Below are 72089 nucleotides of genomic sequence, written 5' to 3'. Positions count from 1 at the left end.
TCCTTACTGTATCAGCCCCATCTAAAGTTAAAGATTTCCAAAATCTTTATAATAAGCAAAGTAAATCTTCTCATAGAAGATTCCCTACTTTCGCGCCAAAAAGCATTTCCTTCTCATAAGTCCAGTGCTCCATTTACTTGCATAAGAGCAACACTAGACTGGGGGGACTTGAAGGGGTAAGGTCCTAAAAACCTTGTAACAAGTACTTGGGACCATACCACAACTTTGTCTTTCAGCCCTTTTTTCGACCTTGCGCGGCCGCGCACTGTTCCCACGAAGAAGGCTTAAGAAACAGATAGCAGATAAACACCCGTGCGCCAGAAGGAAACCATAAATCCTTGCGCATTCCTCCATAAAAGGATGAAAATTCTCAATTAAACACCCCCGCTCAATAATACCCAGACTTGGATATTATTTACCCAACTGATGCCACACGATAAAGGATCACACCAGATTATGGCAACAATCTTCTAGAAATACTCAATCGTGCACCACTAGACGGTTATAATCGTCTGGACACGTGTCCTTATCTCAGGGCTCACTGAAATCACAATAATGGCATGGAATTGGAGAGAAACCTCCACTTGATCAATTTCCGCGTGGCAAACCCCTAGCCATAGATCTAAACAGCGATCCGTGTGCACTCACGTCGGATCGAGAAGCTTAACGGAAGGAAATGTAACCGCTTACGGAGTTAGCATCTTCCGTCAGCATTTCACCAACGAGTTTTCCCGCCCAAAACTCTCGGCTATAAATATGAGAACAATTCACGTATGAAGGTCAAGTTACACATACTTCGTCAATACTTCTTCTTCCTCATAAACATATACTTATTCTCACGCCGAAGTCGGGTCAAGGAGAGAACCCCTCTTCTCCCCTTGACGAGGCTAACGGTGTTTTCTTTGCAGAGTTTACCGGAGAAGAAGATCAGTCACAATCGAATCAAACGAGAGAGAACACCCCCCCTTTTATGCAGATCCAAACCCCCTAGATAATTTGATTCCGGTCATTTATTGTCACGGCCCCCGACCCGGTTTGACTCGTTTCAGGAGCCGCGGGACAGAAATCCTGCGGTATTTTAATTTAGGCAACAGCGGAAGTCTTTTTAAAACAGGATCTTTTAATAATTCAAACTGCCCGTTTTATAACTGAGGGATAAAATTCCATAATTTACAATAATGTGATTTCTCCGGGAAATCTTTATTTTCAAAACATGTTTCTTTTATTTATTTACACTGAGCCACTTTTCTAAGCTGGGAGTGCTTCACGACACTTCTCTTTCTTTGCTCACAACATATCACCTGAAACATGTTTGAAAAAGGTTTTGTCAGCGAGGAAATACTGAGTGAATCATTCATTTTACTAAAACGACACATTAGTTATAATTCACAGTATGAAGAGCGATTACAATGTTTCTGATTATCAAACCAACTACCCACGGTACTTTACCACTCGACCCACTGGCCCACCTGTCCAGTGGTGTCTGTGATTATGGTCATATCACCCATTGGCTGCCCCAATGTTGAAGATTATCAAGTAATGTATACAAAACCCCACATACCGGCTGTAACTTGGTGATTACAAAGACTTAATCCCTGTAATTATAACTTTGAAAATAACTTGGAGTTTTGTAAAACAGTTGATAAAAAGAGAATGACTCACATTGCAGATTTACGAGCAGAGTATAAGCTTTACTGATTAGCCTTCTAACCTAATTTAAATAACAATGCACACACAAACGGGATTAGTAACTAATTCAGCAGTTACGTCAATTCACGAGATTAAACCCTCGCAACTATTATCAAGTGCGATACTTAATAATCCAATGGATTCACAACGAATGACAGAGCATAGTCCGAATTCGAACAGCACTCAAACATTCAAGTTGAAATCACAATGAATAACAAAGTACAAGCTCAATTTGAGCAGCACTCGGACAATCGTTGGATAGTTATAATCGATCGGACGTTGAATCGTAATAGCGATCGAGTTATTACCCTGATTGCGGCAGCACCTCGTGATCGTGTGTGTGTTTATTGTACTGTTTTCGAAATAAGTCGACGTACACAGAGAGTTTGTGCGTCGTTTTCAATTCTCTGTTCAAGTCCCAATGTCTGCTATTTATACTAATTTTTGGGGCTCCCTTACGGACCGTATGCCTGATCCCTTGCGGTCCGTAAGCTAAGCAGTCTAATTATAGGCTGCCTAGGCTCGGGACTAGCTTGGGTGAATCAAAACATTTGGCCAATCAGCTTTCAACAACGATTTTAATAGATAAATATTCAATTAGGGTTTGCCCCCCTCAAGTTTTAGGGGTCCTGATCCTAATTCTGATTGTCCTAAAAATTTTAGGGCTAGTGCACAATTAATTGGGTGTCTCAATTAGGGTTTTCTTATTGACTAATTATCGTCCTAATTATGGATTTTAGTGACAGTTGTTACATCCTCCCCACCTTAAGAAAAATCTCGTCCTCGAGATTTATTGGAATAAGTGAGGATACTTTCCTTCATTTCTGATTCCAGTTCCCAAGTGTATTCTGGTCCTCTCTTGGATTCCCATTTGACTTTTACTAGTACTAGTCGTTTGTGTTTGAGAAACTTGATCTTCCGGTCTTCTATTTGTAAGGGTTTCTCTACGAATTTCAGCTTTTCGTTTACCTCTATATCTTGAAGAGGTACTACCAGGGATTCGTCTGATAAACATTTCTTGAGATTGGATACATGAAACACATCACGTACTCCAGCTAACTCTTCTGGTAGTCGTAAACGATAAGCTACTGGTCCTATTCGTTGGATCACTGGGAATGGTCCGACATATGTTGGACTCAGTTTTCCTTTCTTACCAAATCGTACTACTCCTTTCCAAGGAGATATTTTCAAAAGTACTTTGTCTCCGACTTGAAATTCTAATGGCTTACGGCGATTGTCTGCATAGCTCTTCTGACGATCTCTAGCTGTCTTCAATCTTTCCTTGATTTGAGTTATTTTGTCTGTAGTCTCTTGTACAATCTCTGGACCTGATAACTGACTTTCTCCTATCTCTGCCCAACAAACGGGAGTTCTGCACTTGCGTCCATACAGTGCTTCGAATGGAGCAGCTTCGATGCTCGAATGATAACTATTGTTATAGGAGAATTCAATTAATGGTAAATGGCTATCCCAATTACCACCAAAATCAATTACACATGCTCGGAGCATGTCTTCCATTGTTTGTATCGTCCTTTCACTTTGTCCGTCTGTTTGAGGATGATATGCAGTACTTAAATTGAGTCGGGTTCCCATTGCTTCTTGGAAACTTGTCCAGAAACGGGAAGTGAAACGACTATCTCTATCCGATACAATGGAGAGTGGGACTCCATGTAAGGATACTACTTCATCTACATACAACTTGCCTAACCTTTCCATGCTAAAGGTTTCCTTCATTGGTAGAAAATGAGCTGATTTGGTTAATCGATCCACAATTACCCAAATAGCATCATTGCCTTTTTTGGTTTTGGGTAACTTAGTAACAAAATCCATTGTTATGAGTTCCCATTTCCATACAGGCATTTCTAACTGTTGTAGTAGTCCTGAAGGTTTCTGATGTTCGGCTTTAACTTGCGAACAGGTTAAACACTTAGATACGTATTTGGCTATATCCTTTTTCATTCCTATCCACCAGAAATTCTTTCTTAAATCTTGGTACATCTTATTATTTCCTGGATGTATAGTATACCTAGATTTATGTGTTTCTTCTAGAATTTTATTTCTTAATTCTCCTTGTTTTGGTACCCAAATTCGTTTCTTGTGGAATCTCCAAATTCCATCTTTTCCTTGTTCTAATTCCTTTAGGTAACCTTTCATTCCTTCGGCATCGTCCTTGATTGCCGTTTCCTGAATTTTCTTCAATTGTTCCATTAAATCTAATTGTAGATTTAACCTAAGAGCACGGACTCGCTTTTGCTTTTCATGATACTTACGACTTAAGGCATCTGCTACTACGTTCGCATTTCCTTCGTGATATTGAATATCACAGTCGTAATCACTTAGGATTTCCATCCACCTTCTTTGCCTCATGTTTAACTCTTTTTGCCCAAATATGTGCCTTAAACTCTTATGGTCCGTATAGATAGTAAACTTACTTCCATACAGATAATGTCTCCAAATTTTAAGGGCAAAAATTATGGCTCCTAATTCTAAGTCATGAGTTGTATAATTTTCTTCGTGCTTTTTCAATTGCCTAGAGGCATACGCAATTACCTTCTTGCGTTGCATCAACACGCATCCATATCCTAATTTTGAAGCATCACAGTATACTTCAAAATCTTCGGTTCCTTCGGGTAAAGCTAAGATTGGAGCATTTGTCAATTTGTGCTTTAGAATCCTAAAAGCTTCCTCTTGTCTAGATCCCCATTTAAACTTAACGGCTTTACAGGTTAGCTTAGTTAAAGGTACAGCTATCTTAGAGAAATCTTTAATAAATCGTCTATAATATCCAGCTAATCCTAGAAAACTTCTAACTTCCATAGCCGTTCGTGGAACTTTCCAACTTGTGATTGCTTCTATTTTAGCAGGATCTACGTGGATTCCTTCGTTATTCACCATATGACCTAGAAATTGCACTTCTTGTAGCCAGAATTCACACTTCGAGAATTTGGCATAAAGCTTTTCCTTTCTTAACAATGTTAAGAGTGCATGCAAGTGCTCACAATGTTCCTCCTGACTTTTGGAATAAATGAGTATATCGTCAATGAACACGATTACAAATTTATCCAAGTATGGTTTACAGATCCTATTCATCATGCCCATAAATGCGGCTGGAGCATTTGTTAATCCAAAGGGCATGACTGTAAACTCATAATGACCATACCTAGTTCTGAAAGCAGTTTTAGGTATGTCCTCTTCTTGCACTTTCAGCTGGTGATATCCAGATCTTAAGTCTATCTTAGAGAAATACCTAGCTCCTTGCAATTGATCAAAAAGATCATCAATCCTAGGTAATGGGTATCGATTTTTAATTGTAACTTTATTCAATTCCCTATAATTGATACACATTCTCATTGATCCATCTAACTGCTTTTTCAATTCTAGCATTTCGGTAGGTGCTAATCGATAAGGTGTCTTAGCTATTGGTGTAGTACCTGGAATTAAATGAATTCTAAACTCTACTTCCCTATCAGGTGGTAAACCAGGTAATTCTTCAGGAAAAACATCTGGGTATTCTGAAACTATAGGGATGTCCTGGAGTTCCTTACTTTTAGTGTTAATGATCACAGAAATCATATACACCATTTCTTGTTTCCTTGAATAGCTAGCCAATTTCATTACTGAAATGAATTTTAGTGGCTTCCGAGGTCTATCTCCTGTAATTAGAATTATTTCTCCTGTGGGGGTACGGATTCCTACGGAATTCTTATCACACAAGATTCGAGCATGGTTGGTGACTAACCAATCCATTCCTAATACTACATCAAATCCGGCTAAATTCATAGGTAACAGGTTTGCAGAAAACTTATGGCCTAACAGTTCTATCTCTCCTTCTTGCAGAACCTTATCTATGTTAACAGAATTCCCTTCTGCTGTTTCGACTGTATAAATCTGCCTAAGGTGAGTTAGAGGTAGGTTAAGAGCTTGGCAGAATGCAGTATTAATGAAACTTTGGTTTACACCAGAGTCAAATAATACTTTTGCATAGACGTTATGTACTAAGAACGTACCCGTCTTAGTACCCGCTATCACGTCTGGAATAAGTTCGGCTTCTTGAGTGGTTAGTTGGAATGCACGCGCATTTTTCTTAGTTGCCCCTTCAGCTTGCTTGCCTTTATTATCTGCGGCTTTAATCAATTTAGGGCATTCTGTTTTGTAATGTCCGGTTTCTCCACAGTTATAGCAGACTATGGCTTTCTTTTTGCAGTTATCTTCACTATGTCCTATTGATTTGCAAAAATTGCAGGTTATATTGCATCTTCCAAAATGCTTTCTCTTGCAATTTCTGCAGAACGGCGGGGTTGAGGATTGCCCTATTCCTCTTCTTTTAAAGCGGTTATTATTACCCGTACGAAATCCCTGGGTAATCTTCTGAGCCAATTCCTTCTTTCGATCTTCTTCTCTTGTGCGTACTAGTTCATCGGTTAAAGTGTTGGCTAACTCTACAGCATCGTCAATATTGCGTGGTCTTGCAGCTTTAACGATATTACGGATTTCTCCGATTAATCCCCAAATATAACGGGAAATAAGTACCGGTTCTGGCTAAGCCAGGTTAGGTACTACTCTCGCATATTCGAAGAATGTCGAAGTATACCCTCGACAGTCTACTCCTATCATACGATGGCTCAGGAACTTGTTGGCCATTTGTTCCTTTTCGTATTCGGGACAAAATTTTCTTTCTACAAGACTCTTAAATTCTTCCCAATTCATTGCATAGGCCACCCTTCTTCCTTTTGCTTGTAGCACCGTATTCCACCATTCTAGCGCCCCTTCTTTGAATAGATTAGAAGCATACATCACTTGATCTTCTTCAGCACATTTACTTATTGCAATTACTGCCTTGGTTTTCTCTAACCAACGCAGTGTTGCAGTTGCCCCTTCATTACCTGCAAATTCTGCGGGTTTACAGGCAAGAAATTCTTTGTAAGTGCAACCACGTGTTGCAGCTTTCATTCTCTTAGGGAGTGGGGCCTGTTGCGGATCATGATCGTTATGATTGCCGCCTCCATTTATGCTGTTACTGTCGTTATCTTCCGGAGTACGTTTACTAGAAATTAATTGTGGTTCGGCAGGTTTCTGAACAGCAGCCACAATTTCTGGAATAGCATTGGCTATCCCTTGAGCAATAAAGTGCTCAATATCTTGTCTAGTTATATATTGATCTTCCTGATTTTGCTCAGACTGATTTATTTCATTAACTGGTTCACTATTAGCGTTTTCCATCTGCTAATTAGTATTAATAAAAATTATTAGTGTCTAATTATTGATAACAAAATCACAGATAAATACACAGATCATTATAACATGCAAGCATAGCCAAAATTGTCGATGCCTCGACTTCTGTTTTGTTTTATATATTATACCTGCTTCAATACACACTTTTTATCTTACAGTGTTTTATTGCCCATTTTACAGAATCAGTTTTGCTATATTAGTTATAATACAAACAAACTTCTCCAAACCCCTCCTATCTTTTGGTTCACTGGCAGTTTCAGTAACGACGCTCCCTCTCGTCGTACTTCCAGGAGATTTGTTCCCCCATTTCCCGAATCCTATTCCCGGTGCCTATCAGTTCTTCACCAAACTGACGCAGTTCAGCTAAATTTTCATAGCTCATTGGCGGATTAGGGATAGGTTCTGGATCAAACTGTGGGAGAAAACTATAGGTACTATTGACTATATTTTGAAATTGCCAGTCATTGGTCCACCATTCCTCCATTTGGCCTAATGGTCGGGTGTGAACTAGTGGGTCTGGAATAGCTGGTCCTAGGTTTATTGGGAGTTGGGCTGTAGCAGGATAAGAAAAGAGATTATCGTTGATAGGCTCTAGTATATCACAATTATCCAGTAGGCGGTCTATTTCGTCCTGGAATGTGATTTCCTCAGGCTGTTTAGAGCTTTCTCCGATTTCTATTCCCTTTTGTTTTAGGTCTATCCCTATTTCGGCTGGTTTGGAATTTTCTCCAGTTTCTATTTCTTTTCCCTTGCTCACACTCACAGGATTTTCTATTTTAGGGATTCTCCTAGGTTTCCTTCTGCGCACTTTTCGCCACCCTACATATCTTCTCCTCTTTTTAGGTTTTGCTTTTTCCAGCGGTGGAGCTTGGAATTCTAGCGGTTCCTCTATGTCAGCAATGTAACCAGTGAAGTTGTGGGAGACTTCAATTGGCACAGGATAGAGGTTGAGATTCTGAAATGCTTCCGACATCTCATTCATGATGTACGGCATATATGCAAAATGCACAAAATGCTAAGTTAAAACTTCGGAACAAAGCTTAACAAATAAACATTTTTATTGCACTTTTAATTTGTACAACATAACAGGAAACAGAACACACTCAGATTTATTTATTTATTTACTGGGAAGTGTTGTTACTAAACTTAGGGTTTTAAAGATTTGCATTTTCTGCTATAGTAGCGAGCATATACAGGTTTGCCCATTTTTCATCTAAATTGTCTAGTTCCTGGACTTCTGGGTTAAACCTCACTCTTTTGGCTTGGGGTTTCTTTTTCTCTAGACCCTTTCTAAGAATTGAATTTCTCCGGGGTAAGCGGGTTTTCATAATTTGCCTTACGGACAAAGATTCCTTCTTCTAAATTGGTGGGTGATTTGGAGGAAGAGGTTCCCTGTTCCTTAGGTGTACTATCTAATTTGCGGTAGATAGCAGAAATCTTTTGTTTACCCATACTGTAATTTTAACAATTAGTCAGTTAATAAGCATATATTCACAGAATGACAAATAAAATTTTCCTAATTGTTTTTCAATAGGCTTAAATTAATTAGAACAGTGAGCTTAATCAGTAAGCTTAAAGCAGTGGCTCTGATACCACCTTATTTCTGTCACGGCCCCCGACCCGGTTTGACTCGTTTCAGGAGCCGCGGGACAGAAATCCTGCGGTATTTTAATTTAGGCGACAGCGGAAGTCTTTTTAAAATAGGATCTTTTAATAATTCAAACTGCCCGTTTTATAACTGAGGGATAAAATTCCATAATTTACAATAATGTGATTTCTCCGGGAAATCTTTATTTTCAAAACATGTTTCTTTTATTTATTTACACTGAGCCACTTTTCTAAGCTGGGAGTGCTTCACGGCACTTCTCTTTCTTTGCTCACAATATATCACCTGAAACATGTTTGAAAAAGGTTTTGTCAGCGAGGAAATACTGAGTGAATCATTCATTTTACTAAAACGACACATTAGTTATAATTCACAGTATTAAGAGCGATTACAATGTTTCTGATTATCAAACCAACTACCCACGGTACTTTACCACTCGACCCACTGGCCCACCTGTCCAGTGGTGTCTGTGATTATGGTCATATCACCCATTGGCTGCCCCAATGTTGAAGATTATCAAGTAATGTATACAAAACCCCACATACCGGCTGTAACTTGGTGATTACAAAGACTTAATCCCTGTAATTATAACTTTGAAAATAACTTGGAGTTTTGTAAAACAGTTGATAAAAATAGAATGACTCACATTGCAGATTTACGAGCAGGGTATAAGCTTTACTGATTAGCCTTCTAACCTAATTTAAATAACAATGCACACACAAACCGGATTAGTAACTAATTCAGCAGTTACGTCAATTCACGAGATTAAACCCTCACAACTATTATCAAGTGCGATACTTAATAATCCAATGGATTCACAACGAATGACAGAGCATAGTCCGAATTCGAACAGCACTCAAACATTCAAGTTGAAATCACAATGAATAACAAAGTACAAGCTCAATTTGAGCAGCACTCGGACAATCGTTGGATAGTTATAATCGATCGGACGTTGAATCGTAATAGCGATCGAGTTATTACCCTGATTGCGGCAGCACCTCGTGATCGTGTGTGTGTTTATTGTACTGTTTTCGAAATAAGTCGACGTACACAGAGAGTTTGTGCGTCGTTTTCAATTCTCTGTTCAAGTCCCAATGTCTGCTATTTATACTAATTTTTGGGGCTCCCTTACGGACCGTATGCCTGATCCCTTACGGTCCGTAAGCTAAGCAGTCTAATTATAGGCTGCCTAGGCTCGGGACTAGCTTGGGTGAATTAAAACATTTGGCCAATCAGATTTCAACAACGATTTTAATAGATAAATATTCAATTAGGGTTTTCCCCCCTCGAGTTTTAGGGGTCCTGATCCTAATTCTGATTGTCCTGAAAATTTTAGGGCTAGTGCAGAATTAATTGGGTGTCTCAATTAGGGTTTTCTTATTGACTAATTATCGTCCTAATTATGGATTTTAGTGACAGTTGTTACATCCTCCCCACCTTAAGAAAAATCTCGTCCTCGAGATTTATTGGAATAAATGAGGATACTTTCGCTTCATTTCTGATTCCAGTTCCCAAGTGTATTCTGGTCCTCTCTTGAATTCCCATTTGACTTTTACTAGTACTAGTCGTTTGTGTTTGAGAAACTTGATCTTCCGGTCTTCTATTTGTAAGGGTTTCTCTACGAATTTCAGCTTTTCGTTTACCTCTATATCTTGAAGAGGTACTACCAGGGATTCGTCTGATAAACATTTCTTGAGATTGGATACATGAAACACATCATGTACTCCAGCTAACTCTTCTGGTAGTCGTAAACGATAAGCTACTGGTCCTATTCGTTGGATCACTGGGAATGGTCCGACATATCTTGGACTCAGTTTTCCTTTCTTACCAAATCGTACTACTCCTTTCCAAGGAGATATTTTCAAAAGTACTTTGTCTCCGACTTGAAATTCTAATGGCTTACGGCGATTGTCTGCATAGCTCTTCTGACGATCTCTAGCTGTCTTCAATCTTTCCTTGATTTGAGTTATTTTGTCTGTAGTCTCTTGTACAATCTCTGGACCTGATAACTGACTTTCTCCTATCTCTGCCCAACAAACGGGAGTTCTGCACTTGCGTCCATACAGTGCTTCGAATGGAGCAGCTTCGATGCTCGAATGATAACTATTGTTATAGGAGAATTCAATTAATGGTAAATGGCTATCCCAATTACCACCAAAATCAATTACACATGCTCGGAGCATGTCTTCCATTGTTCGTATTGTCCTTTCACTTTGTCCGTCTGTTTGAGGATAATATGCAGTACTTAAATTGAGTCGGGTTCCCATTGCTTCTTGGAAACTTGTCCAGAAACGGGAAGTGAAACGACTATCTCTATCCGATACAATGGAGAGTGGGACTCCATGTAAGGATACTACTTCATCTACATACAACTTGGCTAACCTTTCCATGCTAAAGGTTTCCTTCATTGGTAGAAAATGAGCTGATTTGGTTACTCGATCCACAATTACCCAAATAGCATCATTGCCTTTTCTGGTTTTGGGTAACTTAGTAACAAAATCCATTGTTATGAGTTCCCATTTCCATACAGGCATTTCTAACTGTTGTAGTAGTCCTGAAGGTTTCTGATGTTCGGCTTTAACTTGCGAACAGGTTAAACACTTAGATACGTATTTGGCTATATCCTTTTTCATTCCTATCCACCAGAAATTCTTTCTTAAATCTTGGTACATCTTATTATTTCCTGGATGTATAGTATACCTAGATTTATGTGCTTCTTCTAGAATTTTATTTCTTAATTCTCCTTGTTTTGGTACCCAAATTCGTTTCTTGTGGAATCTCCAAATTCCATCTTTTCCTTGTTCTAATTCCTTTTGGTAACCTTTCATTCCTTCGGCATCATCCTTGATTGCCGTTTCCTAAATTTTCTTCAATTGTTCCATTAAATCTAATTGTAGATTTAACCTAAGAGCACGGACTCGCTTTTGCTTTTCATGATACTTACGACTTAAGGCATCTGCTACTACGTTCGTCTTTCCTTCGTGATATTGAATATCACAGTCGTAATCACTTAGGATTTCCATCCACCTTCTTTGCCTCATGTTTAACTCTTTTTGCCCAAATATGTGCCTTAAACTCTTATGGTCCGTATAGATAGTAAACTTACTTCCATACAGATAATGTCTCCAAATTTTAAGGGCAAAAATTATGGCTCCTAATTCTAAGTCATGAGTTGTATAATTTTCTTCGTGCTTTTTCAATTGCCTAGAGGCATACGCAATTACCTTCTTGCGTTGCATCAACACGCATCCATATCCTAATTTTGAAGCATCACAGTATACTTCAAAATCTTCGGTTCCTTCGGGTAAAGCTAAGATTGGAGCATTTGTCAATTTGTGCTTTAGAATCCTAAAAGCTTCCTCTTGTCTAGATCCCCATTTAAACTTAACGGCTTTACAGGTTAGCTTAGTTAAAGGTACAGCTATCTTAGAGAAATCTTTAATAAATCGTCTATAATATCCAGCTAATCCTAGAAAACTTCATCCAGCTAATCCTAGAAAATTTCTAACTTCCATAGCCGTTCGTGGAACTTTCCAATTTGTGATTGCTTCCATTTTAGCAGGATCTACGTGGATTCCTTCGTTATTCACCATATGACCTAGAAATTGCACTTCTTGTAGCCAGAATTCACACTTCGAGAATTTGGCATAAAGCTTTTCCTTTCTTAACAATGTTAAGAGTGCATGCAAGTGCTCACAATGTTCCTCCTGACTTTTGGAATAAATGAGTATATCGTCAATGAACACGATTACAAATTTATCCAAGTATGGTTTACAGATCCTATTCATCATGCCCATAAATGCGGCTGGAGCATTTGTTAATCCAAAGGGCATGACTGTAAACTCATAATGACCATACCTAGTTCTGAAAGCAGTTTTAGGTATGTCCTCTTCTTGCACTTTCAGCTGGTGATATCCAGATCTTAAGTCTATCTTAGAGAAATACCTAGCTCCTTGCAATTGATCAAAAAGATCATCAATCCTAGGCAATGGGTATCGATTTTTAATTGTAACTTTATTCAATTCCCTATAATCGATACACATTCTCATTGATCCATCTTTCTTTTTCACAAACAACACTGGTGCACCCCAAGGGGATGAACAAGGTTGGATAAATCCTTTGCTTAGTAATTCATCTAACTGCTTTTTCAATTCTAGCATTTCGGTAGGTGCTAATCGATAAGGTGTCTTAGCTATTGGTGTAGTACCTGGAATTAAATGAATTCTAAACTCTACTTCCCTATCAGGTGGTAAACCAGGTAATTCTTCAGGAAAAAACATCTGGGTATTCTGAAACTATAGGGATGTCCTGGAGTTCCTTACTTTTAGTGTTAATGATCACAGAAATCATATACACCATTTCTTGTTTCCTTGAATAGCTAGCCAATTTCGTTACTGAAATGAATTTTAGTGGCTTCCGAGGTCTATCTCCTGTAATTAGAATTATTTCTCCTGTGGGGGTACGGATTTCTACGGAATTCTTATCACACAAGATTCGAGCATGGTTGGTGACTAACCAATCCATTCCTAATACTACATCAAATCCGGCTAAATTCATAGGTAACAGGTTTGCAGAAAACTTATGGCCTAACAGTCCTATCTCTCCTTCTTGCAGAACCTTATCTATGTTAACAGAATTCCCTTCTGCTGTTTCGACTGTATAAATCTGCCTAAGGTGAGTTAGAGGTAGGTTAAGAGCTTGGCAGAATGCAGTATTAATGAAACTTTGGTTTGCACCAGAGTCAAATAATACTTTTGCATAGACGTTATGTACTAAGAACGTACCCGTCTTAGTACCCGCTATCACGTCTGGAATAAGTTCGGCTTCTTGAGTGGTCAGTTGGAATGCACGCGCATTTTTCTTAGTTGCCCCTTCAGCTTGCTTGCCTTTATTATCTGCGGCTTTAATCAATTTAGGGCATTCTGTTTTGTAATGTCCGGTTTCTCCACAATTATAGCAGACTATGGCTTTCTTTTTGCAGTTATCTTCACTATGTCCTATTGATTTGCAAAAATTGCAGGTTATATTGCATCTTCCAAAATGCTTTCTCTTGCAATTTCTGCAGAACGGCGGGGTTGAGGATTGCCCTATTCCTCTTCTTTTAAAGCGGTTATTATTACCCATACGAAATCCCTGGGTAATCTTCTGAGCCAATTCCTTCTTTCGATCTTCTTCTCTTGTGCGTACTAGTTCATCGGTTAAAGTGTTGGCTAACTCTACAGCATCGTCAATATTGCGTGGTCTTGCAGCTTTAACGATATTACGGATTTCTCCGATTAATCCCCAAATATAACGGGAAATAAGTACCGGTTCTGGCGAAGCCAGGTTAGGTACTACTCTCGCATATTCGAAGAATATCGAAGTATACCCTCGACAGTCTACTCCTATCATACGATGGCTCAAGAACTTGTTGGCCATTTGTTCCTTTTCGTATTCGGGACAGAATTTTCTTTCTACAAGACTCTTAAATTCTTCCCAATTCATTGCATAGGCCACCCTTCTTCCTTTTGCTTGTAGCACCGTATTCCACCATTCTAGCGCCCCTTCTTTGAATAGATTAGAAGCATACATCACTTGATCTTCTTCAGCACATTTACTTTTTGCAATTACTGCCTCGGTTTTCTCTAACCAACGCAGTGTTGCAGTTGCCCCTTCATTACCTGCAAATTCTGCGGGTTTACAGACAAGAAATTCTTTGTAAGTGCAACCAGGTGTTGCAGCTTTCATTCTCTTAAGGAGTGGGGCCTGTTGCGGATCATGATCGTTATGATTTTCGCCTCCATTTATGCTGTTATCGCCGTTATCTTTCGGAATACGTTTACTAGAAATTAATTGTGGTTCGGCAGGTTTCTGAACAACAGCCACAATTTCTGGAATAGCATTGGCTATCCCATGAGCAATAAAGTGCTCAATATCTTGTCTAGTTATATATTGATCTTCCTGATTTTGCTCAGACTGATTTATTTCATTAACTGGTTCACTATTAGCGTTTTCCATCTGCTAATTAGTATTAATAACTGGTTCACAAGAGCCTTCAACATCTGTTTAATCAGAAGGACTTAAATATGAGGCAGCGACGATGGATGGAAACTTTAAACGATTATGACTATGAGATAAGATACCATCCAGGCAAGGCAAATGTGGTTGTCGATGCCTTAAGTAGAAAGGAAAGAGTGAAGCCTATAAGAATCAATGCCAAGAGCATTGAGATAAAGAATAGTTTGAATGAAAGGTTGTTAGCTGCGCAGAAGGAAGCTGTATTAGAAGCTAACTATCCTGATGAAAAGCTAGTAGTAACTGAAGAGCAGTTATCCTATGGCAAGGACGGAATCCTGAGATTAAATGGACGAATAGGGGTTCCAGTTTATGGAGGACTTCGGGATGTTATCCTCCAGGAAGCCCACAGTTCTAAATATGTCGTTCATCCCGGAGCTGATAAGATGTACCAGGATCTAAAGGCAAACTATTGGTGGATAGGCTTGAAGAAGTCTATAGCTACCTATGTAGCTAAATGTTTGACGTACACGCAAGTCAAAGCTGAACATCAAAAGCCGTCAGGTTTACTACAACAGCCTGAACTCCCCACCTGGAAGTGGGAAATGGTGACAATGGATTTTATCACCAAGCTGCCAAAGACAAAGAAAAGAAATGATACTATATGGGTGATAGTAGATAGACTGACAAAGTCAGCCCATTTCCTACCCATTAAGGAGACTCATAGCTCCGACATATTAGCCCAATTGTACGTGGACAAGATTGTATCCTTGCATGGCGTACCAGTATCTATTATCTCTGACAGAGATACTAGATACACATCACATTTTTGGAAAAGTTTCCATCAGTCTTTGGGCACGCGCTTAAATTTTAGTACGGCTTACCATCCTCAGACGGACGGATAGAGTGGCGTACAATCCAAACTTTGGAAGACATGCTTCGTGCATGTGTGATTGACTTAGGTGGTAGTTGGGATAACCACCTGCCATTGATCGAGTTCTCCTATAACAATAGCTACCATACAAGCATTCAGGTTGCGCCTTTCGAGGCATTATATGGTAGGAAATGCAGAACACCTATTTGTTGGGTAGAGGTAGGAGAAGCTCAGTTATCAGGACCTGATATAGTCCTTGAAACAACGGACAAGATTGTCCAAATTCGTGATCGCCTGAAAGCTGCCAGGGATAGGCAGAAAAGTTATGCTGATAAAAGGCGAAAACCTTTAAAGTTTGAGGTTGGTAATAAGATTTTGCTTAAAGTATCACCCTGGAAGGGAGTAATGCGATTTGTTAAGAAATGTAAGTTAAGCCCAAGGTATATAGGACCATTCGAGATCATCGAATGTGTAGGAACAGTGGCTTATAAGTTGAATTTGCCTGAAGAGCTCAGTGGTATTCACAATGTATTCCACATCTGCAATCTGAAGAAATGTCTAGCCGATGAATCGCTAGTCATACCACATACGGATGTGCACATAGATGAGAGCTTGAAATTTGTGGAAAAACCTTTGTCGATTGAGGATCGACAGGTAAAGAAGCTTCGAAGGAAGCATGTGCCTATTGTAAAGGTCAAATGGGATGCCCGCAGAGGTCCCGAATATACGTGGGAGGTAGAGTCTACCATTAAAGAAGAGTACCCTCATTTGTTCCAGTAAATCTCGAGGTCGAGATTTCTTTTAAGGGGGTGAGGATGTAACACCTCGTAAAAATCATACCCAATAAAATAAAGACACGTGTCATGTAAGATAAACGTGTCAGGAACCCGGATCAAGTAAATGATGTATGGTAGGATTTAAAAGTGTCGACATGTTAATAAACACCTCTGAGCGACCTAATTATAAATCCCAAGACCTTAATCATTATGATAAACATCTGATATATTTAGAACCGGTCATTCCCATAATAATAAATTCAGTTTATAAAGAATTTGGGTATTTAAATAATGTTACAACAAAGTTTATAATTAAAATTCTTGTTCAAAAGAATTAAACTTTATTCAAGTGTATGACAAGGCTCTCCACAAGAATCCAAGGATGTGTAAGTGCATGGCTAGGCATGCATGCCCTTTCAGAACTGATCATGTGCTCCCATACTGTTGCAAAAGACCCAAGATTCGAACTATCAAAGTTGCATGGTCAAAGCTTGAAAGTTTGCAAGTTTTTGTTTTCTGGTCATCGGATATAGACCGTATGGCCTTAGGCTTACGGTCCGCATGCACTGCAAATGGGCGATATAATTCAAGGTCGGTTACGGATCGCAAAGCCAAGGGCTTACTGTCCGTAAGAGGTGCTTACGGTCCGCAAGGCTTTTTGCTTACGGTCCGTAAGACAGTCGCTGGCAGCAGAAAATGGACAGATGCCTGTTTAGCAGGTTGCACCACCTTATATGAGTGGTTTTCGAGTTCAGGGACTTGGCAACTGGTTTTGGCATTATAGGGACACATGGGGAACATCAGGGAACATCTATAGACTTAGGTGTGATGATCTTGTGACATTTAGCTCACTATATAAGAGCTTGAAGTTGCAACAATTGGACTTGCTCATTTCATTTGCATTTCAAGCGTTGCTCTGGAACTCTTGGGACTTCTAGCAGACTTCCATCAGCTTTTAGATCATACTTAGGACCTTGGTAAGTGTCATTAACCTTTCTTAATTCAGTTTTTCCTAGTTAATTAGCCTAAGGTCAAACCGTCGTAATTAAGGTTTGATTTCGTCATTAATCTTAATTTGTCCAGTCAAATTTCAAATTGAAAGTACCTATGAGTTGGTAATTATGTGGCCAATAATCCCTTAAAAGGGCACATAAATGCATAATTAGCAATGTAGAAGCTATGCAACCTGTTTTGTCATTAATATAACTTGGTAATTAATGTAAGAACATGTCTAAACATGTTCAAGTCGATAATTTTCAGTTTAAGCTCGGTTCGGAACCGAAAGTCGCAAAAGTAGACTTTTGCTTTGACTTTCAGTTCTGACCCACTAGAGCATAGTTTAGAAATGTCTTAGAGCTTTATTAGGACCAGGTTTCATATAAATATAACCCTCTGTAATTATACAACTTGGTTCATTAGTTATCCGATTCATATGCATGTTTCCGTTAAATGCTTAAATGTTGACTATTATGCCCATATGACCTTAAAACATGATTTTTTAAAATGTAAAAGAATAGAAACAGTTACTGATTTATAAACTTGTACCTAAAATTTGACATCAGTTTGAGGTCTAGATTAGGAGTTATGCTCAATAGCGTAATTAGAAAGCTTTTTAGTAATTAAATGGCGTAATTAGCATATAGCCTATCTAAACCCGATTTTTGATACCAAACTTTTTACCTACTGATATAAAATAATATTTTGGGATTTTTGGAGATTTTTATTTATTTTTAGGCTAAGCATAACATAGAGTTCTAAGCTTGATTCAGTAATGGTCGGTTTTGCCCTTTTAGGCTATAAAATGAGTTTTACCAATCCATTTGATACCAAGCCTTTTTCTACTGATCTAATATGATAAATAGAATATTTTAAGCCTTCTGGAATAATAAAAATATCAGCTTTTCTTATAATACCCGGAAATCGCTTAAAACCGCCTTTTTACGCGTTTTTAACGCATAGTATATATTAAAACCAATTTAGATATATAAGGCTTGATACCTACTGATGTTTTAAGTAAGTCTTTATACTTTAACAGTAAGCAAAAGTTTTAAACCCAGATTTCCAAATCTGACCTTTAAACCTTAGGTGAAATTACCAAAATGCCCTTTCGGTACGTAGTTTGGTTATAAATGATAAATTTCACATATAGGTAATACTCTACTGATATAACTTAGTAAATTAAGTATTTTACTGATCATATCAGACCTGAAACTCAGATTTATATTTAAACTCTTTTATAACCTTTTAAATGACCAAAATGCCCTTACGGGGCATAGTTTGAGTTTAAATCAGTTTTGGGCATAATAGAAGATATCTTACTGATGTCACAACATATTTAAGGCATATTAACTTAGGAAACCTGTGTATGACTCATTTGGTTACCCGTTACGAGCTTTTCACGTTCGGATCGGCTTATGTAATTAGTTTGCATATATTAGCCGAAACGGGTCAAACCATATCATTTTCATCTCAAAATCCAGAATGTGTTTAGTTTACCCATATTAAACAAGTATCCAAGCTTGTCGGGTCTAAACCACATTCTAATCCGGTCTTCGCTTAATCATGCATTTTGGACCGTATCCTCTTTTAAAACTAAACGGTCTAAGTTTAGGCTTAATTAAAGACCTGTTAGGATTCTAATAGGTTATTAAAAACCTTCATTCCATATTAGGAGCCCGGTAAAAGCTACGTGCACTTGCTGTTTTTGATTTAGACTTTGCTCAGGTAAACTTATTTTCCCTATACGGGCTTGGGATACGATATTATAATAATACCGCTTGGTTGGGTATGTAGTCATTTAAATCGGATTGTGATTAATGCATTTACATATCTCGTTTAATCTGTATTATTTGGTGTATGGCCCTTGGGGGTTAAATGACCATGTCCTGGATATCCTTAGCATCATTCAAAGAAATGGCCACGACCTAAGCACGAGGTATAGGCGTACACCTGACAGTTGCATTATGTAAAAACTGGTAATCCACTTAAAGGAATCAACCTTGTGGGCATTATACTTGTGGCGTGTCAGTTAATCTTGACCGGCTCTACCAACTGGCCCTGACGGACGACAAATAAGTAAAGCTGTATACAAGATTATTTTTAATAATTGTCCCAAGTTATAAAAGAATTTTGTGCGATGTGCATTCAAATCAATTTTCAAAACATTTTCAAAATGATTCAGTTAATTGGATTTACTAGTGTAAACTGACGTATTTTCCAAAAAGGCTAAGTGCAGGTACTAGACGAAATAGGCTGGCTACTCCTGGCATCATTAATTAAGTCTCACAAGCTCTAGATGCTAAAGTCTGTTGAACAATGATCTTATTTATCTTTTGATCCACCTGTGGATCCTTTACAATCCGCTGTAATACCTTGATATTACTTTATATTCGGTTTGTAATGTGATTCATCTCTTTTGCTTCCGCTGTGCATTTAAATTTGTGTTGTTTGACTATGATGATATCAACTACGTCACGATATTCCCCATCGGGCCCACCGGTAATACGTGGAAATATCGGGGTGTGACACCAATAGAGGCATAAAACCAACCCTTTTTAGTACTAATGTTGGAAAAAGTGTGTTTCTTTCTTCCTTTTGAATTTACAGGACAAAATGAGCTTACAAGAACAAAAACAACAAATAAGCAGCCAAATACCAACATAAATACAAGAAGAAAGAATAACGTGACCTGCCTGACCCCTCGGCAGCATCTCCCAAAGCAAAAACAAGAAGACAGAAGCTAGCCACGGGGCCGTGCCCAGCTCACCACGGGGCGTGGTTAGTCCTAACACAAGAAGACAATGCCTGCAGAAGCTCTAAGATTTGCAGGGTGTGGTTATGCCCACCACAGGGTCGTGCCCAGCTCACTACGGGGCGTGGTCAACTCTAAGATTTGCTGAATCTTGATAGTATAGCGAAGAGTGGACCGCGGGGCCGTGTCCAGAGGCCACAGGGCCGTGTGGGGCCCTCTGCTGACAACTTTAATTAATGAAGGAAGAGAAAGGAGTGACCATGGGGCCGTGGTCAGGGCTCTGATCTGACTATAAATAGGGGTGCTTGGTTCCTTTCAAAGGCATCCATTGGCAAACCACTACTCTCCCACTTTACCACCACTCCACCACCACTACAACACCAACACCCACCACCATCATCCATCATCCATCTTTAGAGTGTGTAGTAGTCTCGGGATCCAAGATTAATCGTAAGAGTTTTTGTCAATCAAAGGCCATGTTTGGCTAATCTCTTACATCACTTGGTGAAGACAAGTTTTAATGTATTACTTTTGATTTTTAATCTTTTACTACTTTTTATTTGGGTTTGTATTAATGACTTTAATAACCACTTTCTTATGTTGAAAGTGAATTTTCTTTACCATTTCCTCATTATGTCTTTAATCATGGCTTTACTGTCTATATAAAGTGCATGATTTGCATCATTCGTATCTTTACAGTCTATATATAGTGCGTTAACTACCTAGAAGGGGGTTAGGAGGGTGGTTTGGTAAAGTTCTTCTCTCGTTCAGTGTATAGATCCTGCGAGGACTTGGTTCAAGCTTACTAGGACCCCCTTCAATGCCCAACGGTATTGGATGGCGGGGGTGCGAATAGCTTGAACCACTCATATGTAAACTACTATTAATACTTTAAACTGGCTTCTTGGGATTGTATCCTTGCTGACTCAAACTATCACACCCCCAAAATCCACAAGCGGAGTATCACCGCAGGAGGCGTGACTGACCAGGATCTAGCCACCAATCACATTGAACTCATAGGTATATTTAAATAAAACTTTCATATATTAACATTAAGTGTTACAACGTTACAAATAATTCACAGTATACAGCGGAAGCATAATTCATTCGTTAAGTGTTTATAAACCCCAGGTAAAAGCCATTAGTCTTGTGTTGAGTTTCCATGTATCTTGACCCATGACCACTCCAGCCTCCCAGACAGCAAGTTCCAACAATATGCACCTAAAGGCCTGCAAGGCATGTAACAACGAATCAACAACAAAGTGGAGTGAGTTCACAATTGGCTGTTTAGTTTTACAAGTTTGTTTTGAAAACCATAAGTTGTTTCGTAAACCACGAGTTAAATAGTATCTTTGTTCCCTAAACCATATCCATAATCAGTGGGGGCTTCCCCATGTGAACCACTAGACCCATTTACCATATCGACCACTGACTAAAGTAAGTTGGTGCCCTGACGTCAATGTCTATCATCATTGACTAGTGCCCAGATCCATTAGTTCACGCCCGTCCTCTGCGGCACGGTGTGAGGCTTGTCAAACCTAAATAGCGCTATCTAACTAATGACTCGCTCGCCATTGGCCCGGCGATTAAGTCGATATAAAAAGGAGGGACTTCATGATAGAGTTTTTGGTCTAGTATCCGTGTTGTCACCCTTCAATAAAGAGGGTGTGTACGTAATCCCCAAACCAAGAGACTACACAGGTTCCGATTAAGTTCTTAGTACGTGTTGTTACCCTTCAATAAAGAGGGTGTGTACGTGTTCCAAACCAGGAGATCACGCAGTTTCAGTTCAAATCTTTTACCCATTCCCAACCCCTGGGAATCCCATGCCTTGTAGAAAGTGTGAACTCACCTTGGTTTGCTCGGTTTGTTTATTCACGTATTCACGCATTCAAGTTGATCAATCAAGCCCTAGCATGGTTGTCAAAGCTAATCAGTTTCACATATTCTCAAGTCACCTAGTTCATGTATTCTTTACACATACTACACTTGCAGAGTACAAAGATTTCACATATTGTTATGCAGGTCACCTCATTAATTTATGCAACATACTAGTTTATCGTCATCATATAATTCCCTATCATACGTTCGGGTCACGCAATCAATCACGTTATTAGTTTATGTGCCATAAAATTAACATGTTGAGCCCAGCAGTAACCCAGTTAATCTACACAAACCTCAACATTGCTATTCATAATCATCACTAAACAGAGTCAACATCTAGCATTCATGCAACTACCATTATTGATATTAGTCTAACATTTATCACCACCAACACATACATCATGCAGCATTCATTACTAAATAAGTCAAAGTGAAGCACTAACCAAGTATGATGATGAGACATGGTTGAAACTCTAATCCTCATGCTCTTAATTATATGATCATAATTGGTCGTTACGAGGTTTCATATTAATCACGTGATCATCAGTTTATTATGATTATGTAGAGTGGTTAAAAATCAACATTCATACCATTATAATTTATAACCATAATGAATCATGATTCTTGCGAAACCCTATATCATTATTCTAGCAGTGCGTGGTCAGCAAGCATGTTTGCAGCCAAGTATATCAAGAAATCAACCATAATTAATTGGACATACACTAACCTGATCATGAGATATAAGTGATGTTGTTGGAGTCAAGAAAAATGGGACTTCGAAGGAAATAAGGGCTGTCGACAAAGGAAGAAAAGAGAGGAGAAGAGTAGGGTTTTGCTTCCATGAACTTTTTTTGTGAGATATTGAGAGTCACGTACTCCCTTGTGTGCGTATGTTTTCGAGTAAGTGGGCCAGGCCCGCTTTTGTTTCGTTTTGGGCTCAGTGAAGCTAGACCGAGGAGATCGAGTTATATGAAGGAGGTGTTCCAAGTAATACGAGGTGTGCGACCCGGTAATATGTCGGTAAAGTACGAGACCAAGTTTTCTGCAATAACCGATTCGTATGATGTAATCAAACAATAACTAAGCATAAGAGAATAATAGGGTGCGTTGGGCGTAACGGTTAAAAGCAAAGGTCGTGGAGTTTGGTAAAGCTAACCATAAAAGTTCGGGTTGTCACATCATCCCTAACTTGAAATTCGTCCCGAAATTTAGCACGTAGTTACTGAGGAAGCTAGTTAGGTTGCTTGATTTCCTGGGGTGTCACATCATCCCCCCGTTGGTTTGGAATTTCGTCTTGAAATTCCACAGTAGCTTCAGCCTCAGTAGTGGTTTCATTGTTCTCGAACAACTAGGGATATTTGTGTTTCATTTGATCTTCTCGTTCCCAGGAAAACCCTGGGCCACGACGGGAGTTCCAACGAACTCGAGCAATAGGTATCCTGGTGCGTTTGAGAATCTTGACATCCCGGTCCAAGATTTCCACTGGTTCTTCGACAAATCGCAACTGATCGCCGATGGGGAGTTCCTTGAATGGAACTATGTGAGTTTCATCTGACAGACACTTCTTCGGATTCGACACATGGAACACATTGTGAACTCCACTGAGTTCTTCGGGTAGATTCAATCTGTAGGCCACCTTGCCAATTCTCTCCATGATTTCAAAAGGTTCACATATCGCGCGTTGTAGTACTTGATCCCCAACCTGGAACTCGAGTGGTTTCCTTCGCTTATTGGCGTAGCTTTCCTGACGGTCACGAGTTGCCGCCATTCATTGTCGTATCTGAGCAATCTTCTCTGTTGTGTCTACGACGAGTTCTGGGCCAGTGATTTGGCTGTCTCCAACTTCTGCCCAACAAAGAGGTGGTCGGCACTTCTGCCCGAACAGTGCCTCGAACAGAGCAGCCTGGATACTGGTGTGTTGATCAATTCAATGGTCACGGTGTACAAAGTCGGAGTGGCCGCATTTGCGTTCGATGTGTTTTCCTAAGAGCCTTCTCCCCTTGGACCTTCTTCTGATGATAGTTAGGTCATTAGTCAATCCTCAAATGGAAGCTTCTTCCTTGTAACTGGTCGACAGGTGGCCAATGCATGGTTGAGACAAGCGATTCTTAACTGTTACATTGATACGTCCTCGATAATCGATACACATACGAAAAGGCTTATCTTTGCTGGTATAACTGGGGTTCCCCAAAGCGAAAGAAAAAGAACTAGGTCTGACAAACTCCTGTCCAACAGTTCTTGAAGTTGATTAGACAGTTCTTGCAACCTTCCTGGTGCAAGACAATAAGGAATACAAGTAACAATGGTTGCTTCTGACATGATACCGATCTGATATTCCATCTGGCTATGTGAAGGTAGGCCTGATAGTTCTTCTGGAAGCACTTAGGGAGAAATCACGAACAATTGGAGGATCCTCGATCTTCCTTTCCTTAGCCTTGACATCAGTAACGAGTGCTACCATGGCGGGGTAATCCTTCCGTGGACACTTCTGGCCTTCACTGCTGAATGATTCTAACCTCTGCACTGCTCGGATTCTTTATGACAGGCGACAACCTTCCCCTCACAGGGTGTAACTGCACGATGTCTGATTAACCAACCCATACTGACTACTATATTAACACCATCGTGGGTAGTAGAAGGAAGATCGATGTCGAAAACTTATCCCACACGGTTAAATTTGCATCCCTACAACATATGATGCCTTAATTAACTTGCCATCAGTCTTTCGAGAAGCATCAAGGTTAAACCGGACAGAGACGAAATGATTAGCTACCCGTTTAAGCTTCCAAGTTGGCACCAACCTGGCGTTGTCCACGTCAACACTAAGTGCCTTTCCATGAGCATCATCTCCAATGTTGCTGTTTTCATTACAAGGATTTCAAGTACTTTCGTTGTTCCTTTGGTCGTTGTCTTCTTAACTTAACCACGGCCAATCCATGTTGTACGCACCTTTATTTCCATACTGTAGGCTAGGGTTACGAATACCTTGTTGTCGCTGTGACTGTTGCTCCTAATGTCGTTGCTCGAAACAAAGCCTTACGGTTCTTCACCATCCAAGTCCAACTTTTCACATCCTGAGCTATGTCCTAAAGCGCTACTCACTGTTGGCAATTACACATTCCACGTTGTAGTCGATTGTCATTGCTTATGTCCCGATTGATTCGTAAGAGTTGACTCCCATGAGTCGCTGACAAGGGTTTAGGATTCAATTCTGGTGCTCATTGCCGGTGATGAGGTCGGCAAAGTACTACACTCATCCTCCTGTTCATCGATGTTGCAAGTTGTTTGAGTGATACACGGTCTGTTACGAGGTTATTGCAGAAGTGATCACACTTCGGGATCTAAGATGTCAATACATGAGTTCTAGCAAACGAAGAGGGGTAAGAAAAGTATCGATCAGTCATTCGAAGCTGCGACATCTAACTCAGGGATGTTCGTATAAGCACCTCACATTCTACACGGTTCGCTAGGTGTTCAGATGGGTGTTCAGGTAATACTCGATAGCATTGAGATTTGAAGGGATCCAGAGATGAATGAAAAGTTCACGTTCGAGTAGGGGATAATCACTGCTATCACCCCTATAGGTTTATTATGTTTCACATTGATCAAATAACGGAATGGAACCCCTTTTCCACTTGTTAAGGCTCACTGGGACTCGCATGCACCGCACATTATTATTATGTGTGCAAAAACAATAATATTGTGATTTTCATGTCCATCTCAGTTCCTCCTAACTCATGTCAAATGGTTCCTCAAACTCAGATGTCAAACGGAGGTTGTCAAGGTAAGAAGATCACAAGAATCCAAGGACTATGGCCTACCATCAACGCATCATAAGGTAAGCAAGCAATCCATGCCATCATGCTATTGTGACGAGTGTGTGTTCGTATGTTTCGTCATAATCAAATGTGTACTAGTTACGTAATGTATACAACAAGTAAGAGGGACGAACCTTGCAATCTGGAGCTGAGTGTCATGGTCGTATTCACGTTTTCAGAACTGTTCGGTTATAGTCTGGTTTTATAAAAATGTTTTTCCCCTTTTTAAAACCAAGTTCACTATAACCAATGGCTCTGATACCAATCTTTCACACCCCCAAAATCCACAAGCGGAGTATCACCGCAGGAGGCGTGACTGACCAGGATCTAGCCACCAATCACATTGAACTCATAGGTATATTTAAATAAAACTTTCATATATTAACATTAAGTGTTACAACGTTACAAATAATTCACAGTATACAGCGGAAGCATAATTCATTCGTTAAGTGTTTATAAACCCCATGTAAAAGCCATTAGTCTTGTGTTGAGTTTCCACGTATCTTGACCCATGACCACTCCAGCCTCCCAGACAGCAAGTTCCAACAATATGCACCTAAAGGCCTGCAAGGCATGTAACAACGAATCAACAACAAAGTTGAGCGAGTTCACAGTTGGTTGTTTAGTTTTACAAGTTTGTTTTGAAAACCATAAGTTGTTTCGTAAACCACGAGTTAACTAGTATCTTTGTTTCCCAAACCATATCCATAATCAGTAAGGGCTTCCCCATGTGAACCACTAGACCCATTTACCATATCGACCACTGACTAAAGTAAGTTGGTGCCCTGACGTCAATGTCTATCATCATTGACTAGTGCCCAGATCCATTAGTTCACACCCGTCCTCTGCGACACAGTGTGAGGCTTGTCAAACCTAAGTAGCGCTATTTAACTAATGACCCGCTCGCCATTGGCCCGGCGATTAAGTCGATATAAAAAGGAGGGACTTCATGATAGAGTTTTTGGTCTAGTATCCGTGTTGTCACCCTTCAATAAAGAAGGTGTGTACGTAATCCCCAAACCAGGAGACTACGCAGTTTCAGTTCAAATCCTTTACCCATTCCCAACCCCTGGGAATCCCATGCCTTGTAGAAAGTGTGAACTCACCTTGGTTTGCTCGGTTTGTTTATTCACGTATTCACGCATTCAAGTTGATCAATCAAGCCCTAGCATGGTTGTCAAAGCTAATCAGTTTCACATATTCTCAAGTCACCTAGTTCATGTATTCTTTACACATACTACACTTGCAGTGTACAAAGATTTCACATATTGTTATGCAGGTCACCTCATTAATTCATGCAACATACTAGTTTATCGTCATCATATAATTCCCTATCATACGTTCGGGTCACACAATCAATCACGTTATCAGTTTATGTGCCATAAAATTAACATGTTGAGCCCAGCAGTAACCCAGTTAATCTACACAAACCTCAACATTGCTATTCATAATCATCACTAAACAGAGTCAACATCTAGCATTCATGCAACTACCATTATTGATATTAGTCTAACATTTATCACCACCAACACATACATCATGCAGCAATCATTACTAAATAAGTCAAAGTGAAGCACTAACCAAGTATGATGATGAGACATGGTTGAAACTCTAATCCTCATGCTCTTAGTTATATGATCATAATCGGTCGTTACGAGGTTCCATATTAATCACGTGATCATCAGTTTATTATGATTATGTAGAGTGGTTAAAAATCAACATTCATACCATTATAATTTATAACCATAACGAATCATGATTCTTGCGAAACCCTATATCATTATTCTAGCAGTGCGTGGTCAGCAAGCATGTTTGCAGCCAAGTATATCAAGAAATCAACCATAATTAATTGGACATACACTAACCTGATCATGAGATATAAGTGATGTTGTTGGAGTCGAGAAGAATGGGACTTCGAAGGAAATAAGGGCTGTCGACAAAGGAAGAAAAGAGAGGAGAAGAGTAGGGTTTTGCTTCCATGAACTTTTTTTGTGAGATATTGAGAGTCACGTACTCCCTTGTGTGCGTATGTGTTCGAGTAAGTGGGCCAGGCCCGCTTTTGTTTCGTTTTAGGCTCAGTGAAGCTAGACCGAGGAGATCGAGTTATATAAAGGAGGTGTTCCAAGTAATACGAGGTGTGCGACCCGGTAATATGTCGATAAAGTACGAGACCAAGTTTTCTGCAATAACCGATTCGTATGATGTAATCAAACAATAACTAAGCATAAGAGAATAATAGGGTGCGTTGGGCGTAACGGTTAAAAGCAAAGGTCGTGGAGTTTGGTAAAGCTAACCATAAAAGTTCGGGTTGTCACATCATCCCTAACTTGAAAGAAATTTCGTCCCGAAATTTAGCACGTAGTTACTGAGGAAGCTAGTTAGGTTGCTTGATTTCCTGGGGTGTCACACAAACCACTTAGCCGATGGTAACGTCGCCTTCAAAAGAGGGGCCTACCACTTTTTGCATTAGTAACTAACTTAATTGTCTTTCAATATTCCGACCCTATTGGGATTGTATCCATGCTAACTCAAACCACTGGGTTGAGGGTAACGTCACCTTCAAAAGAGGGGCCTAGTACTATAACTAAGATATTCTCTTAAAAAGTCCGAAAGTGAGAAAATCATCAAATGATACATTAAAGATGAGTTGGATCCAAGTGATTCTATCTTGTCTATTTGTTTTTCATTTTATTTATCTTTTTATTTTTAGTTTTATTTTCATGTTTCAAAACTTTTCTCAAAAATTTAGATCGATTAGACGTTGAGGATAAACCGGTATTAAAAACTCTTGTGTCCTTTGACGACCTCGGTATCTTACCAACACTATACTACATTCACGATGGGTGCACTTGCCCAAGTGTGTGTTTAGTGTTAGTACAATATCATGTTTTATAAATTTAAAACTTGACTAATGCGTAAAATGGGCTCAAAATATTAATAAAATCATATCGCACTCGACACGCGCCAATAAATGTGAGTAATAATGTTTTTGTCTTTTTAGTTACTGTTTGTAGTTACTATTTGTTCAGCTTTATTTGTTAAGGTTGTAAGACATCCCATCGTTAAGTTTGGCGTTTTGTCTTATTGGTGTTTTAGATAAAGATGATAAAATACAACTAATTAACTTTTGGTGTTTGACGTTTGTGGCATTTTGGCATTTTATAACTAATTAGAGAAATAAAGTATTTTATTATTGGAAAAGCACATAGCAAAGCATAGAAAATGACACAAAAAAGAAAAGAAAAAAAATTAAAACTCCTCATCAGAAGGGATTTCGTCTGAGAAGTATCCATCGCTCTCCTTGTCTTCTTATTCGGATTCTGCATCCAATTTCTCATCCAAGTCTTCACTTTCGTCGGTCTCTTCTTCTTGAATATTTTGAACCCTCCATGTGAACATGTCATGCAACAACGCCAATTTTACTGTCATGCCTGTGTTCAAACATGTTGCGTTGTATAACTCCTCTAGAAACCCAAGACTCTGTTTGGTCATGATGTTTTCAAGCGTGTAGTCTTCCTGCTCCCCGTTGTCACGTATAACAGTCACCATGTCAGTGTCTTCATCAAAATGCCATGGTCAGATATTTGGGTCCACATTTGCATTTGCATTGTTCAATCCAAATTTTCTTGTTAATCTTCGTATAACTGTCTGTCTTGTCTCACAGAGGTTATCAAGATGAACGCCAAGTGCTAGGATCCCTCTCTGTACTTTTTCTTCTAAGTTCATTATGGCTTTGATGGTTTTCACAAACACTCTTCTTTTGTTACAATAAATGGATTACGAATCTATTGATTCTAAGGTTGAATCTCCATGAAACGATGTTTGCCATTTTTTCTTCTTTCAGGGTTTTTTTTTTTTTTTTTGAAATTTTGTGTTTTGGTTAAAGATGACGTTTCTTAGTATGATCCACGTTTTGGCTTGACCCATGGATCAGCAACGAGCCTTTAAAAAATAATTCCCTGGCCTTTTTTTGCTGGAAGCCGCAAAAAAATGCAAGGTAAGTGACCGGATTTCGCAAGGTAACGGGCAACTTTATGTCTGGAACTAGAAACAACAGCCGGTTTCGGCTGGGGATGCTGATTACCATCAGTTATGTAGTATGCTCGTTGTTGTGTCTCTCGGTCATCAACAGGACAGCTAGAAGTGGATTGGAGGGTCCTCGGATGTATTCTCTGTCAAAGCTGTGAGAAGAATCCTCGCGTCCGGTGTTGATTCGAGCAGCGGTTTTGTGTTTAGGTGGTGTAAATGGATCCCGTAAAAATGTAATGTTTTCGCTTGGCTTTCTAATTTAAATAGTATTCCTACCTGTATAGAGTTAAGAAGAAGGAATGTTCCAGTTGTTGATGTTATGTGCCTTTTATGCAACTTTGGTATTGAATCCGTTGAGCATTTGTTCACGGCTTGCTGGGTTGCTTCTTCGGTTTGGCAGTTTATTAGTTCTTGGTGCAAGATCCCTGGTATAATAGCGTTTTCCTTTAAAGATCTTCTTGAAATCCACTACTCAGCAGGTGTGACGGATCATTGGAGAGAAGATGTTCAAGGCATTATGATTATTGGTTGTTGGAGCATTTGGAAAGCTAGGAACGAGTTGAAGTTCACAGGTAAGCCAGCCAGAGTTGAGAGAATTACAAGTGAGATTAAGGCTTTAGGTTTCTTATGATTCTCTAATAGGTCGAAGCATAGGAATATCACGTAGGAAAGTTGGTGTAAATTTGTATAATGTAGTGCTGTTGTTGTCTGTTGTCGGCGTGGTTTCTGGTCGGCGTTTTTCTAATGAAGTTCTCCTTTCAAAGAAAAAGGAAGTGATGGTAACGTTGTTTATAAATAATGTTTTTGGCGCGAAGTTTAGGAGAGATTTTTTTATAATAAATGATAGTAATAAAGTTTCAGTTAATGTTTGTTCACCTATATCCGTTAAAGTTGTAATGCGCTTCATCATTAAGTTTGACGTTTTTGTATGAATGGTGTTTCAGATAAATATGGTGTTTCATCTAGAAGGGACTGATGTGTATGGCTTATAGGTTAAGGCAAGAATTTTAATGATGTTTTGCTCATGAGTTTGGTGTTTGGTATTAGAGCAGTAAAAAGACCATTTTACCCTTAATGAAGTGTGTGCACGTAATAAAGTTGATGTTATTTACGATAACGCCACCGTGCCAATCTAATACATACATTGTTTCGATCCAACGGATCAGAACTGTTATCACACTTTAGGGTGTTTTCTCTAAATCACACACACCCACCCACCCACACACACAGAGATATAAATATAAATATAAATATCTATACTACTTTAATAAACATATGTGAAGGACAAGATGGTAATTGAACAAGGTGTTGAAAAAACACTTAATGCACAATGTACAAGATTTAAAGCACAAGAAAACACAAACTTTTTACCCTTCAACTAATTCATCATCAACCGTCCATTTCTTTCAATTTTTCACACGGATCACAATCTGGACGGCTGATATTCACTTCACACGGATCGCCCTTTCCATTCCCTCCTCTCTCACATCTCACATAACTTTATTAGACTTTATCCTCTCTTTCTCTCTCTTTCTCTCAGATCTAGATTAGAAGTGTTTGAACCAACGGTGGAGGAGACTAGGGTTTCGTCGTCCATGATGAAAGATGTCTGGAGTGCTGATGCTTTGAGATGAAATAAGATGATGAACAACCGGAGATGAAGAACAAACATCAATGAAATTGAAAACACACAGGGTTGAACACCGATTTGAAGAAACCCTAACTGAAGGTTTCGTTCGGTCATCTCTGTTGTGGTTTCTTTCGGCTTTCTTCCACATCAACGATTAGCAAACACAAAGGTAATCAAACCCTAAAATGTCTAAATGTTACTAGAAAAATGGTTTATCATTGTGTTCCACAGCCTTCTCAAGATGCTTGAGTAGTCAAACATATAAGCTATATTCCTCGGTGGTTTCTGAGCCATAATTTAGGTTTTAATTTGAAGTCTATTAATTACGGATTTGAAGCTTAGTGATTCCTAATTTGGGTTTTAATCTTTAGTCTTTCATATTAGTCTATTTGCTTGTTTTTCTCAAATTCATCATGAATGAAACGGAAACCCTAAGTGATTGTAACAGTGGACGTTTGTTGTTTTAATTTGATGGGTTGGCGTTAAATTTACTGTATTGTACAATGAATAGCCCCTCAATATGCTAAAGGAAATACAATTGACAAATATGGAAGAAATAAAGGCAGATCTGATGGTTTTTGGGGTTGTCGTTTACAGATGTGGTGGTAGCCGGCTATTGTAGATTTGATTGAAGAGGCGGTGGACGCTGAGGTATGATCAAGAAATTATTTTTTATGGGGGCTGTTATCCAGTGATTAGATTTAAGACACTAATTGCTTTTGCTTATCTTTTTTGTATATTTGTGACCAGATGGAACTTCATTAAGTACATAGAAGGGAAACATGGCCAACCCAATGGAAGGAAATCCTGCAACTCTGTTGGACTTTTGTAGCTAAGCAAATGGACCTACATTTGAATTTGAGGTCTTGAAACAAAAGCATGCTTCAGTATCATACAAAAGCTTAGTTTATCTTTATTTAGTACAACACACTATCATATGTTATTAGTATAGTGATGCTAATTTTGCAACTAATATATCTTATTTGGCGAACCTTACATTTGAAATTGCACCATTGTTCAACAGGTCAACTGAATGAAGTTTTAATAAACATAACCAAAGATTTGTATTTAAATGCTTGCGACAATCCTAATATCATTTCCCTATATGGACATGCCAGGTGGTTTGGGTAACATGTCAGGTGGTTTGGCCTATAAACAATATTTTGTTCATTTTAAAATTGTATAAATGATTACAGTTCAAAATTATTTATGAAAACTAGATCATTACAAATTTAAAATAATAACATGAACTTTTGTCTTATAACAATTTAGAAGGTTTTATGCGTTTGGGCATGTGTCAGGTAGCTTTTGCATGCTTTGACCGGTTAAATTTTAAGCTAAGTTTTTAGTCTAGCCCATTTTATCTATCAGATTTAGAACATAATTCAGTACCCATTTATTTTAATGGCTTGAAATTGCTAAACTCTGTTGACTGGACATTATCTTCAACGATGCATGTGATAGCACCATCCCAATGGAAAATATACAGATGTCACAATGGTATGAACTGGAACTGCCATCTCAATTCAGAAATATATGGCTGGTAATATATTTGTTTTCGTTTTTGTAGGATTTCGCTTATTAAAGGAGCAAAAGATAATAATTCAAGTGATAGGGTAAGTTTCCCTACTGTTTACAAATGTTAAAAATGACTCGAAAACGTATTTTTTTTTTGAAAAGTTTCTATTATTGTTTTTCACCAGCAGGCTGGTCAACCAGCTATAATGGCTGTTGGTGCGGTTAAGGGAACTTAGAGGGCGTATTTAACATTTCTAATTGTCTAGGCTACAAAAGCTATTGTCAATTATTACTCTATTTTTAAGCAACAATTCTTTCATTCATTCAAGACTTTTTTAAATCATTTTCTTGAAGTTGACAAGTCTATAAGTTTATATCAAACACAAGCTGAAGAGTTAAATAATCTTTCTGAAGCATTAAGAATCTCGAGACTACCATATTACATATGACTATTCACCAGGTAATAGTGTTTAAATCAATAATCGGGTTGGACTAGAATTTTTTTTGTTTTGCGCTGCTATTAGAGTACAAGTGGGCTGCTCAAAACAAAACATGTAGGTTACGTTGTACATTTATTTGTATGACTCATGTTTAAAAAATAAAGACTCAACCATTGCTAACTAATATAACTTCATTACTAAAGACAGACCTAAGGCTTATCATAGCTTTGATCATGTGGGTTCTGTAACATTTACTTAAAACATATGCTTCAATGTTTGCAAGGAAATGAATTTTGTGAACCTTGGTCTTGCCTCATACTCTTGTTAGTTTAGCTAAAAATTACATGACCGAAAAGTTATGTTATTATTTTATAACTTTTTTTAACTTATACTGTTAACCTTTGCGTCAATGTCTAACAGGAGTTGCTAGAACTTTTTGGAATGTCGGTTTTAAAAGCAAGTGGGCAGACTAAAGCTTTTTGTGCACAATCAAACAAAGAAGGTCATGTTGATGCTTGCATCACCTATGATAGGGATGTGTTTTAGTTCGGTGACAAATGTATCAATAAGCGCCTCAAACCCAGCTCATAGGTAATGTCATAACCATCGTATTAATCAAGTTTTGTTTTGTTCTTGATCTTTCTCACATTTAAGATGGACGGGTTGGGGTAATGGGTTAAAACGGGCCCCTTTAATGGAACTGTTGAAATGGGCTGGGTTAGTAGACTTCTTTCCCCTTTTTGCTAATTTCTTTCATGATCTTGCTCCACATGTAATAGAGGTGGTAAGATGGGCGGGTTGGGTAATGGGTCAAAAAGTTGTTTTACTAACCGATGAAACTTGAAAGGGGCTGGTCAGGTTGGCTCTTTTTCTCTGTTAAAAGGGTGTTTTTACGTCAATGGCCAAAACGGCTTATAAGTCGGTTCAAAGACGAGTTCTAAAGATTTTTGACGCTTTAAAACATGCTTGAAGATTTACTGTGTGTTTTTTTTTAAATTTATGTGGGACAGTTTGTTGCAGCTTGAAACTTATAGAAAAGTAAAAGATTTAACTTTACAAGCGGACCATTCGGCCCTTTGATGTCGCTTCAAATTCCTGCTCATAGGCATATATTTATCTCACTGTATTAACTTGTGTCTTCAATCAACTGTATATCTTCTTTATAATAGTTAATAATATAAAAATCTGAACAGAGCTATGTAATGGCAAACGTTAGTATTAGGGAGTATAATCATCATATTATGAGATATAGATTACCAAACCAGTTCCCATTTCAGCGTTCTTAAACTTATGAAAGTCCTTGACGTCGACTATTTAAAGTATATAAAGGCGACAGTCCGGTGCATCTGGGCGAGTCGTAATAATGGGGTGTTCGATCGGAAGAGGAGCTCGCTAGATAGTGGTGGAGGTAAAAGTGTTTAGCTTCTTATAGGTAAAACATCGGGAAAGTGTTATACTTCATGATTTGGTACCTTATTAAACTCACATCAAACTGCAGCCGCAGCGAGCGCAACCGTAGCGAGTATAATCCTTTACTGATGGTTTGGGAATGAGAGAACGAGAATAGGAATGCTAGAACGTGTTTGTTTGGGTGGATGACGGCGTCATTATGATCTTTTTTTTGGCTTTTTGCACTGGTTGTGGATGTGTGAGAGTGTAACTCTTCATGGTTCAATTGTTATTAATGTTTGAAGTTCATATGTTCACATGAATGTTTCATATATTATCAAAATATTTTTTTTTTGCTATCAAAGTTACATACTTGTATTGAAATAAATGTTATTTACATAGTTGATTTCGCCGCATCGCGCTCTTTTTAAATTAGCAGGTCAAGGTAGAGGTGGAAATATCATTTCAACCCACTAAAATTAAATCAAGATTGGATCAAGGTATATGGATGTTTACACATTCTTCTTGTGTAAAAACCAATACATTTAGCATTTAATATCATTATTGTTAATAAGGTTGTAGATAAACCTACTTTTGATATTTTTGAGAAATATTTATGGTTTAAATACGTTTCCGTATAGAAATTTTGGGTATAATACGTTTTCGACCCCCGCCCCCCAATCGAAAACGTCAAGCTTCGCCACTACCGAAGGCCTCATTGTAACTGATGATACGATTCATCCTTTAAAACCGTTGATTTACCCACATCTTTAAAACCCCTCATAACATAACTAGAATCACACAATTTTCTTTATTTTCTGAAGAAGCGATAACTGGCCGTCGTATAATAACCACCAAACGCCATCACGAAACCACCAATCGCCGCACACCGCTGATTCTCAGCCGCTGAAGAAGGCCGCAACCGACCCTCACGTTCTGCTACACTGCCACCATCGTCGTCGCACGCCACATCAGAACCTACATCCCCGTACATAGCCCTAAACTCACTAATCTAAGTGATATGTTTCCCGCCGCATCGCGCGGGTAAACGACTAGTATATATATATATATATATATATATATATATATATATATATATATATATATATATATATATATATATATATATATATATATATATATATATATATTTATAGGGAGAGGCTCATGCGAGAACCACCCTTATTGTGAGAACCTTGAAAACCAATGTGAACACAACCTAAAATAGCTAAAAAAACCTAATCCCCACCCCCCCCCAAAAAAAAAAAAAAAAACCTAAACCCCCCCACCCCCCCCCCCCAAAAAAAAAAACCTAAACCCCCCCCACACCCCCCCCCCCAAAAAAAAAAAAAAACCTAACCCTCCCCCCCCCCCAAAAAAAAAAAAAAAAAAAAACCTAAACCCCCTCCCCCCCAAGCTAAATGCTAAAAAAAACCTAACCCCACCCCCCAAAAACCTAAACCCCCCCTCACCCCCCAGCTAAAATGCTAAAAACTAAACCCCTAAAAAACCTAAAAAAATCAAAAAAAAATCTAAAATTTTTTTTTTTTGAATTTTTTTAATATTTTTTATGTTAAAATCGCTACTTTTAGAAGCCAAAAATTTTTTTTTTTTTTTTTGCTTCGAAAAGTAGCGATTTTTATAGATCAATGGCTCTCCTTTTTTGGTGTATATATTAGATTTAAATTAATACATAAAGGGCATTTTGGGTAGTAAAAAGACTTTTTGAGCATTGGAAATCAAAAACCCATCTGCCATGTTGTACTGTCAAATCAAATAAGAGATTTCAAAATCATACCCCTCTCCCACTCTCTACTCACAATTATCACATCTTTTTCTTCCCCCACTCCACAAACGTGAAGAAGAAGAACAACAAGAAGAAGATGGTCTAATTTCAGAATTAAAATATCTACCTTCAAGATTTCAAGAAATACTAATTCCAGATTCAGTTGCAGAAGACGATGGTGGTTGCAGATCAAAGCGTGATTCAGTTGCAGAAGACGATGGTGGTTGCAGATCTGGTGGTTGGTGGAAGGTGGTAACTGGTTCATTCTGGGGTGTTGGTGGTTGATAGCGGCGACAGTGGGTGGTTGTAGAAGGTGGTGGAGGGTGGGTGGTTGGTGGCGCCGGAGTTCGGAACGTCTTCGGAGTCAAGATCTAGTAATGGTTAATGTTCTCTCTCTCTCTCTCCTCTCCTCTGTCTTCAATCAAGATCTAGTAATGGTTAATGTTCATGTATTTTAAATAAATCGAAAACTTTAGGATGAGATTTTGAACGGGATTTTTTGTTGGTTTGGTTGCTTGTTTGGGGATTTTGATCTTAATAATAATTGTTTTTTGTTTTGTTGGTTTGGGCTTTTGATCTGAACAGTAAGTGTTTTTTTTTTGTTGGGTTGTTTGAGTTACAGAAACAGATCCATAACATGTGTTAAGCACCTGTTAGAATGATATATAACGTGTGTTGATTTACAGAAACAGATCCATAAAGATATTCAATTGACAAGCTGGATGGATTTAGGCGACGTTAATGCGGGGACATTGAATAAGTCAACTATTTTGGGAAAGAAGTTTTCGTTCGTTTATAACATGTGTTAGTGGTTCATGCTGTAACAGATCCATAAAGAAGTTTTCATGCTGTAACAAGTTTCCGTTCGTTTCTAACATGTTTTGCACATTTTGGAATGTATAACATGTGTTAAGCTCTGTTATAATCTTTTTGTAACCTGACATGTATTCATGTATAAGCTAGTGGTTTACAAAACACCATGATGTGTATATACTGATCTAACATGTGTTACAATGTATCTGTTCGGAACATGTAATTGATTAACATGTGACAAGGATGAAAACAGTCGACGGGGGCGATGAGTTTAATGGTGAGCTTAGTTAATATCGCAATCTTGTTGTAACCCCACTTGTATACATATGATAACATTCGCAATCCATTATAACCCTACTTGTATTCATGTATATCAAAAGTGGTTTGCAAAACACCATGATGTGCATATACTGATCGTAACACGTGTACAATTTAATATGGAACATACAAGTTAATATTGTAACACCGTATACCTGGGATAACATGTGTTAAGCCTCTGTTATAATCTTGGTTTAACCCAACATGGTGTCATGTATAAGCTAGTGGTTTCCAAAAGACTATTAACTTGTATAATCTTGGAACATACAAGTTAATATTGTAACACCGTACCCCGACTTGTATTCATGTATATGAAAGTCACATCCTTTGGGAAAGAAGTATTCGTTCATTTATAACATGTGTTGGTGGTTCATGCTGTAATGTGGGAAAGAACTCTTCGTTCATTTATAACATGTGTTTGTTTTGTACATTTTGGAATGTATAACATGTGTTAAGCCTCTGTTATAATCTTTTTGTAACCTGACATATATTCATGTATAAGCAAGGGGTTTACAAAACACCATGATGTGTATATACTGATCTAACATGTGTTACAATTTGTCTATTCGGAACATGTAATTGCTTAACATGTGACAAAGGGTGAAAACAGTCGACGGGGGCGAAGATATAAAATGAAAAATTGTAAAAGAAATATGGGGGTGGGTGAATTGTACAAATGAGTTGATGTGCATTAAATGATCATGTCAATTCAAAATGGGGAAATATCTTGGGTTGCATAAATTACTAATATAACCTTGGAAGCAAAAAGTAACAGGAAGTGAAAGTCACACGTGGCTAAATGTAGGCCACAAGTAAAGTTTGCTAAGTTTTCTAAGAAAATGAGGTTTCTTGCTAAGCATTATCCTATATATAAATATATATATATATATATATATATATATATATAGGGGAAGGTTCAAATGAAAACCACTAGTTATTGTGAAAACTCGAAAACTAATTAAAAAAGCCAAAAAAACATACAAAAAAAAATTTTTTTTAATTATTTTTTTTTTGCAATCAAAATTTCGCAGGTTTTTTAATATAAAAAAAAATTTCAAAAAAAAAAAAATTTTATGTAGTGCACATGTGTAATACTGCACATATGTATGTGTACTACACATGTGTATTATTACACATGTGTATTATTACACATGTGCACTACACAATTTTTTTTTTTTTTTGAAAAAAAGTTTTTTTATATATATAAAAACTAGCGATTTTTATAAAAAAAAAAATTGAAAAAAAAAATTGTGTGTTTTTTAGGCTTTTTTTAGTTAGTTTTCGAGTTTTCACAATAAAAGTGGTTTTCATTTGAACCATCCCCTATATATATATATATATATGGTTATATTATGGTACGAAAAATTCTTAACAGAGTTCATACTCCTTCTTGATCTTTCTGAGAATTTACCCGATTGAATATTCGCAAGTACCAGCGAGATAATTCATAATTCATTCTGAAAGTATTCACACATTTTTTAGAAATAACCCAGTTATCACAAATCATAAAATCTACAAAAGCAAATATAGCAAGTGAATCTAAAATGGACCCATTTCAAGGTGAGTCCATTTTGGTCACAAATTCGTTTTTACACAAATCAACATTGATGCTTTTTAAAACCATTTGTTATGCCCTTAACCATTTTGGAAGGTAATTTAATGAGCTATTCTTGATCATGTATAGTAAAACAAATAAAGTTTGACAAGAGTTGACTTATTACATCACCATGTTTAAAAAAATTCTGAAGGGTGGGAATGCTAAATTGAATTTGGCGGAAAGACATTGAACAACATACTATTTGTATCCTCATTGACTTGAAGAACATGTGGAAGGCTTATATGGTGGCGATGATATGTTTGATCTTCGTTTAGTTGAGAGGGTTCCCATTGCTCTACAAGAGGACCCAACACGTTAACCACATAACTCATGTTAGGTCTCTTAAACGGGTCACATGCAGTACAGTGGCCTGCGAGCTCGGCTACCTTGAAAATGCTTTCAAGGGTTACTTCATCACTAGTGTCTAGAACTTGATCTATACAATTTGTAATGTTTTCCTTGGAGACAAGGAACCTTCTAAACCATGTAGCCAAATGACAACTCTCATCTGACAAAGTTTCATCAATAGCTTTTCTGCCGGAAACCAACTCCATTAAAACTACTCCAAATGCATAAACATCCACCTTTCTCGTCACCCTCCCGGTGCCTGTTATCACAAAAGAAGTTTGAATTTCTAGGCTTTTGTAGAACTTATATGAGCTATTGAGACCGTTCGTATAAACTTAAGTAGTAACTACCACCCGTGCGATGCGGAGTGGAAAATGTATACTACAAAAAATATATATGATTGCCTTGTGTAACCAAAAGATAAAACCGAAAAATAAATCTGTGACATGCTCAAACGGACATTGACACGTATTTTACATTTATCGAAAACCATATAAATGAATACTGATACCGTTCTTACAAAACCAATACCGGTACCTGTTGTCGTTCAATCGACATTGATTCTTGATTCGGTTCGTTATGGTACCGATGCTTCGTATAACTTATGAAACAAAAAAAAAACATTTCATTTTAATACAACTCCATTTTCAATAAAAAAACATTAGAGCATTGAGAAAAAAAATTGAAACATAACTACATGTTTTTTCTTTAAATTAATGGACGTAAATAATTATAGAAAATTTAAATTATTTGAAAATTAAACGAGTTAAACATGTATATAATTTAAAAAAAAAAAGGACATGTGACATTATCTTACTTTATGGATTACTATTAATGAAAAAGTAAATATAAATGTAAATGTAAATGTAAATGTGTTATATATAATTCTGTTATATTTCTAACAAATTTAATTGTAAAAATTGAACAAAAAAGGTGGTATTTCTCACCGGCATACTCTGGTGGTAGATAACCAAAAGTCCCAGCCAATCTTGTCTCAACAGAGTACATACCTTTAAGCACAATCTTAACCAAACCAAAATCTGCTACCTTTGCTCTCATGTCATCATCAAGAAGGATGTTCGCCGACTTTAAGTCTCGATGAATGAAGCTTTGTTGTGCTAAACTATGCAGATACTCAACTCCTCTTCCCACGTCTAAAGCAACTGTAACCCTTTGTTTCCAACTAAGAGGAGGGGTTTCGAGGCCTCTCCAATCAAACAAATGTTGACTTAAAGTTCCTTGTTGCATGTATTCATATACCAAAAGCCTATCGTTGCCATCAATACAATAACCAAGAAGAGCCACAAGATGTCTATGCCTAACTTTAGTTAAAACTTCAATTTCCGCTCGAAACTCTTTCATCCCTTTTGTTCCCATCACATCAGATTTCATCCTCTTGACTGCAACCATTGTTCCATCATCTAACTCGCCTTTATAAACGGTTCCAAATCCACCTCTCCCCAACACATTGTTGTCACTGAAATGATTCGTGACTTGGTCAAGCACTTGGATGGAAATCATTAAATTTCCATTTTCAGGAATAGGCATCTCGTTATGATCAGTGTTATGTAATTTGGTAGGAGCTCCATAACACTTATAGTAACATGCACATGACACAATCCCAACGAATACAAGAACACTAATCACAATACCAATAACCATACCAGTTGAAACAAGCGACCCCTTTGGATGTTGAAGTGGGCTCCCACCTGAACCACTAGGAATGGTTTGACCCAATAGAGGATTGTTTCCATGTAAAAACCTCACATGTTGTGGGAATTCAGGTATAATTCCAGATAGATTATTGTATGACACATCAAGAAGTTGAAGATTTGGCAAAGATGTCAAGATCGTGGGAATAGAACCTGTGAGATTATTGTCACTCAATAATAAACTCTTCAATGAAATCAGGTTCCTAAAGGAAGGTGAAATAGTACCCGAGAATTTTTGTTTTGAAAAGTTTACAATGGTCACATTCTCCGTAGAAGAATCACAACTAATAAAGGACCAATGGGCACAAGCATTATTGCCCTCCCAAGATACAGCTAATGATATTGGATACCCTAGAGCTCCGGCAACTTCAAGGAGGGACGTCACTTGTGGGTCACAATTTCCAGGCGTAGCTAAACAAAAATTGTTATTTGATCCTAATGTAGCTGCTACACTACTTTGAAATACTGGCATTGGGCCCTGTAACTTGTTGTTTTCTAAGGTAATGTTGGCTAAGTTAGGGAGAGACGTCAAAGAATTAGGAACTAAACCTGTTAATTGATTATCCCTAAGTTGCAAATCAAATATATTGATGCATTTTGATAGATCCGGTATTGTACCGGTGAATGCATTAGCTTGTAACCAAACTTGACTAAGATGAGTCATGGAAGAAATTACATCAAGGGAGCCAGAAAGGCCTTGCTCCTGATTGTTTAGCCATAAATTGACAATTTTTGACCCACCAAAAGATGCAGGGAGGGCTCCGATGAGATTATTGTAAGATAATCTCAAGTTCTCCAAATTAGGGAAATTATAAAAAATGTCCGGAATGGAACCGATAATGTTAGCATTGCTCGCTGCAAATGATTGTAAGCTGGCACTTTGAGTGAGGTCGTTAGGGAGACTCCATGGCGACAAATTTGGATTATCGCTAATGCTAATGGTCTGGAGATTGGTGAGACCAGAAAAAAATCCGGAAGGAACTGAAACGAAATTGTTGTTGTCGAGTAATACTTGTTCTAGGAGGGTGAGATTAGCTAAAGTAGGTAAGTCACCGGAGAGTGAGTTTCTTTGAAGAGCGAGGGTTTTGAGTTGTGAAAGGTTGTTGAGGTCAAGTGGGAGAGTTCCAGTAAGTGATTTAGAAGATAAATTGACGGAGGTAACACGGTTGGAGTTGTCACATGTGATTCCTTCCCAATCACAGAAGTTGTTGGTCTTCCAGGTGGATGGAGTAGGAAAAATAGAGGTGGATAGCTTTGACATGACGACGGCGTCATCACCGGTGGAGAAGGAGATGAGGAAGAAGAAGGTGATGAAGAGTAGGTGGTGATGAGCCATTGTTTCCAGGAAGTGGCAGGTGAAGACTATTATAAGAAGTGGAAGATTGATTTAGTCCACGCGGGAACATAAAAAATGGCGGTGAAGAAGCTGACAGAACTGGATTCAAACCGTTGACATTTGACTTACCAAACATCATTCATCCGTATATTAGTTTAACTGTGATAATCTTAAGGTTAAACTCCTCACATGGCAAGTTTTTTTTTTTTTTTAAACAACATTATAGATCACTCGATTTCTCAGTAGCAATATTATGTTGAAGACCTCAATAACTGTACAAAAACTTTTACAGGGGTGTGCGTGGGTTAGTTTGGGTCGATTATTAGCCAAAACCATAACCATAACCACGATGTCGGTTAATGGATAATCATAACCATAACCGATCGGTTATGGTGGTTATGGTTATCGGTTTTCAAGGTTACAGTGGGTCGGTTATGGATGGTTAACCGCTAATTTAGACCTAGCTAAAAATAGCTCAACTTTTTTAGCATGAAAAAAATTGTTATTATATATTTCTATATATTAGCAAATTGCATAGTATAATATACATATAATATATAATATCAATACAGTTTATTACCAAATATTCAAACATATGATATAATATATATTAATAACTACTAAAAACGTTCAACTAAAAACATATGTTGAAAAGTCCTAAATCCGACAAAGATTTTACTATATGTCGGTTCGGTTATGGTGGGTATGTAAACATTGATAACCATAGCCAACCCGCTACTTTCGGTTTTCAGAAAACCATTAACCGACCTACCGGTTTTTTATTTGGTTCGGTTTTTTCGGGTCAATTTTGTCGGTTAATTCAGTTATGTTTCGGTTATTTCGGTTTTTTGCACACCAATCACAATGGTTCTTTAATTAAATAAGAAATGTAAAAGTGGAAAAGTGTATTTTCTGGAAATGAAATCCCTAGAGGTTGAGTTTTTGATCTGAAAGTGCTTTTACTAAAACGTGGTAATTTTATATTTTAAAAAGGGTAGTTGCACGGTACCTCTGATTGCGGAAGGGATCTCCCTTCCCAGTTCACCACCCGACAAGGATCCCTGGCGGCAAATACCCATAGCCATCAAAGAGGGGTAAGAAACATGTTTCGATCCCGAGACCTCGAGTGTCCTCAGTCCGGCTTTAAAGCGGGTGTCGATGGCCACCAAAGTGGCACTAATGGGAATTGAACTTGGGTCTCCATTGGAGAACCCAAGTCACTCCACCACTAGGCCACTTGTGATGGTTTAATTTTTTTTATATTTTAGGGTGTTTTGATGTGAGAATAAATTAGTTATTATTTTTTAATTTTTACTACAATTGGATATGATTCTAGTTTTATGATTAAAAAAAATTTGAAATAATTATAAACCGGTTTTATCAGAATAAAACGACTGATAAATGTGTAAAAAAAATATAAATAATCCAAAAAGACTGATAACTGTGTAAAAAATCCAAATAATCCCAAAAATAACTTTGATTTAAATATCCAAAATTTTTTAATCCTTGGCCCTGAGGACGTGATGATTCAACCTTTTGACTTTTGATCATGTGAGTTGAACAAGGGAGGAATCATTCATATTTTCATATAAACCCGAAAATCAGTTATCGGTTTTTTGTTCCCTTTCTTAACTAAAATTAACCAAATAAGAATCATTCATATTTTTATATATTTCTTTTATAACTTCATTTCATTTATTTCATGTTTTATATGTTTATTTCATGTATTTATACATCTATTTCATGTATTTCAAAACATAATGTTTAGCCCGAGTTGGTTTTGGTTATTAACCAAAATTAAGCGAACCAAAAACCGACACTCTTACCAAATAAAGTAAACTGATTAACCTAAAACTGATTGACTAATAACATAGACTAACTGATGACTATATGTGTGTGTGCGCGTGTGCGCTGTGTATATATATTGTAATTTTAATGGGTCATAGTTCGACCTTTTTAACTCAATGTGTACACAATCCGTCCAGTTAATTAAACATGTTTAAACGTCAATACAAACTAATTTATTTTACACATTAGACATGCGACAAACCAACCAAATTAGTTTGGTTTCTGATTAGAAAAAAAAAATCCTTTTGAACTCATCTCGGACTTGACGTTAATTAATTTGCATATCTTGGCCTATGAGCATGCACCCACGTACCGAAAGCTATTTCTCACGTTGATAGTGGGGGAACTAAAATCTTTTAATGATATATTGGCTGAGTTTTTTCGGATGCAAGGAGGTTGATTGGGAGGAGATTCAGAGACTGCTGAGTCATATAGTGACATCCCATTCTTGGAGTATCATCCGTCACGTAGGCATCACGTCATAGTTCTCCGACATCCTATCCTTGGAGGACCATCCGCCACGTAGGCGTCACGCCATAGTCCTCCCAAGGATGGTCCATCCCCCCAAAACTAGAGGGTATGGGAGGATGATCCTAGTCATAGTCCTCCCCACCATTTCTATATATATTTTTTAATCTTCTATTTTTTTAACATTTAAAAAATAAACTAACAAAATATTTTCATTAATATTAAAACCACATTACATAAATTTAAAACAAAACATAAACTTAAAAAAAACAAAGATAGACTTAAATAATATTATGCTGGGAAAATATCAAATAGGAAGTTAATTTTCGCTAGGAAGAATAGGAAGCCATAAGATTATGACATGTGGCAAATTTTAAAATAAAGAGAAAGGGTATTTTAGTCAATCCAACTCCTTCTTCTTCCTTTTTCAAAACCCAGTAAATTCAAAAACCCACCATTTTCAAAACCCACCATCTTCAACTATTTCTTCACTTTCTATCTCAATAATCACTACATTATAGTGCGATTTTCATCACCAATCAATGATTCAGAACCCGATCAACGTGTTCTTCAGTTTTTTTTGAAGAAAACCCAGTTTAATTTCATAAAAAAAATCTCGTTTTTCCGGTGATTTTGGAGATAATCACTCGATTCGTTCGATTCGAGCGTTGATAAGTGTTTCTATCATTCAAATTTCGTCAATTGATGAAGAAATCGGTTTCAATCCATGTAAGAAATTCTTTAATTTCATTTTCATGATCTGGGTTTTTTATTTAGTCATTGCGTTTTACGATCTTTGCAGGGGTCCGGGGGCGGCAGCCCCCGGTAGCGGGGTCCCAGGGGCGGCAGCCCCTGGCTAGGGTAGACAATTCAGACAGTTCACAATGACAGACAGTTTTATGTGTCCATTGCGTTTTAGAAATAAGAGAGTTTTATGTGGTTTCTGGCTATTGCGTTTTAGAAAAAAAAAACACATTTTTAAGTGTTTTTAGTCATTGCGTTTTAGGTAAAACACATTTTTTAGGTGTTTTCAGTCCATTACGTTTTAGAATGAGTCATTTTTAAGTGTTTTCTGGCCATTGCGTTTTACATATAAGACATTTCTTTGTGTTTTTGGTGCATTGCGTTTTAGGTAAAACACTTTTTTATGTGTTTTCAGTCCATTGCGTTTTAGAAAACAGACATTTTAAGTGTATTCTGGCCATTGCGTTTTACAAATAAGTCATTTCTTTGTGTTTTTGGTGCATTGCGTTTTCGGTAAAACACTTTTTTATGTGTTCTCTGGCCATTGCGTTTTACAAATAAGACATTTCTATGTGTTTTCTGGCCATTGCGTTTTACAAATAAGTCATTTCTTTGTGTTTTTGGTGCATTGCGTTTTAGAAAAATGTCATTTTTAGGTTTTTTTTTTTTCATTGCGTTTTACGTTGTTTTTCTATTGCGTTTTACGCAACTGGGTTTAAATTTTTTTAAAAAAAATATAGCAATAGTATACTCGTTTTAAAGATAAAAAAACGCTCGTTTTTTGGTGCAATTTTTATAAAAAAATAATGTCGTATGAAAGAGTTATTAACGTTTAAAAAATGGGGGGGAATTGGAGGAGAGAGAAACTATTGGCTTGGATTGACTAGAATGCCCTTGAACAAACTCACGCGCCTCTTTTCTTCCTTTTAATTTCCCTGATTTAATCTTAGCCCTTGATTAACTTAATGGATGGTCAAGATCACTTCCTATCCTTCCTAGCCAAATAAACTTCCTATTGTATCTCCACCCATATTATGCTTCTTCATGATGTCGTTTTGAAGTTTTTTCAACATCGAACGTTTCGGCTCGGGATACTGATCGACATCCATCGTTATCCATTTCCCATTCCTTGAGCCGAATTTTTTCATCCGAAATTCTGATTTTCTCATTCGACAATCGGACCTTCTCATGTAACTTTTCTTCCTCTACACGAGCTTTATCTTCGACGGCCCGCTCCTTCGCCTTCGTCTTTTGGGCCGAGACTTCGTTGTACATTTTTAAGTTTTCCATAAACTCTTCCATCTTCGGGTCCAACTTTTCCTTTTCTTTCCCCTTGGCCCGCTCCTTCTTTGATTTGTCTCGGCCCGGTGGACGCTCCGCTTCATGTACGGCGTACTCCTCTTCGTCAAAGTCGGCGTCATCATTTAAGTCGGCGTCATCATTTAAGTTTATGTGACACCATCGAATTTAAATAAAAAAAAATAAACAAACTTTAAAAATTAATAAACTGTTAAAAAAATTTAGAAAAATATACTTAAAAAAAGTATAAACCTTAAAAAAAAGATAAACCTTAAAAAAATACGAACATTTTGTCTTGTTGTTAGACGTGGCTATGAAAGCCTTGGCTAAGGCTTCTTCTTCGATTGGCGCCCACTTAGTCGACTTCGGTTTGGACGATTGATCACCAACCACTTGCTTGCCTTTGTTTCGTTTTCCTTTTCCTTTAGCTGGTTGGGTTTCGGGAACAACCTCCACATCGTCGTCGGGTTCGGGTTGTTGAAAGGGTTGCATCGGGATCGGTTGGGGTTGAACGGGTGGTGTCGGGTTCGGTGGGAAATTATAAGCACCCCGCAACATCATTTGTTAAATGGCTTGATTTTGAGAGAATTGAGCGAATTTGTTTGGCGAGTGTTGGAATGATGCAAACGCATTTGATGAATATTGCGAGAATGGGTTCGTGTCAAGAACATGATATAAAAACAAATTGATGTTATAATCCAACAGTCGGCACAGATTGCCGCATAGAACAAGTTAACAGGTTGCTTTATACGATTACAAATATCAGATTATACAGATCTGTAAGATGATCTGCTGTAACCAAGAAGAGGACAGGCCAATCAGCTCTTGAATAAATAGGGGTGAGACCCTAGACTGGTGCTGATGTCTGAACAAGAAGGAAGCAGCGATCCCTAAAGAGAGATGACCGATAGTGTTGTTTTTGTGTGTTCTGTTGTGTTCCGATCCCAATACCAGCGCCCCTCTTATATCGAACAAGGGATGCAGCCCTAAATGTAATATGGCCCAAAGAGATGCAGTCCACCAAACTCTCAAAAGCCCAAACGAAACCGCAACGGTAACATGAAAAAGAAAAAAGGAAATGATTAAATATAAAGGCATAATAAAGGTAAATATTGAATTGAAAGAATATATTACGTATATTTCAACACCCCCCCCCCCAATTCAATATGCAAAATAGTTAAACAAGCCAAGTTTATCACAAACCTTGTCATGAGCTTGAACGAGAAGCCCTTTTATAAACACATCTGCCGTTTGATCTTCAGATGCGACACCAACAGTTTTAATAACACCTTTTGAATTTTTTTCTCTTAAAAGAAAGAGATCAATTTCAAAATGCTTTGTACGATCGTGAAAAACAGGATTAGCGCCTATTGAAATAGCAGTTGTATTATCAAAGAAAAGGGACACAGGAAGTTTGGCATTAATTTTAAGTTCATTTAAAATGTTAAGGAGCCAAATGATTTCACTTGTCGCAGCACACATAGCATGATATTCTGCCTCAGCAGAAGATCTAGAAATGGTAGACTGTTTTTTGCTTTTCCATGAAATAAGAGAGTTACCTAAGAAGATACAGAAACCTGTGATAGATTTCCTAGAGTTAACGCATTTGTCCCAGTCAGAATCAGCAAAGGCTTTCAGCTCTAAGGAGTCCCCCTTTTTAAATAATAAACCTTTCCCAGGAGAGCCCTTAAGATATCTTAAAAGTCTTAAAGCGATTTTGAAATGAGCATTAGTGGGACTGTGCATATATTGACTTAGATATTGAACTGAATAGGCAATATCAGGTCTAGTATGAGAAAGATATATTAGTTTTCCCACTAATTTTTGATAAACAGATATATCAGGTAAAGTTTGATTATCTTTTTCACACAAGTGGGTTAAAATATGATTAGGTTCAATTGGACTGTTAACTAGTTTACATCCAGTCAGACCAAATTCAGCAAGCAAGTCAAGACAATATTTCCTTTGTGATAAACATAAGCCATCTTTGGTTTTTAAAACCTCAATTCCAAGGAAATAATTTAGCATTCCCAAATCCTTGATCAGAAACTTAGATTTAAGAAGAGATTTAATTTTAGAAATCTCAGCAAAACAACTACCAGTTATGACTATATCATCCACATGAACAAGTAAGATAATAAACACGGATTTACTTGTTTTGACAAACATGGAGTGGTCACATTTACTTTGTTCAAACCCAAGATCAAGTAAAACATCAACAAGCTTCTCATTCCACATTCGAGGAGCTTGTTTAAGACCATAGAGAGACTTTTTAAGCTTACAAACTTTATTAATATGGCTGGAATTATAACCATCGGGAAGGGTCATATAGACTTTTTCATTTAAATTACCATATAGAAAAGCGTTATTTACGTCAAGTTGATGAACATCCCAACCATTATTAATAGCAATAGTTAGGACGCATCTGACGGTAACCATTTTCACAACAGGTGAAAAGGTTTCAAAGAAGTCTATTCCTTCCTTTTGACTAAACCCCTTAGCTACAAGTCTAGCCTTGTACCTTTCTATTTCGCCTGAAGCTTTATATTTGATTTTATAAATCCATTTACAGCCTATGGCTTTCCTATTAGGAGGTAAATCGACAAGTTCCCAAGTATCATTTCTGTGTAAGGCTTCTAACTCATCATTCATGGCAGTAACCCAATTGTTATCCGTTTTAGCTTCAAAATAGCTTTTAGGTTGACAACTCTTATTAAGCATAGAGGCAAAACACATACTTTCAGAGTCAAGATTAGCATAATTCAATACTTTTTCAAGACCATATTTGACTTTACCATCAACGATAAAGTCATTAAGCTTAGATGGAAATTTTACATTTCTAGAAGATTTCCTTAAACCACTGCTAGGTTGCCCTATATTCTCTCCCTCAGAATTGCTAATGTTTTCCTCAACGTCTAAATCCGACTCAACCCTACCAGTTTCTAACTCAACATTACTTGGTTGCTGTACATCAGCCGTTCCTAAAGTATTGTTAGAGTCATTAACAGGTTACTGAGAATAATTTAGGACTGTAGGATTTATGCTTATGTTATCATCATTAGGAGTGGAGTCAGATTTGGAGTTTTGGGTGTCATTTTGATCAAATAAGTCAAAAAAATTTAAATTATTAACTTCAGAATCCGGATCAAGAAAGGTTTTCTTTTCTTTAAACGGAAAGACAGATTCATAAAATCTGACATCCCTAGAATAGAACATAACTCTTTGGTCTAGACTCCATAGTTTATATCCCTTTTTCTCATTAGAATATCCAACTAGAACAAATTTTTCGGCATGACTATTAAACTTGTCAGAATTGTTTAAAACAGTGCTAAAACAAAGACACCCAACAATCCTTAGCTGACTCATCATAGGAGCAAAACCAAACACAAGTTCATAAGGAGACCTACCATTTAAGACAGACGACGGAGTCCTGTTAATCAAATAGGTAGCAGTTAGGATACACTCAGACCAGAATTTAAGAGGAAAACCAACTTGAAACAATAATGCTCTAGCAACATTTAAAAGGTGCCTATGTTTCCTTTCAACTATCCCATTTTGTTGTGGAGTATGAACACATGAGGTTTGATGAATAATACCATTATTGTAACAAAATTCTTTCATTTGTTTGTTTATAAACTCAGTACCATTATCACTTCTAAACATTTTAATGTGTTTACTGAATTGAGTTTTAAGCATGTTGAAGAATCCTTTTATATTATAAAGCACTTTATCTTTATTTTTCATGAGGTAGACCCAAACAGCTCGTGTGTAATCATCAACCACTGTTAGGAAATATCTAGAGCCATCCCTACTTCGCACCCTATATGGACCCCATACATCAAGATGTACAAGATCCCCTAACGACTTAGTCTTATGATCACTTAAAGGGAAAGGTTCGCTATGCTGTTTTGCCCTATGACATGTTTCACAAGGTTCAATTTTAGTGTCCTTTTTAATATCTAGTTTGTCTTTTAAAACACGTAACATAGGTTCAGCAGGGTGTCCTAATCTAGCATGCCACATATTTGCATCAAGACTAGCATTACACACCTTGTTAGACATAGTAGAACTACCACAAAAGTACAGACCATCAAGCTGATTACCAGTCACCAGGACTTTCTTTGTTTGAGAGTCCTGAATATAACAATTATGTTCATCAAAGGAAACAGTTAGATTGCAATCTTTTGCAAGTTTATGAACCGAAACAAGATTGACACAATAATCGGGAATAACAAACACATCATATAAGATGACCTTATCACTTAGTTTAACATCACCAATTTTAGTTACTAAAGCACTTGTCCCATTTGGATGTTTGACTTTGATGTTATATTCTGTAACATCCATTTGGTTTATAAGATTAGTGTCATCCGTAATCATGTGTTGATTTGCCCCTGAATCAATTATCCACCCCGCCTTTTTCCCATTATTTCCAAAGTTTGAAAAGCAATAAGCAGGTTTAAAGTCACATGTAGGTTTAAAACCATTAGTATAACTGTTAAAACAAACATAATTAGACCTACCAGCAAAGTTACTGCCTTGAGTTTCACTTCTGGACTTATTATTCAACAGGCTAAGCAATTGCGCAATCTGTTCATTTGTTAAACCATTCACAGTAGACAAAGAAGCAGTTTCAGGCGTATCAACAACCACATTATTACTAACCCTGCCTCCCTTATTACCACTTGTTTTAGATTTCATCCAAGAGGGGTAACCAACTAGTTCATAACATCTTTCAACAGTATGTCCAATCTTGTTACAGTGTGAGCATTTAAGATTTGGATTACGGGGTCTAACATTTTTCTTTTTTAAATCAAAAGATTGACTGGTTTTAACAGCAAAGCCAACAAGATTATTAGAGATTTTTTCAGAAAAGTTGTTTGAATTTCTGTGAGATTCTTCTCTTGAAACAACAGAGAAGGCTTCCTTTACAGTAGGAAGAACTTCCCTAGTTAAGAGAGAAGTTCTTACAGACTGGTAAACACTGTCAAGACCCATTAAGAACTGCATCAATTTAATCAAGTGGTTGAAATCATTAAATTATTTGGATGCATCACAAGTACACGTAGGTAGAGAAAGAATTTGATCTAATTGTTTCCACATGCAGTTAAGTTTATGATAATACTCAGAGACAGACATGCCATTTTGAGAAAAGGAAATAATTTTTTGATACAAATTAAAGACCACCGACCCATCAACCTTATCATAGGTTTCTTTTAGTTCTTTCCACACCACAGAAGCAAGTTTAGAATAAACATGACCCAAATATAATTCTTCAGACACATAATTCAAAATCCATGTAAGAACAATAGAATTACAACGATCCCACTGTTTTCCTAACACTTCATCAGTCGTAGATCTAGCACAGGATCCATCAATAAACCCTAATTTATTTTTAACTTGTAAAGCCAGATTCATAGCATTAGCCCAAACATTGTAATTGTCGGTTCCTTTTAGTTTTATATTAACAATGGTCAGATTAGCCGAGTCACTAGGATGTAAGTAAAGAGGGTCACCAGCATCAATTTTACTGACCAAAGTGCCACTAGCAACAAGAGAATCACTATCCTTATCAGGCATGATAACAGGTAATCACAAACAAAATCAGAAAAAAACAAGATAGAGAACTAAACCCAAACAGACACTCAAACAAAAAACACAGAAACAGATAATCAACCAAAATGCAACAGAGTGAACCCTCTCTGTGTCCTAAATCAAACCGGTCTATACTAACCCGGTATCAATATGCCTAGACACACTGACCCAGTGATGCAAAGGAACAAGAAACAAAAAAAAGGTTAGAATACGCTCACAGTGGGTGCGAAAACTTAAGTGGATCAGGCTTGTAACCTTCACTTAGGGTTACAAGAACTGATCAGAAGACAAGAATCAAAGCCTGTTGGTTTGTTCTAAACAGAGACCAACGAGACTTCTTCACAGCACAGTAAACCCTCGGGCTAGGGTTTTAAATCTTCAAGTGGACACCAGTGCCTCCTAGCAGATGAAAACCACCATAGATGAAACGGAATTGGCAGATTCACAGAGACTGCCAAGAATCTGTGAGTAAGTCTTCAATGATCAATCCAGAACTGATCGGAGCCCTAGAACGCAGCGGGCAGCAGAACAACGAACCCCAAGAGCACCTAGTGCACTGATACCATGTCAAGAATACGATATAAAAACAAACTGATGTTATAATCCAACAGTCGGCACAGATTGCCGCAAAGAACAAGCTAACAGGTTGCCTTATACGATTACAAATATCAGATTATGCAGATCTGTAAGATGATCTGTTGTAACCAAGAAGAGGACAGGCCAATCAGCTCTTGAATAAACAGGGGTGAGACCCTAGACTGGTGCTGATGTCTGAACAAGAAGGAAGCAGCGATCCCTAAAGAGAGATGACCGATAGTGTTGTTTTTGTGTGTTCTGTTGTGTTCGATCCCAATACCAGCGCCCCTCTTATATCGAACAAGGGCTGCAGCCCTAAATGAAATATGGCCCAAAGAGATGCAGTCCACTAAACTCTCAAAAGCCCAAACAAAACCGCAACGGTAACATGAAAAAGAAAAAGGGAAAGGATTAAATATAAAGGCATAATAAAGGTAAATATTGAATTGAAAGAATATATTACGTATATTTCAACAGTTCGGTTCTACCGTCGGATAATATGCCGGAACCGAGAAAACATTAGGTTGGGTCGGGTTGTTGGGATTGTTCGGGTTGTTCGGATTCTTCGGGTTGTTCGGGTTGTTGAAGGGTTCCATTTTCTATAGAGTATGATGTTTATAAAAGTGGGAAGAAGATTTATAAAAAATAATTAAGAGAGATGAAATTTTGGGTTAGATTTGTAATGGAGGTGAAAATGGAAATGAAATATATATATATATATATATATATATATATATATATATATATATATATATATATATATATATATATATATATATTTAAAAATATGATCGTTTGTTTTTTTTTTTTGAAAAAAGGAAATTTAATTTTTTTTCTTAAACGGTAACTTTTCATTATGGGGCCCACAATTCGAGCCGTCGCCAACGTCCGAATACAGACGAAAGGAACGGGGACGCGGGGGGGGGGGGGGGTATGGTGTTGACGGCGTCGCAGGCGGGGGACGGGAGGGGGGAACGAGCCATACCGTCTAGCCTTAGGAAAGGTCGTGAAAGATGCTGTGGTGACTGTCCCTGCCTATTTTAATGATTCACAGCGTCAAGCAACAAAGGATGCAGGCACTATCGCAGGATTAAACATCATCTGCATCATCAACGAGCCTACATCAGCTGCGATTGCCTATGGTTTGGACAACAAGGCTGACATTACACAGAAGATGAACGTGCTCTGCTCATCTTTGATCTTGGTGGTGGTACTTTTGATGTCTCGCTTGTGACCATTGAGAAAGGAGGTAATTTTATGGTGCGAGCTGTTGCTGGTCACACCCATTTGGGAGGCAGGATTTTGATAACCGCATGATTCAACAATGTGTTCTCGAGTTCAAGAGGCGATGGAATAAGGACTTGACGGATAACTTAAAAGCATTGGGGAGGTTGAAATTTGAGTATGAGAAAGCTAAAAGGATTCTTTCGACCACTACTCAGACTTCAATTGAAATAGACTGCTTGCACGAAAGGATTGATTTTTCTATGAGATTTACTCGAGCTAGGTTTGAAGATCTGAACATGGATTCATTTAAAAAGTGCATTCGGACTGTGGAGAAATGTTTACTCGATGCAACTATTCATAAATCAAGTGTAGATGAAATTATCCTTGTTGGTGGCTCTACTAGGATACCTAAGGTCCACAGTGGCGAAGCTTGAGATTTCCAACAGGGGGTCGAAAACGTATATACCCAAAAGTTTCTATAGAACCAGGGGGTCGAAAATGTATATACCCAAAAGTTTCTATACGAAAGCCACATATATTACACTATTGAGCGAAAAGTTTGGGGGGTCCCCCCCCCTTAATAGATGCGCCCCTGAAGGTCCAGTCTATGTTGGAAGGAGCTACGCAAGAGCATGAATCCTGATGAGGCTGTTGCATACGGTGCAGCTATTATGGCTGCAAATTTAACTTCAAGTGGCCGAAGTGTTCAAGATTTGGTGTTATAGACGTCGCTCCTTTGTCACGCGGGATAGAGACACGTGGCGATAAAATGAGTGTTGTGATCTCACGTAACACTCCAATACCCACGAAGAAGTCCAAAACTTATGTCACAACTCGTGACAATCAATCTTACATGAGTCTCAATGTGTTTCAAGGTGAAAGATCCAGATCTACTAATAACCATTTGTTGGGGAAGTTCGGAATTTCTGGAATACCGCTTGCTCCAAAAGGATTCTCAGAAATCGGAGTATGCTTAGAAATAGATGCTAACGGTATCCTCACAGTTACGCGAAGATATTACTAACCGGTATGGAGAACAAACTAATAATTGCCAATGAAATTGGAAGACTTTCCAAGGAAGACATGAAAGATGGTAAAAGATGCCAAGAAGTACAAATGTGAGGACCAAGAATTCATAAAGAAAACCGATGTGTGTAATGCATTAGAAGATTTGATATACAACATGAACAATAAGTTTAGAGAACTCAGTATCAAGAAAAGGACTAACAGCCGAAGTTTGGAGAAAATGAAGAATGCCATTGCTGAGACGACCCATTGGCTCGAACGCCACCGAGGTGCACCTACTGTAACAGTTCATGAGTTTCAGCGCAAGAAAGAATTCCTAGAGTCTGCTTGCATGTAGACGGCATTATGTTGTTCAAGAGTTTTATATATGTATTTTATCTTGTTTCTGTTTTGCTTATTATTTTTTTATATGAGTTTTATATGGGTTGAGTTATAATACAAAGTATTTAAAAATAAGAAGGGTAAGAAGCCACCAGAGAGTAACAAGTGTCATAGGAGGAATTAAATGGAAAGGATAATTTTGTCTACAAGAGGAAAGAGAATATGCACATGCAAGTCACATGTTATCCCCCCCCCCCAATTTTTAAACATCCGTAACTTTTTTATACATCATTTGTTTAAAAAAAATTAAACCATAAAATCGAGCGTTTTTTTATCTTTAATATGAGTACCATATTGTTATATTTTTTAAAAAAAAATTCAAAAACCCAGTTGCATGTTACACAATGTACATGATGTAAAACACAATGTAAAGTAGATCAAAAACACAATAAATGACAACAGATAAAGACACAATGGACAACATACTAAAACACAATGACCATAACGTATAACACAATGGCGATAACATATAACACAATAAGTATGAGACTAAATAAAAACACAATTGATGACAACAGATAAAAGACACAATTAATGACATCAGATAAAAGACACAATGGATAGCAGATGAAGACACAATGGAAAACAAACTAAAAACACGATACACAACAAACTAAAACACAATGAACAAAGATAATAAAAAAATTGAACAAATTATTAAAACACAATGGACAACATATGAAAACACAATAAATAACATATTAAACACAATGACCTGAACTAATAACACAATTTATAGAAAACCCATATATAACATCATCTTCATTGTGTCATATATTGTGTTATAGGTTCTTATAAAAACGCAATGGATAGAACCTAAATTAACATTGTGTTATAGGTTTTGATAATAACACAATGGACATGATGTAAAACACAATGTAAAGTAGATCAAAAACACAATCAATGACAACAGATAAAGACACAATGGACAACATACTAAAACACAATGACCATAACTATAACACAATGGCGATAACATATAACACAATAAGTATCAGACTAGATAAAAACACAATTGATAACAACAGATAAAAGACACAATTAATGACATCAGATAAAAGACACAATGGATAGCAGAAGAAGGCACAATGGAAAACAAACTAAAAACACAATACACAACAAACTAAAACACAATAAACAAAGATAATAAAAAAATTGAACAAATAAAACACAATGGACAACATATGAAAACACAATAACACACAATGACCTGAACTAATAACACAATTTATAGAAAACCCATATATAACACCATCTTCATTGTGTTATAGGTTCTTATTAAAAACGCAATGGATAGAACCCAAATTAACATTGTGTTATAGGTTTTGATTAAACACAATGGACATGATGTAAAACACAATGTAAAGTAGATCAAAAACACAATCAATGACAACAGATAAAGACACAATGGACAACATACTAAAACACAATGACCATAACTATAACACAATGGCGATAACATATAACACAATAAGTATTAGACTAGATAAAAACACAATTGATGACAACAGATAAAAGACACAATTAATGACAACAGATAAAAGACACAATGGAGAGCAGATGAAGACACAATAGAAAACAAACTAAAAACACAATACACAACAAATTAAAACACAATGAACAAAGATAATAAAAAAATTAAACAAATTATTAAAACACAATGGACATCATATTAAAACACAATGAATAACATATTAAACACAATTTATAGATACCCAGATATAACACCATCTTCATTGTGTCATTTATTGTGTTATAGGTTCTTATAAAAACGCGATGGATAGAACCCAAATTAACATTGTGTTATAGGTTTTGATAATAACACAATGTATAGAAACTCTACTGACCAAAACCCAGTTAAAAGACACAATGACCTGAACCTTTAACACAATGCAAAAAAAAACCCAGTAAAAATGAAATTTTTTATTTTATTTTTATATGATAATATGGTACTCATATTAAAGATAAAAAACGCTCGTTATTTATGGTGAAATTTTTTTTTAAAAAAAATGTCGTATTAAAAAGTTATGGACGTTTTAAATCGATGGGGGAATTGGCATGTGCCTTGCATGTGGAGAGAGAAAATCCATAAGGGGGTACGGGGCACTATGCGGGGAGGCAAGCGGTGACCCCATTCCCCGAACGGGAACACCGCCGCCATCCCCGCGGTGAGTGAATTCGGTGACCAAGATCGGGGTGTAGTTACCGCATGAGAGAGAGGAGAGAGAGAGAGAGGGGGTGATTGGTTGTTAATGTGAGTCCACTCTTTTTCCACCAATCATATTTTTTTCTTCTTTTTTTATAAAAAAATAATTGTGTGAGTGGAGTGCCGCCATCAAATTGAGGGTGTGAGGGGAGTTTAAGAGGGAAGTTGACGTGGCGCGTGCTGATTGGCCGTGCGTAAGAGAGGGGACTCCCCTAAGAGGGGAGTGCCCCTCTCACCCTAAACATATGATTCCTTTTATGCCCTTCTATTATCTTCTTTTCCCTACAATTAATCTGAACCCTCCAAATCTAAGATCAATGGACTACAATTCTTCTTACTCTTCTTATTTATTTTATTCTTTGTATTTGATCCTAACTCAGTTTTATATATGTATATTTTATCTTGTTTTTGTTTTGCTTATTGTTTTTTTAATAATGTGATCAACAAAAAAGAAACGTGAGTAGTTTACATGGTTTGGTGAAGTTATGATGTAGAAATGCACTATACCATCATGTGCACGAAGAACCTACCGATACCAATTCAATATAAACAAACACGAGTGATTTACACGGTTTGGTGAAATTTTCTTGTCGAGTGTGCCATAAATATCGGTACAACATATGTCTTGACTGAAGACCGTAATCCAAACGGTCTCCGGGTTTAAAACTCGTCATTGGTGTGAATGAAACATCACGTCCCAAGACGCAACGCTTCACATTGTTTAAATAGTGTCATCGAGTCAGAAACTTGTATGTATCCATTCGAAACTCACTGTTACATTCGATATCAAGGCGTTCAAGTTCTGATTCATTGTGTTCGGTTAGTGTTTTGATTTATTGTTCAATTCGTTTAAGTAGGAAAGATGTATTGGTGTGTTACTTGTGGTGATTATCGAGATTCATGTTATCACGGTCCGTCTTCATCGCGGTCGTGGTCTTGGGAGGACTCTGGTAATGATACATTGACATTACGATCGAAGGCAACCACTAATTCCTAAAAGAAGGGTTTGTGTTAGAATTCGTGTTTCTTCCGCCGTTAATAGACAAGCTTGAAGATGTTGTATGGTCCGAGCATTTTTACATATAATAGACTGCAGTCAACGATGCCTCGATGGGATTCCCGATATTTTGAATCGATGGGATTCCCGATATTTTGAATCGATGGGATTCCCGATGTTTTGAATCGAAATCCGTACAATACCTTGCTCAAGAATTAGCTTTTAATTTGCAAAACAAGTGGCATTATATTAACTTCACATACACCCTACATAGCTTGTGTAATTTGGAATTACAATTTGAAATGATGACTCAAAAAAGGGAAAAGGAGAACCTAGGTCTGTTTTTGTATCCTCTTGTCTCTTATTGGCAAATCGATGGGCTTTTGGGCTTGATGAGGATGGTCCGGGCCAGTGTACACCTTAAGGTGAGTAAATAGATCTCTTCCAAGCTGAAAAAACAAGTTACTTACATAAAAACTTACAGAAAATAAACTTTTATAAAAACATGAAAATGGGAAGAATGCATTAACCATTAAGAAATTTAAACTTACCCTTCCCTTGGGAAGCATCCCGCGAACCGCATGCTCGATAATCCTCTCAGGAATTCTTTGCTGAAGTTGATCAAATGTTTCAACTTTCATCCCACCTGGTCTTCCAGAATGCCGCCTGTATAGTTTCTGGGTTCTCTTTTTTCCTGATACCGCAACTTTCTCGGCATTTACCTATGTTTATCGGCATCAAAACACCGTTAGGCTAATACGTTATGAAAAAATACTCTCGCATGAGAGGAGGGTGGATGCGTACCACAATTACAAAAGCGCCCATGTCTACACTAGGAGTATAGGTGGCAAGATTCTTGCCGCGTATGTGAATGGCGATTGTTGATGCCAGCCTTCCGAGAATTAAATCTGTAGCATCGACAACATACCATGTCTTTTCTGTGTTGACATGATCTTCAGCTTTAGGGTACCAAGTCTTGTTCCATACATCCTGCAGACAATAGAAACAAGAATTTTGATATATGACTACATCGTATTATGAACGATAAGGAACCCAACTGTAAACAACCCTTGTATGCTTCCATTTTGTTGAAACTAACAGGCAATGTCTGAATTAACACATTACCACCATCACCATATGTTAAAAGACTGGCTACCTGTAACCTGCCTACCTTGTTTTCAAATTCTTCTGGACTTTTCATATGAAAATTAAATGGTCAAATCCCAACCTACAACTTTTTTCTTGGTATATAATCAATAGCCCAAAAACCCAAATTAATTTCATGGAGTCATAAACATAATAGTGATAGACAAATTAGCAGACTATGATGTATGCCTGGACCTGGGTCGGGTCAGGTAACAGTTCGAAATGAGTTTCTTTTTAAAAGTATCAATTAGGTTCGGGTCTAAAAAGAATCCTACCAAAATGGTATAAAAATATATTCATCCACTATATTTGCTTTTATGGTGGTTAGTGGAGACGGCACGTGGAGGGAGCAGTGCTCAAAGACGGGTGGCAGAGGCAGCGGAGGGTGAAGGTGACGTCGGTGACGGTCTTGGCGACAGAGGTGGTGACAGTTGTGGCGACAATGGCTGTGTTCGGGTCAACAAGTAGGTACTCGCAGTGGGCAGTGCGTAGTGCCAGCTCATTTGGATCCATTATAAGTTAGCAAACTGCTTAAGAGTTAAGACCGAGTCTTTTGACCCAGTGTATAATTAAGTAGACCCAAATCAACCCATTTAGCAAACAAAAATCATTGAAATCAACTTGATACCCAAAGGATAGGTCATTATTGTGAAGTGTACTAGTTTGATTTTTTATATATGCACCCAACACTTCATAAAAATACGGCCAATCTTGCGACTCCTCAAATACAAACCACATAGTACATAAATCAAATAGTTTCTAAATCTCGAATCCTGGCTTAAAATTAGACACAGTTTCTTCAAGTTCATGCTAACTTCCATCAGTCATCACATATGCAGATTATAACTAGACATAATCTATACTATATTATAATGCATATAAGAAGAACAAAAAGGTAACTTTACACAATTTTAAGAGTTTATGTAATACATCATTTTAAAACTGCCATAACTTTTTATACGTTAATATTTATTTTTTTAAAATTACACCATAAAAACAAGCATTTTATTCTCGAGAATAGTAATGCAATAACTTTTTTTTAAAAAATTAAAAGAAATTAACATGTTACATGATTACCGGTGTACTTAATACATATAATTGATCAAAACATCTTCATAAATTCATATAACTGTCTATATTCCATCTCTAATTAGGTTAACCTAAATTCAGCATTGAAGATCGTCATCCTAGAGCACAATAACTGTTCTAATCAAATATTTACTCAATTAACATCAACTAATCAACTACACAACCATTCAATTTCACTCAACAACAAAACGCGAACAACACAACAATAAAAAAACGGATTACGACGTCGTACCGGTCCTGTGAAATCTGAATCAGTAAACATCCAACGCTGCTCAACAGGAGCGAGATTTCGTTGCTGAACCTGCTGTTGTTGACAACGAATCTGATGGTTTCTACTGGTTTTCCCGGTGATATTGTGTTTTGTGGCAGTTGTTGAGAATGTGAAGAGAACTGGAGACCTGTTGTGTAGTGGTGTGAGCATTGCAGACGATGATGTTGCATACGTCATCGCCATTGTTAGGGTTTTGAAATGGATTGTTCTGAAGATGAAGAGGATAAGGTGCAGGGGAAGAGGTTGAGTTGATAAAATGGATTTATTGAACAGAAGTTTTAAATCCGCCTCTGCTTTTTCTTGTCATGTACACATAGGCCCCCAAACTTTTCAGATTTCACATAGGCCTCTATTTTAGCTCCCCCGTTTCATCCTGGTTTGGCTACGATTAGTAAGGGGCTGTTTGGTAGCCTGTGAATGGTCATTAAGAGGCTACCTCTTAATGGAACCATTAACAATTTTACCAATGAGAAGGTAGAAGAATATGACATGTGATGATTTACCATTCAGAGGTTACCTCTTAACCATTCAGAGTTGAGGTTACCTCTTATTCATTCAGAGGTTTTAAACCATTAAGAGGTAGCATCTGAATGGTCATTAAGAGGCTACCAAAATGAGAGTCTCTCCTTACCCCATTTAACTTCAAAGTTGGCCGCCCAAGCCGATTGGGCTAAGAGTCTCTGTTATATATAGATGCCTTGCACATCCCAAGTATCATTTTACACATTCCCTTACTTACACTTACACTCACTTCACTTTCTCAATTCATATCACTCTCTAAGAACATCTAGCTTGTTCTCACGCCAGAGTCCAAACGTAGGAGACCCCTTAATGCGTTAAGACTAGCAGCTTCTTGTTTTACAAAACCCTTTAAGCCTCAGAGCCTAGGAGACGTCTATATCCTTGTGTGTTGGTTATTTGTTGTTTCAACAAGTTGACGCCCCCCCCCCGGCTTCTTGTTTGGGTCTATGTTCTTAACTTTGTTCCTTCATGACGGGGAAGATGCTCAGAGCAAGATTACTCCGTCATCTTAGGTGGTGTTTGTTTTTTCTGTAGGAAAAGGTCTGCAGTCTGCGGACCACATCTGCAGGCATCTGCAGAAGAAGAGATGGACCAAAGGTCTGCAGTCTGCAAGGGGAAGAGGGTTTGTTTTTTTTACTCCTCTCTCTCTCTCTCTCATTGTTTGCATCTTATCTACAACCAAACCCACACACACAAATGAAACACATACCTTATCTTCTCCACTCTCTCTCTCGATTACCTAGAACAAACACAGAAAAATCACCATCTTCACAAACAAAACCCAACCCTCAGCCACACCCCCATCTCCCCTCGAGCTACTGGACGGCCGACCACCACCACTGTCTGGTGGCGGCGGCGATGGTATAACGAGGAGGAGAGAGAGTGTCACACCCCAACCGATGGCGGAATCATCGGGGCGTGGCACTGAGCGAAACAGATTGTTCAGAAGTTTCCATAACAACTATCATACAATTCAGTTATATAACACGTCCCATACCGTGTCCCAAATAATAACAAGTTATCATAGAAATCAACTAAACAATATGGGAACTGTTCCGACAACTCAAATTCTTAGTTATTACAGACCGGATTAAATATTGTTTTAAGACTTCTAGACGGCTAACTGTGGATCTTACTGACTACAGGTGCCAGTACAAGATCTACAGATAATTATGACCCTGGAGCAGGTATGTGGACACTGTCCTAAGGTCACAGGCTCCTAGAAGCTTATTATTGCCTCGCTTCCCTAGCACGCTAGTAGCTTAAACACCTGTCACATACGTTAAAATAAAAGTCAATACATATAATGTAAAGGTGAGTACACAAGTTTGATATAGCATATAGAGTTCGAAAGTTTACGCATAACCAAGCACGTACACAAGGGCAAACGATGCATGTAAATTATCAACATGGGACCATCGATACCAACGACTTCAAGTTGACTGTCCGAGACAGTTCGCAATACATGATTACCACTGTAATTCATGCAAGTAATTGTCCTTAGCAACCCCCGTGTGAACGGGTGCTGAGTCCAAACTATAGTACTACGTTGCTAAAGCAGGCAGATAGCACTCCACGTGTAAACATAATAAACAGCAATCATTTAGTCAAGTAATACATGCAAGTAGGTTAGCGTTCAATAGTTTGTGTTGTTTGTGAATTTGATAGATTACGTATGTAACACCCAAAAGTGCTGAAAGCAAAAAGGGATCGAGTATACTCACAGTGGTTGGTTGTGGATTGAAAGGAGCACTGAGAATAGGTTAGCCTGAATAGTTCGATAACACAACGATGAGTAACGCGGAAAAAGTAAACAATGTACTTGGATCGAGTAGGCCATTCGATCGGACAGCAGTTCGATCGAGTGGGCTGTTCGATTGGTTTGAAAGTCCGTTCGAACATCCATTCGATCGGCCGGCTGGCTCGATCGGCTGGTTCCTTCAAGTGGATTGTTTCTTCCTTTGATGTGAAGGATGTGTTTGTGTATGATGGTTTGTACTACCTTTCAAGTTGGCCGATCGAACGGGCTGTTCGATCGGTTAGCCCAACCGATCGGCTAGCACTTCATTGTTCTCAAATATGTCACTCGATCGGTTGGCATGTTCGATCGGGTGACATTCCAATGTTTCGAACAGGTTAAGTGTTGAAGTGTAGTATCTCATGATTCGATGAGTAATGTTTACAATCGAGTGGCTCGATCGATCGAGCAGAACTCTGTCAATATTACACCTTGTGAGTTTGGGGAACTAAGTGCTAGTCGATCGGTTAGCCTAGTCGATCGGCTGGCATAGTCGTTCGGTTGGGCTGTTCGATCGAACAGCCTAGCCGTTCGGCCAGCTTCTCGATTCGGTTAACCTATCACTTAACACTTGGTTATTCCCGTTGTTTGTTGATGTTTTAGAGATATTTTGACTACGAGTTGAACCACAAAACTGAAGTCCCCACTTAGCCTACTGACTCGAGCAGGAATCACCCAAACTCGGTCAGAGACGGTTTGGAACCCAAGTTTAACGTTTAACCCGAAATCGGTATATCTCTCGGTAGAACCCGAATCTTGAACCATGTGTTTGTTTGGAATGGTTTATAAATCGGTTCAAGTCTCGTTTTCACCTTTTTGAGTGTAAAAGAGTTGAAAGATAGATGAAAACCCATCTTCCAATCCTTTTCCACCGTGAAATGTTAAGATCTTTGGAAGATTTTAGGTTATTTATGTGGAAATCGGTTAGATCTAAGTTATTCATGGTGGAATGATGCCAAAACTTAGTGTTTTTGAAGAACACATGATGACATCACCCAAGAACACCTAGATCTTGGTGATTTCATGGATGAAATCCAAGTTTTGAAAGATAGAAAGGTGGAGAATCGATTAATGAACAAAAACGTACAAGGATTAGAGCGAAATACTTACCGGTTTGAGAGAAATCTGAGATTTAGTGAGAAGAAGAGGCTGGTCGGTCAGAGCTTTTCCAAAAGTGGAAAGTTTGACAAGGACAGCCCTATTTATAGGCTTCCAAAAGAGGAAAGGGTCAGCTGATCGAACAGCATCCCTGATCGAGCAGCTGTCCGATCGAACAGCCTGTTCGATCGGCTAGCCTGTTCGATCAGGTTGCCCTGTTCGATCGGCTTGCCTGGTTTTGAGTGTTTCGCGACGATTTTTGATATTTCGACTTCGATGAACGATGATTTGAGAATGATAGAATTCCTAATCAAATTACTTTTAGTCTCAACTACTATATCTAACATACGAGCATCCTTACAACCATTTCGGGTTCGATTTCCATTGAGTTTGATTCACCTTTGAGTCTTGATTGATTTGATTGATTCACCACACACTTTAACATAAAAGTAAACATGCACAAGTAACACATAAGGCACACACACACGTATAAAAAGTACTAAAATCCCCACACTTGAGTTTGATGATTGATTTGATTAGCTTGATTATTGATTGACTAGCTTTATTGCATTGTTACTTCCTATCATTCACAGTCGGTCGTTGATTCACAGTTCGATTATCGGCCGATTAGTTTGATTATACAACACTTACTCCAAATAATATGAAAATCAAAATGAAACTAAAATGAAATTAATCTTTATTGATCTTTAATTCCAATAACAGTCAACCCTTGACTTTGACTTTGACTTTTGGGAAAACACGGGGTGTTACAGTCTCCCCTCCTTTAGGGAATTTCGTCCCGAAATTAGGCCGAGAACCGTACATCGCCGTGTGATTTTACCAATTTGATGCTTCAGATCTATCTGAACAACTGCGGGTACTTGGCCTTCATGTCACTTTCGAGTTCCCAAGTGAACTCCGCGCCTCGTTTGCCTTCCCATCGTACCTTTACAATAGGAATGCGAGAGCGTCTGAGTTGCTTGGTCTGTCGGTCCATGATTTCGACAGGCTTTTCCACGAAGTGTAGCGTCTCATTGACCTGAAGATCGTCGAGTGGTATTATTGCGTCGTGGTCGGCTACGCATTTTCGAAGGTTTGAAATATGGAAAGTCGGGTGGACATTGCTGAGTTCCTCCGGTAATTCGAGTTTGTAGGCAACTTTACCGATCCTTTCCAGAATCTTAAAAGGTCCAACAAATCGAGGCGCAAGTTTCCCTCTTTTGCCGAATCGGACTACTCCCTTCCAAGGTGATACCTTTAGGAGCACGTAGTCGCCAACTGCAAATTCGCGGGGCCTGCGTCGTTTATCGGCGTACATCTTTTGTCTGTCCCGGGCCTTTACCAAGTTTTCCCTTATCTGGTGGATCTTGTCAGTCGTTTCTTGCAGAATCTCGGGCCCAGTCAATTGTGAATGACCGACCTCGTGCCATACAATAGGCGAGCGACATCTCCTACCATACAAGGCTTCGAAAGGTGCCATTTCGATGCTGGAGTGATAGCTATTATTGTACGAAAATTCGACCAACGGTAGGTGTTTGCTCCAACTACCACCAAAATCGATAACACACGCACGGAGCATGTCTTCAATAGTACGAATCGTTCTTTCAGTCTGCCCGTCGGTTTGCGGGTGGAATGCGGTACTCAAATTCAGCGTCGTACCAAGAGCTGCTTGAAAAGTTTCCCACAATCTCGATGTAAACCGAGCATCGCGATCAGAAATGATGTCTCGAGGCGTACCATGATTCTTAATGATCTCGTCGGTGTAGATTTGGGCTAGCTTGGCCACCTTATAGTCTTCTCGTATTGGCAGAAAGTGGGCTGATTTGGTTAGACGGTCGACTATAACCCAAATACTGTCGTGACCTGATGGCGTGGTCGGAAGCTTAGTTATGAAATCCATAGCTATGCTTTCCCACTTCCATACGGGTATCGGCGGTTGTTCGAGTAAGCCTGAAGGTCTTTGGTGTTCAGCCTTGACTCTTGCACAAGTTAAACAGCTACCAACATATAGAGCAATATCCCTTTTCATCCCAGGCCACCAGTACTTGTAGCGAAGGTCCTGGTACATTTTGTCCGCACCGGGATGAATGGAATATCGGGATTTGTGGGCTTCGTTCATGATGATCTTTCGCAAATCTGTCCTCCTCGGAACCCAGATTCGGTCCAGATAATAGAATATCCCGTTGGCTTTGCTCACGAGCTGAGTTCCATCGTGATAGATTCGTTCTTTCTTCAACGTACGCTCGTTAAAGCAAGCGTGTTGTGCTTCGCGGATGAGAGCTTCGAGGTTATACTGAGCCTGGATGTTTCGAACACCTATCACGTAATTCTTTCTGCTGAGGGCGTCTGCAACTACATTCGCCTTGCCTGGGTGATAACGGATCTCACAGTCGTAATCGTTGAGAAGTTCTACCCATCGGCGTTGACGCATATTGAGTTCTCTCTGGTTAAAGATATGTTGTAGGCTCTTGTGATCGGTGAAGATCGTACACTTGTACCATACAGGTAGTGTCGCCAAATCTTTAAGGCAAAGACAACTGCGCCTAGCTCGAGGTCATGGGTTGTATAGTTCTTCTCGTGGATTTTGAGCTGTCGAGATGCGTAAGCTATAACCTTGTCTCGTTGCATGAGAACACAGCCAAGTCCAAGGTTTGAAGCATCACAATAGACAACGAAGTCATCGCTTCCGTCCGGCAGTGTAAGAACTGGTGCATGGCACAGCATGTGTTTGAGGGTTTGGAAAGCAGTCTCCTGCGCGGTTCCCCACACAAAAGGCTTGTCTTTATGAGTAAGGGAGGTAAGCGGTACAGCAATCTTTGAGAATCCTTCGATGAATCGCCGGTAGTAACCGGCTAATCCGAGAAAAGAGCGAACTTCTGACGGATTCTTTGGCGTAACCCATCCCTTGACTGCCTCAATCTTTGCAGGATCAACGTGTATACCCCGACTATTCACAATATGACCCAGAAATTGAACCTCCTCCAACCAGAACTCACACTTGGAGAATTTGGCGTAGAGTTGGTTTCCCTGAAGCAACTCGAGAACCAATCGCAAATGCTGCGCATGTTCGGCCCTCGATCTGGAATAGATCAGGACATCGTCGATAAATACAATGACGAAACGGTCTAAGAACGGTTTACACACGCGATTCATCAGATCCATAAAGACCGCGGGTGCGTTGGTCAAACCAAAAGGCATGACAACAAATTCGTAGTGGCCGTATCGGGTTCGAAAAGCGGTTTTGGGTATGTCTTCCTCTTGAATCCGCAACTGATGGTAGCCTGAACGTAGATCAATCTTGGAGAAACACTGAGCACCTTGTAGTTGGTCAAACAGATCATCGATTCTTGGTAAGGGGTATCGGTTCTTGATGGTCAGCTTGTTCAATTCCCGGTAATCGATGCACATTCGGAACGACCCGTCCTTCTTTTTGACGAAAAGGACTGGTGCGCCCCATGGAGAAGTGCTCGGGCGAATGAAGCCTTTTTCAAGTAACTCTTGGAGTTGGTTTGAGAGTTCTCGCATCTCAGATGGAGCGAGTCGATACGGAGCTTTGGCCACTGGGTTGGCTCCTGGAATAAGGTCGATTCGAAAGTCGATATCACGACTTGGAGGTAATCCAGGAAGATCATCAGGGAACACCTGAGGAAATTCTCGGACAACAGGAACATCCTTGACTTCAACTTTCCTTTTCTTGTCCGTCTCTGCTACAACAATGTTGGCCAAGAAGGCTCGATATTCCTTGCGGAGATATTTGCGAGCTTGAAGACAGGACATGAGCTTGAGATCTTTTGCAGTAGTTTCACCATAAACACATAGAATATCACCACTAGCTAGCACAAAACGAATCATCTTATCGGAACACACAACTTCAGCATGGTTTTCACGAAGAAAGTCCATGCCTACTATGACATCGAAACTTCCGAGCTGCATTGGAATGAGATTAATCGGGAATATATGATTGTTGAGCTCGAGAGTACAATCACGGAGCACAGAATTGACAGCAATGGTTCTTCCGGTAGCGACTTCTACTTCGAAGGGTGACGAAAGATAAGAGCGCTTACGTCTAAGAAGCTTCTCAAATTCAAATGACACAAAGCAGTTATCGGCTCCAGTATCAAACAAACATGATGCATATATACCATTCACAAGGAACGTACCATTGACCACGTTGTTGTCAGCTTGAGCCTGGCGTGCGTTGATGTTGAAAGTTCTGGCGTGAGCGGCTTGTTGTTGAGGCTGCTGTTGTTGTTGCTGGGGTTGTTGAGCTTCTTGTTTCACCACTCTGTTCGGGCACCGGTTTGCGAAGTGGTTAGGGTCACCACATGCAAAGCAGGTCCGAACATTGTTTGCCGGGGCCTGTGCAGCTTGAGGAGCTTGAGGAGCAGGTAGCAGGGCTTGGTTAACAGCGGCTTGAGCTTGCGTTTGACGAGGACCATAGCGGCAATTCGCAGTGAAATGCCCGTAAACGTTGCAGTGGGCACAGTAACGGCAGGCCACACCCACCGGGTGATGATAAGAACATGTAGCACAGAGTGGGTGGGGGCCGGTGTACGCACGCTTAGCCGGCGGCGCATTGATCACTGGCGCAGTGCGCTGTGGTTGTTGCTGTTGTGGCGGTACTGACTGAAGAGGAGCAGCATTGGTTGCGGCGGCGCAACTCTTGTTCTTCTTTCTTCTTCTCGAGGACTTGGAGGCTTGAGCAGTAGGGTTGTCGGTTGATGCGGCAGTAACTTGATGCAACGACTTGGATGGCTTATCCCAGACACCAGCCTTAACTCGCTTGTCGTTAATCTCGGCAGCGAGTAGGTAGGTTTCCTCGATTGATGCGGGTTTGGCGGCGAACACATAATCTGCAACACAATCCGGAAGAGCACGGATGTATTTCTTGATGGTCATCTCGGGAGTCTTGACCTGGTCTGGACAGATAATGCTCAGTTGTTTGAAACGGGCGGTGAGACCAGCGTTGTCGCCCTCCTTCTGCTTGATGGTCCAGAACTCATCCTCCAACTTTTGGCGTTCGTGGGGAGGACAGAACTCGTCCAGCATGATAGCCTTCAGTTCCTCCCACGTCAGCTCGTAGGCAGCGTCGTTCCCGCGCTTATTCCTTTCGGCTGTCCACCAGTCCAATGCCCGCGACTGGAAGACACCGGTAGCATTGAGAGTTCGAAGATGATCCGGGCATCCGCTTTGACGAAGGGTAACTTCCACAGAGTCAAACCAGTGAAATAAGCCTGTAGGGCCCTCTTCACCGGTGAACTCCTTCGGTCCACATGCCTTAAATTGCTTGAAACTGAACGGAGCTTTGCTGGGTTCAGTGAGGGTTCGGGATTCTTCCGACGACTTGCTGGTGTTTTCGTACACCTCACTGACAGCTTTCGCTACAGACCTTGAGATGAGCTTGGCGAGACGTCGGTCTCTCTTTTCCTGACGGGAAAGGTTTTGGCGAATTCTTGATGATGACGACATGGTCTGCAATAGACATCGCCATAGGGCTCAACACAACGAATTCGAATCTCGCACGTCTTAGTTTACTAAAGCTTAGAATCACGTCGCATCTCACGTCACGTAACACATATAAACACATAAGCACATAATCATAGAGGCACATAAGCACAGAAGCAATTAGAGCACATAAGCAATTAAGCAAATAGAGCACTTAATTCCTAAACACGTACGCAATTTTATCACAGAGGCGGTCAGAAAACAGAAACCTATAACCACAAGTCGAGTGTCGTTCGTTTTGCATATCGGATAGCATCACATTGTATCGTCTAACTTAGTCGTATAGCGTAGCATAGCACACTGGTTTCGTTTAGATCACATCAACAGGGATTTGAATCGAGATAGGATAGCAACAAAGGTCACGCAGATTGATAACAAATGGAGTAATCAACGAATCTTAAAACACGTAAACAGGTAAATCATATAAATCAACGAAGCAACACTCAAAATCGGAAAATGGATTGTCTGCGGCTACTAGACTTTGACTAACCATGGCAATTTAACTATTCACAGTTGACTTGTCGTCACTTTCGACTCTAGGGGACATGTTTCTGCCTCGATTCTTGGGCATTATGCATGCGCATTCTAGGCCATACTCGTGAGTTCAGGTCGTTGGAGTCCGTCAATTGCCTTGGCGAGATAAAATAAAGTCGGAATAACTGCCAAGGTTAGGGTTTCACCCCTAGCTCAGCAATTTCTTCCTTGTTTTAAGAAAATTTAGAGGAAAGTTTTCATCAAATTACGGGTTTCAGCCCTAATTTGGTATAATTCTCCCCCGTTTGTTGATAGAAATTGCACAAAATAATTGGCAAAATTTGTAATTTAGGCAGGAATTCGCGGGTTTCACTCCTAATCCCGTCCAAATTACAAAATTTGGCTCGGAGTTCGGATGTAATGATAGAATAGAAGGAAACAACATAAAATAAGCACATAAACTTGGTCTCTTGGTTCCTAACTATAGTCTAGGTCTCTAAGACAGCGATCCGGACTAGATCGTGTCTAACCTAATTCCCTATAGTTATGGCTCTGATACCAATCTGTCACACCCCAACCGATGGCGGAATCATCGGGGCGCGGCACTGAGCGAAACAGATTGTTCAGAAGTTTCCACAACAACTATCATACAATTCAGTTATATAACACGTCCCATACCGTGTCCCAAATAATAACAAGTTATCATAGAAATCAACTAAACAATATGGGAACTGTTCCGACAACTCAAATTCTTAATTATTACAGACCGAATTAAATATTGTTTTAAGACTTCTAGACGGCTAACTGTAGATCTTACTGACTACAGGTGCCAGTACAAGATCTACAGATAATTATGACCCTGGAGCAGGTATGTGGACACTGTCCTAAGGTCACAGGCTCCTAGAAGCTTATTATTGCCTCGCTTCCCTAGCACGCTAGTAGCTTAAACACCTGTCACATACGTTAAAATAAAAGTCAATACATATAATGTAAAGGTGAGTACACAAGTTTGATATAGCATATAAAGTTCGAAAGTTTACGCATAACCAAGCACGTACACAAGGGCAAACGATGCATGTAAATTATCAACATGGGACCATCGATACCAACGACTTCAAGTTGACTGTCCGAGACAGTTCGCAATACATGATTACCACTGTAATCCATGCAAGTAATTGTCCTTAGCAACCCCCGTGTGAACGGGTGCTGAGTCCAAACTATAGTACTACGTTGCTAAAGCAGGCAGATAGCACTCCACGTGTAAACATAATAAACAGCA

The 72089-nt window shown here is 38.6% G+C and overlaps 2 protein-coding genes, 1 long non-coding RNA gene and 1 pseudogene across 8 annotated transcripts; 2 read left to right on the top strand and 2 right to left on the bottom strand.

Annotated features, from left to right (window-relative positions):
- The first annotated feature begins 31144 nt into the window (after positions 1 to 31144).
- On the top strand, positions 31145 to 34955 carry LOC110908122. 5 transcript variants are annotated; one of them, XR_004889814.1, is made up of 6 exons: positions 31145 to 31452; positions 31881 to 31934; positions 32034 to 32783; positions 32854 to 32899; positions 33662 to 34649; positions 34740 to 34955. It is a non-coding gene; the product is annotated as an uncharacterized LOC110908122 (long non-coding RNA). The 5 variants fall into 5 exon arrangements; XR_004889815.1 differs by having other exon boundaries at positions 33662 to 34673; XR_002574181.2 differs by having other exon boundaries at positions 31148 to 31452; positions 33662 to 33832.
- Positions 34956 to 39199: 4244 nt separating this feature from the next.
- Positions 39200 to 42540, bottom strand: LOC110908121 (receptor-like kinase TMK4). 2 transcript variants are annotated; one of them, XM_022153030.2, is made up of 2 exons: positions 40440 to 42540; positions 39200 to 39751 (listed from the first exon to the last, which is right to left on the bottom strand). In XM_022153030.2, the coding sequence occupies exons 1-2, from the start codon at positions 42538 to 42540 to the stop codon at positions 39306 to 39308; spliced, it is 2547 nt and encodes an 848-aa protein (XP_022008722.1). In that variant the 3' UTR covers positions 39200 to 39305. The 2 variants fall into 2 exon arrangements, with proteins under 2 accessions (XP_022008722.1, XP_035844337.1); XM_035988444.1 differs by having other exon boundaries at positions 40503 to 42526.
- A 10376-nt stretch (positions 42541 to 52916) lies between these two features.
- LOC118490495 lies at positions 52917 to 55660 on the top strand (annotated as a pseudogene).
- A 3451-nt stretch (positions 55661 to 59111) lies between these two features.
- LOC110908120 (50S ribosomal protein L13, chloroplastic) lies at positions 59112 to 61680 on the bottom strand. The gene is made up of 4 exons (XM_022153028.2): positions 61375 to 61680; positions 59712 to 59897; positions 59459 to 59629; positions 59112 to 59356 (listed from the first exon to the last, which is right to left on the bottom strand). The coding sequence occupies exons 1-4, from the start codon at positions 61594 to 61596 to the stop codon at positions 59240 to 59242; spliced, it is 696 nt and encodes a 231-aa protein (XP_022008720.1). The 5' UTR covers positions 61597 to 61680; the 3' UTR covers positions 59112 to 59239.
- Positions 61681 to 72089: the final 10409 nt, after the last annotated feature.

This window comes from Helianthus annuus, chromosome 3 (genome assembly GCF_002127325.2).
Source record: "Helianthus annuus cultivar XRQ/B chromosome 3, HanXRQr2.0-SUNRISE, whole genome shotgun sequence".
Taxonomy (NCBI): Eukaryota; Viridiplantae; Streptophyta; class Magnoliopsida; order Asterales; family Asteraceae; genus Helianthus; species Helianthus annuus.
This window is presented reverse-complemented; position numbering and strand designations above follow the sequence as displayed.

Coding starts and splice junctions, on each gene's coding strand:
- LOC110908121 (XM_022153030.2), bottom strand. CDS start 42,540: ATGGCTCATCACCACCTACTCTTCATCACCTTCTTCTTCCTCATCTCC. Junction 39,752..40,439: donor TCTACCACCAGAGTATGCCG/GTGAGAAATACC, acceptor TTGTGATAACAG/GCACCGGGAGGGTGACGAGA.
- LOC110908120 (XM_022153028.2), bottom strand. CDS start 61,596: ATGGCGATGACGTATGCAACATCATCGTCTGCAATGCTCACACCACTA. Junction 59,898..61,374: donor ATTCAGATTTCACAGGACCG/GTACGACGTCGT, acceptor TATTGTCTGCAG/GATGTATGGAACAAGACTTG. Junction 59,630..59,711: donor TGGGCGCTTTTGTAATTGTG/GTACGCATCCAC, acceptor CGATAAACATAG/GTAAATGCCGAGAAAGTTGC.